We start from the raw sequence: 70,517 nt of genomic DNA on the forward strand, positions 1-70,517 counted from the left end.
ACTGATTTCCAATGCCTGGAACAGCTTCTGGCCCAGAGTAGGCACTCAAGAAATATTTGCTAAATGAACAAATGACTTAGTAATGGGATGCTGAGATGGTTTTTTTCATGTCTCTCACCCCACCCCATCAGCATCTCCCTCGTTTTGGAATGACTGAGTTCAGCCAGCCTGAAGAATAGAAACTGGGGGAGAGACATCAAGGGAGTTTGCTGGGACACAACCAGATAGGGCTTTAAAACTATTCATTACAGTCAGTTTTTTAATATCCTCGCTGTGTGTCTTCCTTCCTCACTCCAGCTGCTGCGCAGTCCTAGGTCTTCTCTTTCCAGTCACGTTTAGGAGATTTCTTTTTCGCTGCAGCAAAATTGAAGGCCAGTTAAATGCAGACATCAAGTCCAAGGGGTAGAGGGGCTGGACACAAAATAGGTATCAGCAAATGTGTGTTTCTGGCTACAGTCCAGGATGCTATCCACCTCTTTTGCATGTTAATACAGGCCAGAGATCATCGTCATGTCATTTTGGTGTTCTGACCTCATCAATGATGAGACTTTTGCTTATAAGAATCCCTCGAATTCACAATAACCTTTCCTTGGATCACCCCTGGGCCCCTTTCTTATTTCTCCCAGTAGAGTCAAGTAATGCCTGATCTGGAAATCAGATGGTGCACAGGTGTCCAGGGCAGGTGTGTCAATCACCTTGTATTTCTGCTTTAAAATCCTTCTTATGTGATCCAGATGGACATGGAAGCTGCCTAAAACTGTTAAAAGAAAGAAAGAAAAGAAAGAAAAAGAAAAAAAAAAAAGGATTAATCCAAAATGTAGAAAAAGTCTGGACATAAAAACAAATGAATCTGGACATTGCTCTTGGGATGAGGCCAGTCAACCCAGGCTGGTGCCTAATGTTTTGTACTGGGCAGCTTCTCAATCACTTAGCAAACAGGTTCTCAGAGGCAGGCACTGTGGGAGCCATCAAGATGAAAAAACAGTGTGGTCTGGAAGAGCTCAGGGTCAGAGAGGGGAGATAAGACATAAAAAGGGCAAAGTCAACTTGCAACGAGTGAAACAACGGTAGAACCAGGAGGGAGTCACAAGGTGGGACAGTTCCTATATGCCCCCAGGACAACGATGAGCCACGGCTTTAACCTTTCGGGGCCACCTGCCCCACACCCCTAAAAGGGCCAGGGCTACGGTTTCCTTCCACCCAGACCAGGAGCTGCTTCTCTGCCCAAGGCCACCGGGTCCCCTATTCCACCGCGGGGGTTTCAGTGACTGTGACAGAGGCTGCAAGCATCAAGTTCACAGGGATCTTGGGCCTGGTGGGGGCTAAGTGGTCAGGAGGCCCCAACACAGTGTCTGGGTCAGGAGTGGGCAGCCTCCTCCTAGCGACACCATCTCTTCACTCTTTCTTCCCCGGCCTCCAGTTAGCCGCAAATAGCAACAACGCGATCAGCTTGGTGGGGAGGGGCCAAAGGGAGCAGCCAGAAGAAGGCGACAGAGGTTAGAGGTCAGGGGTCGAGAGCGCTTCGGTGTCACCAGGACTACAATGGGAGGAGCTGCAAGCTCGAGGGAGGCGGGGGGTGCGGGGGTGGGGGGATGGCGGCGGAGGCGCGCAAGAGCGGCGCGCGGGCGGCGAGGGGGTTGCGCGCCTGGCTCTGCTCGGCTCCGCGGAGACAGGCAGAGCTCAGCCGCCGGGGCCCTGCAGCGAGCCGCGCCGCGCCCCGCCCACCCCGCCCCGCGGAGGACGCGCCCGGGCGAGGCGGGGCCGGGAGGAAAAGGCGCCAGCGGAGAGTGGCGTCCGCTGCCAACGCCGGAGAGAGAAGGGGAACCCCCTGAGCCGCAGCCCACCCGCGTGGAGGCGCCCCTTCCCTTAGGCCACCTCTCGACCGCCCCCTGCAGCGGGCCAAGGCCGGCGCCCCGCCCGGAGATGGGCAGACGCGTGGATGGCGTGGCTCCCAGCGCTGCCAGATCGCAGGAGCCCGGCGCCGGGGCGCTGCGCTGAGGATCCCGCTCCGCGCTGCCTAGGAAGCCTGCAGGTGTCCTTGGCCGCTCGGCCACCGCCCGGGAGACTCCTTCGCCAGTACCCAGAGCCCTGCTCCCGGGAGCTGCCCCGCCCCCCAAGCTTGGCGCCGCGCAGGACGCCCCGTCTGAGGCCCCCCCGCCCCAGTACGGCCCCCGCAGCGCAGCGCCCAGCCCAGCGCAGCTCCTCGCCGCTGCCGCGCCGCGGACGCAGGACCGGAGGCTCTCTCCTGCGGGCGCGCTTGTTTTCCTTCTGCCGCCTCGCCCTGCGCAGCACCCGCCCGCCAGAACGCCGCGCTCCGCTCGGCCCCGCCCGCCATCCGTGCCCTGCGCTGGATTTATGAATGGGGGGAAGAGGCCACATGCCGCCGCCGACGCCTCGTGTTGACCGCACGCAGCCCGGGCCCGCGGAGCTCCGGCTGCCGTGAGAGCGTCGGCCCGGCCCCGGCAGCCGCTCGGAGGACTTGTTGCTGCTGCGCTGCCGCCGCCGCCGCGGGGAAGCCGGCCGCTCCCGGGGCTCGGCGCGGACTGGGAGCCGGAGGGTGGCCAGTGTGAGTGTGAGCGCGTGCGCGCCCTGGATCCTCGCAGTGCGCCTGGACTGTGCGCTTCCCTGTCTTTAGGGAGGTGAAGGGGGTGTGTGTCCCGGGCCTCGAGCGTCTGAGTGTCCAGTCCTAGCGGGGAAGCGCGTGGGTGCTTGCCCCTGCCTCCCTGGGCGCCTCGCTTGGGTCCTCGGCTCTGCTTTCCCCCTCCTGCCTGTCTCCCTAAACCCCAACCACCTGTGCACCCGAGAAATCCAACTCCTCCCGCTCGGCGCCCCAGGGGGGAGGCAGGGGCAGGGCCAAGCCGCAGAGGGGGCCGCAGCCGCCTCCTGCCTCCTTGTCGTCTCCTCCCCCTCCCCCGTCTGACGCTGCCTCCTCGGGAAGGGTGTTTGGAGGGCAGCGGCCGCCCCAAGCCGAAGCCCCGCAGCGCTTCTTATGATCAGCTCGGTGTGTGTCTCCTCCTACCGCGGGCGCAAGTCGGGGAACAAGCCTCCGTCCAAAACATGTCTGAAGGAGGAGATGGCCAAGGGCGAGGCGTCGGAGAAGATCATCATCAACGTGGGTGGCACGCGACATGAGACCTACCGCAGCACCCTGAGAACCCTACCGGGCACCCGCCTCGCCTGGCTGGCGGATCCCGACGGCGGGGGCCGGCCCGAGTCCGATGGCGGCGGTGCAGGCAGCAGCGGCAGCAACAGCGGCGGGGGCTGCGAGTTCTTCTTCGACCGGCACCCGGGCGTCTTTGCTTACGTGCTCAACTACTACCGCACCGGCAAGCTGCACTGCCCGGCCGACGTGTGCGGGCCTCTCTTCGAAGAGGAGCTCACCTTCTGGGGCATCGACGAGACTGACGTGGAGCCCTGTTGCTGGATGACCTACCGGCAGCACCGTGACGCCGAGGAGGCGCTCGACATCTTCGAGAGCCCTGACGGAGGTGGCGGGGGCCCGGGGCCCGGCGACGAGGCCGGCGACGATGAGCGGGATCTGGCCCTGCAGCGCCTGGGGCCCCACGAGGGAGGCGCGGGCCCCGGCGCTGGGTCCGGGAGCTGCCGAGGCTGGCAACCCCGCATGTGGGCGCTCTTCGAGGATCCTTACTCCTCCCGGGCTGCCAGGGTGAGTGGCAGGAGCCTGGGTCTCCTCTCGGACCTAGACTGACTGACTTTACCACCGCCTCCTTCCCAATTCCCCCTGCCTTCCATGGGCCCCCAGGGGAATCATACCCCCCCACCCGCCCCTGCACGCTTCATCAGGAGATTGCACGCACTTGACTTACTACTTGGACCTAATCCCAGCTCCTGCTTTTAAGACATCCCCTCTCAGTGAGTGGGGTGCCTTTAGCTGAGCTCCTCCACCCCCTTCTTTCTGCACAGGCGGTGGAATGGTAGAAACATCTACCCCCTATTCCTCTGAAGGACAGAGTCCTGGAGAGCTGAAATGAGGCCTTATGCTGCGGTTAGGTCGGGTTTGGGGGAGAAAACTAGTGTAAGTGCCTACTCTAGTGGGTCATTGGGTTTGCTGCTTCCTTGATCCCACCTTGTTGAAATCCCCCTAGCAGCTCAGTGTGCCAAGAACTGAGTTTTAGAGAAGGGAACAGAGGCTTCAGCCTCTTCAGCCACCATGACAGGCAGAGCTGGGACCAGAACCCAGGTCTCTTGCCCAGGTTTGGGAGAGGCCTTCTTTTTCCCAGGGATAAAATTCAAGATGCCTGCCCCTGAGGCTTCCAGGACTCCTGGGTTGTCCTGGCCTCAGCTGGGCTGGGGGGAGAGTCAGACAGGAAGAGCCTAATATTCCGGGCCCTTCCGGCTTCCACAGCCAGTGGCCAGCCACAGGCTGCCTGGGGATGATCCTAGATTTGTTGCTGCTGCTTTCTTCGTGCTGCAGCACAAATTGGCTTCCCAGAAAGCCCTGGTTCAGGTTACTGCTTGAAATAGGTGTATGGGTATGGATGGGGGAAGAGGTAAAGGTTGATTTATGCAATATTTAGTCCCTTCCCACTACCCCCTCCCCAAGTCAATCCAGTTTTCCCTAACCCCCTTAAGTGGAAGGGGGCAGTGGGGGAGATAGGTTTGAGCATCTGAAAAAAAAAAAAAAAACAACCAAAAAAAACCCCTGAAGGATGATTTAGATTCTTTAAAAAAGAGAACCCTGGGGGTTGGTGTCTAATCTCATGGCTGGCAGCCCAAAACCATGGCTGGAAACCTGACTGGGGTCTGTCTGGGAGACAGGAAAGAGCAGTGTGATGTGTTGGGTCTGGGGACCGCCTCCCGCTGTGGAAGCTGGTAGTTACCTCTGGTATCCAAGTCATCACGTTAATGAGTCTCAGAGCCCTGCCATCCTCTCCAGCACCTCCTGGGCTGGGCTTCCACGCAGTCATGGAAGGAAAAGTTCCACTCCCCTCCCACCAACCCCCTAGGGGAGGGTAGGAGATTGGGAAGTAGGGCTGCAGGGAGGGGCCAGGCTGGCATAAATGCTTGACCAGGGTATATGCATCTCCTTCCTGGAAGGGGAGGGAGGAACAGAGGGCCCAGAGACTGAGGCATACCCAACCCAGGGCAGCCACCGTAAGGCAGGGAGCTTTTTCGGGACTGGGAGCAAAGCTAGGGTGATACCTCTGTGTCTTCTCCCACAGCCCTGGGACTGTCTCAGAAGGTGAGGGCAAAGTGAGGCCCTGGCCTGGGTCAGCTGTGAGTTTCCCGGGCTTCTCACACAGTTCTCTAACCGTGCCAGTGTCCGCTCTTGGCTGTGTGCACTGAGGGGAGACAAGTGCAGGTCATTCAGGCTCTTTCAAAGTTGGGGATTGGGGGAGGAGGCGGATTTAACTCGATGGAGATGGGGAAAGAGGGCAAGCCAGGGAAGGCAGGAATGAGACAAGGTGGTTAGGGGCCCTATATCTGAGCATTCTGGAGTCTCTTTGTACTTTTCACCTACTTGGTTTCTTCCCTCTTGGATTCCAAAGGGCTAGACCGTCAGAGAGTGTTTTCTCCTCAGCTCTCTGCAGAGGGATCCAGCCAGGAGCTCTGCAGGTAAGCTCAGAGCCTGGTCGGCCCCTCGAAGTCCTCCAGGAGCCCAAGATACTTGGCCCTTTGGATGTGGAATCACAGCAGCCAGGGCATTCCAGTTGAAGTCAGAAGTTTGGGGCTGGGCAGGGTAAATTCTTCCCATTGAAGTAACAACGAAACCAGGATTCCGAGATGTTAAGCATCTTGTCACAACACTTAACTAATAACAGAGCCGGCAAACCATCCCGAGCTGCCCACCTTCTGGGGGTTAATACTGATGTGCACAGCTGGATGGAGCTTTGGTGGCCCTCACGCCAGAAGGGGACCTGCCTCCTGCTAACGATCACAGGCAAAGGCAAGCCTTCAGCTGTTCCTGGGACACACAAGTGAGAATACAAAATTTAAAAAATCAATAACTACTGTTTACTGCAGTAATCGCTAATCCTCCCAGTAAACTTACAATGGGGGTATTATCCCCATTTAAAAGACTGAGGCTGTGAGAGGGTAAACAGCTTGCCTGAGGTCACACAGCTAGAGAGTGGTGACTCAGAGCCAGGGCTCTGACTCCCCGGCTCTTGCTCTTCGGATGCTAACCTGTTCTTTCTACTGAATGAGGCTGTTTTTGAGGTGGAGAGGTGGCTCATTTCTTTTTTTCCCCCTTAACGGAGGTACTGGGGACTGAACCCAGGACAGTGTGCATGCCAAACATGTGCTCTCCCACTGAGTTTATACCCTGTCCCTCTGGTGGCTCGTTTCTTACTCTGGTCTACGAGGTGTTCTGAGGTTCTGTGCCTCCCATGGATGACATCAGAAAACCCAAGGGCGGATGGGGACATCAGAAGGGACACTTACTCTGTTACGCCCTCAGGCCTGAGGGTCTGAAGTGCAGGGGTTCTGGGGCTGTGCCCTCCTTGCTGTGTTTACCCTAGGCCAGTAATCCCTCCCCACCCCCATACCTAGCACTGTCCCCTGGGTCTGTGTGCACACCTTCCCTCCCTCCCTTGGGGCCTCCTCCTGCTGCCTCCCTGGAGGGGGCCCGCAGCACTGCGGGTGCTCACTGAGGGCCAGGAAGGGCAGAGGAGCAGTGCGCTGCCCTGGGCATCTCTTCGCATACAGCAGCTGGTCATTTGAGTAGTGCGTTATGACAGGAGCCAAACTGATACTAACAGAAAGTGAACTGAGCTGATGATGGGAGCCTGTTGCCTAGCTACTGGCCTGGCCCGCAGAGCCATTCCCATTAGGGGAGGCCCCGCCTTGGGGTGCTCACCCCTGCTCCTTCACTGTGGCTGGGCCCATGGACTGCTGCTGCTGTGGTTCTGTTTCTGTAGCCTGACCTGGGAGCAAGCACGAGGGGCAGACTGGCCTTGTCCCCATCTGCCCACTGCGCGTGGGCCCAGGCAAAGTCAGGGCTCAGCAACAGCGAAGGTGGCTTCCCGGACTGAAGACCAGTCGAGGTTTGGGCAGCATCCTGAGCTCTAGAATCAGGCCTTCCTCCTGAGGGCAGACAGGAGGCCTGATGAATGGGCCCTGGGACACTCGCCTCCCTCACCCTCAGTCTCCAGAGGTCCCAGGGACTGAGCTGGCTTTAGCCCAGTTTTCAGCTCTATTAAGGATGGTAGTCCTCCTTTGGCTAAATCAGTACCTGGACTGAGTTTTCTCATGATGTTTCCCTTCTGAGTAGAGGAAGTGATCCCACAGGATCCCTCTGCCCCAGGAAGGCAGCTGGAGCTGGAGTTTCGCAGTTGATTGGGCATTCACTCTCAAGTGCTGTTGCCTGCGCTTTTTTCTAATCTCTGACCCATGGGAGGCAGGGATTATTAACCTCAGTTTACAGAGGAGACAGAGGCCTTGCTCAGGGTCACACAGCTGGTAATAGAACTAGAATCCAAGCCCAGATCTTGTGCATCCATGTCTGTGTGGTACCGTCGCTTCAGCTGTCTCCTGTGGCTTCTGCCTGGAATGGCCTCTGACTTCAGGACTGCGGGGGCTGAGGGGGGGCTTCTCGCTCTCTGCCCAGCTCTTCCTTCACTTCTTCAAAACTAAAGCCCCCGTCTCCTTGCCCCCCAGAATTGCTTACACCGGAGCCTGCTTGCTCTGTATTTCCCCCACTGTGAGGCTCTCGTAGGACAAAAGGAAAGGAGGCTTGGCTGTGAGAGGAGACTAGGTGTCCCCTGGCCCAGGCAGAGGACTGAAACTGAGGCCTTCTAGGAAGGAAATGCCAAGCTCTCTGCCTGCTCACTCCTTCTGAAGGTCCCAGCTTCTCCAGCCTGGGTGTTTGGGACAAGCCTGTCCGTGAGTGAGGGCCAGGATTCGTGGTCCTGCGCCCTCTGGGTGAGAAAGGGCCAGGAACCTGAGCCCAGGAGGCTGGGTGCCCTGGCTTCTGCAGCAGCAGGGCAGTGCCAGCATGCCCTCGGGCCTCTCCGCCACCTCCTTCCTGGGAGCAGGAGCAATGTCAGGCCAAGGGCTGCAGGCCTCCCCCTGACCCTGCCCTGAGGCAGCCTCTCAGTCTCCTCCCGGATTTGTTTTCTGTTTTCCTCTCTTGTTCTGAACAGACCAACATTTGTCTCCGAACATCTTGTCTCTGGATGATGAGGTGTTTCTGTTTGTCACCGTTTGGGGTAGGGTGTAAATGGGGGGAGGGATAAAATAAACCTGGACTATTTTGGAGAGTTGGGGGAAGAGCAGGCAGGAGCAGAGTCAGGCAGCTGGGCCTTGGGAATGGGGAGCGCCCAGAGCCCTCATCTCTGCCCATGGTCAGTGTCGGCCTGGGATGCTGGGCATCAGGGCACTCATGCGATCTTTGTTCCTGGGCAGCCAGCCTGCCACGACCTGGCCCAGCTCCCTGCTGGGGTTCTTTTTGGGCTGGGTGAAGGTTACCAGCCCCTGGCAGGAGTCCCCATCAGGCAGAAGGCTTGGCCCACCCTGGAGAGCCGCAAAGTCTGAGAGCCCCAGTGCCTGGGGGACTCCAGGGCGGGCATCCCTTTGTCACCTCTAGTCCCAGGTTGTGGGGCTGATGATCTGCTCTTGTGACAGGCTCCCTAGGACCAGGAGAGGGAGCAGGCAGTTCACCTTGGCTTCTGTCATTCAGAAAACATTTATTGAGCACTGACTACATGCCAGCCACTAGGCTGGTCTCTATAAATATCAAGATGAGTTAGAGGTGGTCCCTGCTCCTGAAGAGAGCAAAGTCAGGTGGAGTAGGTGGCAGTCGGGGAAAATTGGGTGACAAGAAAGAGTAATAAGATAGGGTGACAAGATAGGTCATGAGACGTGCCACAGTAGTCTTAAAAAATAAAGTTCAATAGGAGATGAGAAGGGGAAGAGAGTGATAAAGCCCACCTCTGTATGGGACGAGGGGTTTTCTTTTTTGGAAGAGGGGGTTGGTATGCCAGGAAGCTTCAAGGAGGAAATAGAAATTATGCTGGGTAGGCCCTACTAGATAATGACTTCGCTCCCTCAAATAATTTTTAGGAGGCAGGTTATAAATAAATACATAAATAAATAAATATTTAATGTGGGTAGTGCTTAACCATACAGAGTTAGGGAAGAAGGGAATTTTCCTTGCCAGGGGACCAGTCCGAGCAGAGATAGGACAGCATGGGACATGAATGGGCAACAACCAGGAATTGCATTTGGCTGGATAAGTTCTTGGCTAGTGATCTGGGCTGGACTGAATTCCTTCTGGGCCTGGGACTTGTGGGCTTGAGGCAGTCCAGTAGCCCTGAGAGGCCCAAGAGGGTCCTGGCTCAGGATGAAAGGTCCAGGGCCAGGTTCTCCCAAGAGGGGAGAGGAGCGGTGGCCCCTCAGCTGGGACCAGGGCATCACAGTACAAGCCCTTGCCCGGGAGCCCAGGGACAGCTCAGAGATGCCTTGCCTGGCAGACTCCCTCTCCTTTCCTGCCTCTCAGCCCCCGGGGCTGCCCACTCCCTTTCCAGCACCGCCTGGGCACTAGGATCTCGCTTCCCCAGAAGGCTCAGCTCCTCATCCCATCCCCTCAGATCTTCCTCTGCAAGAGTCTTTGGCTGTGTTCTCAAATTTCTCTTCTCCTACACTTCATCCTTAATATAGGTTTTTGGGCATGAGTCTTCTTGTGTTTATCTGTCCATCTGTCTCCTTGGCCCTTCCTCCTTGGGCTCCCCTCCCCTGCTGATTGTATTCAGTTCCCAGTGACTGGTGTCTGTCACCTCCTTCCCACCCCCCCCAACCCAGCCTGTGCCAGATTTCTGAGACACTCTAGGCTCTGTGCTGAGTTTTACAAATATCATTTCTTTTAATCCTCAGGACAACCCTAAGGTAGGGGCTATTCTCATCCCCTCAACACATCAAGCATGCTATAGCCTTGGCCTTTGCACTGCCTATTCCTGCTGCCTCTGGAGTTCCTCTGCATCTTCACAGAACTCACTCCCTCACTCCTTCAGGTCTCTGCTTAGATGTCACCTTGGCATTGAGGCCCTGCTTGACCACGCAATTTGAAATAGCTCCCTCACCTCACACTTCTTAACCCGCTTTTCTCTTTGTTTTTCTCCCTAATGCTTATGCCATCTGACATAATGTATATTTTACTTGTTTATTTGCTGACAGTCCCCTTCTACCGGAAGGTAGGGTCTAAGGGACAGGGGTGTTTTGTTTCCTGCTATTCTGCAGCACCCAGAACAGTGTCTGGCACATAGTAGGTGCTAAGTTTTCCATTTTATGAACAAAGATCCTAAGGCTCAGAGAGGTTAAGAAACTTGCCCAAGGTCTCCTGGGCAGTAAGTAGCAGAGCCCGATTCGTACCCAAAAGTGTGATATACATTTCTGCCAAAGACAGTCAGAAAGATGAGCTCGGTGAAGGAGACTGGCCACAGGGCTGGTCCGCTGGCTGAAACATCTGGGGACAGGTGACTCATACAGCCAGCCAGTATGAGGGGCCCAAGGGAGCAGGAAGCTCAAATGAGCAGCGCTCTCCTTCCCAGAGGCCAGGAACCTCCTGTCCAGGGTGGTGAGACCCTTCTGCATCCTCCCAGCCGGAAGGAGAGGAGCTGCTGCTGGCCAGAGCAGTTCACACCAGCGGTTTTCCCCTTGGACAGTTTTGACTTCCGGCAGAATCCATGCCCTGTGTCCTCACACAGTGGAAAGAACAGGCAGCTTCTGCCATGGGAACCAGGCAAGTCACTTCTCCCCAGGCCTCAGTTCCGTCATCTGTAAGACAGCAGAAAGGGAGTTGAACTTGATGACCTTCCAAGTCTGTGATATTTTGGGCTCCAGATCCAGCTTACCCTCAGAAGCTGCGTGCGGGTGTTCACAGAGGTCCGCTCGCCTCCTCAGCTCTGTCATCATTTATTGAGCACTTACTGTGCGCCAGGCACTTACCATATAGAAACTCTAATCCTACAGTAGCACTACTAGGGGGCACTAGCACTGTCCCGTTTTGTAGCAAGGAAACAGGCACAGAGCGCACCCTTTCCCTGGGTGAATGGAGGTGCCAGAAGGAGGCACCCAGGCAGTCTGACCCCAGGGCGCTGTTGCTCTCCTTTGGCCTCCCTGTGGCCACACCGCCCATGTGTGACATGGCCAATGGGACGAGCTCTGATGAGCACTGCCATCTGCGCAGGATGGCCCAGGTGGGGGCTGAATAGGAGGCTCAAGTGTGAGGCCTTGACCTCTAAGCAGGGCGGGGTCACTGCAGCTGCCGCTTCCTCCCTGGTCCGTTTACATCCCAGTCAAGGATTATAAGAGGGAAAGTAATGTCCCTGCCACTAGAAGGAAAAGGTCTGGTGAAAGGCACTGAGTGCAACAGAGCCACCACTTACAGAATAATTTGGGCCTTGAAGGGAGACATGTAAACTTGGGACCCACTGGGGACAGCCTGCCAGAGCACAGGTCCCTGCATCTACCATGGCTTGGCCTCAGGTCTGCCTGTGTCCTCGGGGAGTAAGGGTTTCCTGGGGCCTGCACTGCCAGCCCTGGCGGGACCACAAGGGAGGCTGAGACCCCATCTAGGTTTCATCGAAGAGGAGTGGATTGTCCCTACCTATTTGGTGGGAGGGGCCAAGAGGAAAGATCTCTGAGCTGGGAGTCAGGAGACCTGGCCTCAGTTTGATCCTGAGCGAGTCATTTGCCTCCTCTTGTGCCTCTGTTGCCCCTGAGAGATGGGCACATCTGGCTTTCAGTTATATGTCCTCAACCTCTGAGAGGGTGACGGTGAGGGGTTGAAGTAAATAGATGGGATGGTTCTGGGTTAAAAAAAAAAAGTGACACTGCAGGAATTCAGGGGGTCGTTCCCTAATGCAGGAGGGGTCGTTTGCACTCATTGGGCCTGCTGCAGGAGCCTGTGGGGTGGAGTTGAGGAACACACCTTGGCCCGGTGGGTGAGAGAATGGCCCTGGCCACGCAGCCCTCCCTCCCCCTCCTCCTCTCCGAATCCTTTGCTCAGCCCCTTGGTAGCTCTTCCTGAACTTGTTTTTCCAAATCACTAATTAACTTCACGCTGGGCTCCCAGGTGGATCAACTCTCCTGGCTAACTTTTCTACAGAGAGAGCAAGCTTCTGCTTCCCAGGCTTCCTGGCAGAGCTGAGATGTGCTGACCAACCCCCTCTGCTTCCGGGCTCGGGGTTCCGACATCACCACAGCCACTGGACAGGCACCGCTACCAGCTCGTCTCTGGATGGCCGTGGAGAGCCCATAGGCTAGAGCGCTTGCCTAATGCTCATATCAGCCTGTATTGTCTTGACAGCCCATGTCTCAGGGGAAGAAAAGTGAAACCAGAAAAGGAACTTGAAATTCACCTTCACGGGGGAGAAGCAGGCAGGAGAGGCTCCAGTCAAAGCTGTCAAGTGGGAATGTGTGTCTGGTCTCCTACCCTGCTTCTCCTAACTTGCTGTATCTGATCAACCTGCTCATGTTCAAGTGTAAATAAGATAAACCTTAGTGTGTGGCGTCTGTCCCAAGCTAAACGTACCCATTCCTAAGGATGAAATAGTCATCAGGGAGCTGGCTGGGAGCAGTATTGATAATTCAGAGAATTTCCTGGGTCTATGAATTGACCCTGCCTCCGAGGTATGAAGAGAAGGTTCAGCCCCTGAAGTTAAACAGTGCCTGACTTGAAGTTTGATTTTCACTTGTTCCAGACTGTGTGACCTTAGGCAAGCATATAACCTCTCTGATCCTCAGTTCCTCCTTTAGAGAATGGGCTGATGAGGCCTACCTCACAGGGAGAACTAAAGGTAATAACACATACAAAATGCCCAAGTGTGCCAGGCACAGAATAGACAGCTAGTGAATGTTCATCCCAAAGTTCCCTCCTCAGACTTGCTCCTGCTCCAGAAGCCCTTGGAAGTGCTAATTCTTGCTTCATTTTTCCGGATGCCCCATATTCTCCATTGGGGTTTTGCCATACTCAGAACAATGTGTGCCCACCCACCCCACCCCTCTAGGTGCAGACTCCCAGGGAAGAAAGCCTTTCTGAGAGGTATCACTAGGTGGGGGCAGTGCCATAGCCAGGTGGAGATCAGAGTGGGGCAGGTGTGGGGATTGCCAAGTGGTCATGAGGCCAAAGTCCTCCCTCATCTACCTATTTAAGCTCAGCCCTCTGCTCAGGGAGGAAGCCCACTCCCACCCACCAATCAGGACAGGCAGCAGCAGGGAGCGTGGACCCCAGCAACGGGTACCCTGACAGTGGTAAATGGCATCGCATGAATAGCAGATGAAGGCTCCGTAATTGGTGTTATTACACATGCATTTCATCTCCATTCATAATGATTGGACACTTAAACCCAGCCGTTTCTCTGCTGAGAGCCGCTGTCATCATTCTAGCCGAGATCCCAGCAGCTGTTTGGATTAACTGCTGTCACGCTCTGATCCCAGTGGGTGCAGTTTATTTTTTGTTGGCGCTCAGTGTCCCAGGAAATGTCAGTTCTCGGGAAGTGAAGTATTCTGGGCAGACCATCTCGTCTCCTTCCATGGAGCGTGTTTTCTTCCTTCTTTTGCTTCTCACTGTCTGGGTAGTGAGCTGGGACATCCTAGGGTGAGAGACAGGAGAGAGGGGCTGGGATTTGGGGCTTGAGGAGGTAGGTCATGGCTGGAGCTTAATAGGCAGAAAGCCAACCCCCTGCCTCCAGGCATGTCCCGCAGTGCAGTGGCCCTCACAGCTTAGTGTGTATCAGAATTACCAGGAAGGACTGTTGAAAGTTTGCTGGGCCCCCTCCCCCAGCAATTCTCATTCAGTAGCTTTGGATGGGGCCTGAGGATTTGCATTTCTAACTAGTTCCCGGTTGATGCTGCTGGTCCCTGCTCTCACTTTGAGGAACACTGCCTTAAAGCCTGCTTACTCCAGGTATGGTCTGTGGACAAGCAGCCTCACCTGAGAACTTGTAAGAAATGCAGAATCACAGGCCCTGCCCCAGACCTCCTGAGTCAGAATGGGATTTTAATAAGTTTCCTAGATGATTTAAGCAACCTTTACAATTTGAGAAGCCTCAAAGCATGATTAGGTTAGAGGTGGGCAGCCCTGTTCTCTGTTCAGTTCCTTCCAGCCAAGAGCAGCCTCTCACTTCTGTGCATGTAACAAGGATTGGGAGGTATTGCCTTAAAGCAAGCAAGCAGATGGATAAAGACCCTCTGAGGAAGGAATTCCAGCCCCTGACTGTTCACCTTAATCCCATCTTGTGCCATCTAACACACTGCCTGGTGACCCCCTCCCCCTCACTCCACAAGCACAGGGCCCTGTCCCTGCTTAGGGCATCCACCCCTTCTGACCTCACTCTCCTACCCACCCATAGGTGGTGGCCTTTGCCTCTCTCTTCTTCATCCTGGTCTCCATCACCACATTCTGCCTGGAGACCCACGAGGCCTTCAACATCGACCGCAACGTGACGGAGATCCACCGAGTGGGGAATACCACCAGCGTGCGCTTCCGGCGGGAGGTGGAGACGGAGCCCATTCTGACCTACATCGAGGGCGTGTGTGTGCTGTGGTTCACGCTGGAGTTCCTAGTGCGCATCGTGTGCTGCCCCGACACGCTGGACTTCGTCAAGAACCTGCTCAACATCATTGACTTTGTGGCCATTCTGCCCTTCTACCTGGAGGTGGGGCTGAGCGGCCTGTCGTCCAAGGCGGCGCGCGATGTGCTGGGCTTCCTGCGCGTCGTGCGCTTTGTGCGCATCCTGCGCATCTTCAAGCTAACGCGCCATTTCGTGGGGCTGCGGGTGCTGGGCCACACCCTGCGCGCCAGCACCAATGAGTTCCTGCTGCTTATCATCTTCCTGGCCCTGGGCGTGCTTATCTTTGCCACCATGATCTACTATGCTGAGCGCATTGGCGCCAGGCCTTCCGACCCTCGGGGCAATGACCACACGGACTTCAAGAACATCCCCATCGGCTTTTGGTGGGCTGTGGTCACCATGACGACGCTGGGCTACGGGGACATGTGCCCCAAGACGTGGTCCGGCATGCTGGTGGGGGCGCTGTGTGCACTGGCGGGCGTGCTCACCATTGCCATGCCTGTGCCTGTCATTGTCAACAACTTCGGCATGTACTACTCCCTGGCCATGGCCAAGCAGAAGCTGCCCAAGAAACGGAAGAAGCACGTGCCTCGGCCGCCCCAGCTGGAGTCTCCCATTTACTGCAAGTCGCAGGAGACCTCACCCAGGGACAGCACCTACAGTGATGCCAGCCCCCCGACCCCAGAAGAGGGCGTGGTTGAGAGGAAACGGGCAGGTGAGATTGGGGGTCAGGAGGGAAAGCCACCTCTCCCCTAGTGGCCAGGGAAGTTCCCAGGTGAAACTCAGCCCTTGGAATTTGGGACTGTGCTTTTATTGCTCTGGACTTCCCTAAGTATAAGGTGTGTCTTTACAAGAGCACAGTATTGAGGCTAAATCTCTATGCTCTGATTCTCTGATAGCTTCCTGAGCATCAGGCTCTGTGGAGTGAGTGTCCCACTGAATCTAGGCTGCTACGGGCAGTGCGTGGGGCTGTAAATTGGAAGTCTGGGTTTCTAATCCCTCCTTGGCCAGTGCACCTTGCGCTCTGAGGCCAGTCACTCACCCTCTCTGGGCATAGCTTCCTTACCTGTAAAATCAGAATGATATCAATAACTTACCACCCAGACTTTGACGAGACCCAAGCGAATGATGGATGTGAGAGCACTTTGAGAAGCTAAAACCACTTTACAAATATCAAGCACTGTCATTGTTAGCTGGAGAGCAGGGCAGCTGTTCTTCTGAGGCCCATCAACACATGACTCATTTTTTTCCAAACGTTTGAATCTAATGTCTCTTGGCCTAATAATTGGGATAACGTAATGGCAGTGGGAGGCTGCCTTCTGTTTGGCACAAGCTAGATTGAGTCCTGGGCTCGGGGTTTAACATGGGATGGAAGGAGGCCAAGAGGGAGCAGTCTGGACAGTGTTGGGAGGGGGGAAAGGAAAGGTGGAAGAAACTGGTACCTGCAGCCTGGAAGAGGAGGGCCTGCAGGTCTGAATCTTGCCCTTCAAGGATGGGAAGGGCCATCCCAGGAAAGCTTGCTTCTACCTGAGTCAGGAGGTAAAAGGAAATTGGCTTCACCCACAGCAACGTGGAGTTAGGTTGGAGAGCAGGAGCCCAACTATTAGGTACGGGCTCCTGAGGGAGGTATGAGATTCCTAGTAGGCGGGGGCCATTGGATGCCAGGCCACTAGGAAGCTGTGGGTGGGCCAGGAGACTAAGGTAGCAGATCCTGGCTAGGCTCCGGGGGCAAAGTGGTACTCGTCCTTGCGGGGAGGTGCCTGATTCGGGACATTCATCTGTGGCTTGGTGGTGGTGCCCATCAGCCGCTCATTCCCTGGGGTCATTCAGGGGTCCGGGTCTTCCAGAGACCTTGATGGGACAGCACCCATCAGGCTCCCCTCCTCTCCTCGACCAAAGTGGTACCCCCTTTCCCAATCCCTGAACATAAATCTCCCAGCCAGTACCCCGGGGAATTTCAGCTCTACCCTGAGGTCCATTCAGGGCTCAAAGGGTAACAGAATCTCAAAATGTACAAGTCCCTAGCTGGCTCCTCAGTGTGCACTTACCTGTGGTCCCATCAGTCATACCTTAGCCTGACCCTAAATGCTTAGCCAGGGTAACGGCATTCCTGGCCACTGCCTTCAGAACAAGTGACCCTCCTTCAGATCTAAGGGCTCAGCTTCACCTGTGCTGCTGCCTGCCTGACAGAGCAGGGATTGGGGCTCAGCCCACAGCAGAGGGAGCTGGATTGGAGCCTCTGTTCCTCAGGGTTGTCCCCAGACACAGGTGAGCCCTGAGACCCAAGGGCTCTGAATCCTTCGGGCATCAACTCCAGCTTGGATGCCTGGTGAACAAGAGTAAATGCCTTCAGGTAGTCCAGGGAGACAGCTGTGGAAGCCATTCTATCAGTTTAACCCTGGCAGTGCCACCTCTCACCCCAGCAAGCCAAGCATTCTCCTAGGGAATACAGACTCATCCAAGTGTCAGCCTGAGTCAGACCCATGGAGGAAGCAGACTCTGCTGCCCTCCTTGGGCTGATCTCACAGGGCCAATTTGGGGAGTCCCTGCTTAGGGTATTGGTGGTCCCATCTATGGGAAAGACTCTCGACCAAGGCTGAGAGAGAAGCCAGCATCCTGTACCCGGCCCCCAGGACCAGGCTCACTCCCTGGCTCTGGTGACACTCTCCCCTCGGTTTGAGGAAGTAATGCCTCAGGTCTGGGATCTAGGAGACCCCAGGCGACTCCATGCGGAAGGCCCAGGCAGCCCTCATTCGGCCTCCTTTCTGTCTGCCCTCTTTAGACTCCAAGCAGAACGGCGATGCCAACGCGGTGCTGTCAGATGAGGAGGGAGCCGGCCTCACCCAGCCCCTGGCCTCTGCCCCCACCCCCGAGGAGCGCCGGGCCCTGCGACGCTCTGGCACCCGAGACAGAAACAAGAAGGCAGCTGCCTGCTTCCTGCTCAGCGCTGGGGACTATGCCTGTGCCGATGGTAGTGTCCGGAAAGGTATGGCTCCCCAGGCCGGGCAGGGGGACAGCCCCCGTGGAGCTGAGTCTCCCCCATGTCCCCCACAGAGCTTGAGGCCCCCTCCTCCTCTGAGGCCATGGCCACCATCTCCTCTGCCTTGGACGCATGCCCGCTTTTAGGATGATATTCCAGTCCTTGGATTAGAAAGGCCTGTGGCACCCCCAGAAGGTGCACAGAGGACCCCTGTCCAGGTGCCCACAGGGAAGACAAGTGCTGGAGGGCAATGGGACCCCAGATCTGGGCTCCTGCCCACCTCCCTCCATTTTATCACCTCCTCTTTCTCTGGTTCCTGCTGTGACCTTCAGGCCTGGCTCCACAGGGTCATTGCCAGCCTTCCCCTCGGCCTTCCTTAAGCACAGCTCAGGCTTCCCCTGAGTAAGTAGTCCCAGGAGATGCTGACACCACTCAGGAGTCAGGATAAGAATGTGATGCTGGTGTGAGGTCTTCAGAGAGCTTGGCACAGGCCCCACGTCCTCCATCCTGCACTGAGAGCCCAGAAGGGGCTGACCCAGCTCTGCAAGCCCCTGGGATATGACTGGCCACTCCAGAGAGATCCAGAAGGTGCCAGGTTGGTGGTGGTGGGCAAGGAGAGTAGGTTTCCTCTGAGGTGTGTTCTGAAGGATTTGGAGAGTTTAAGGGAAGGCTGAAATTCCATCAGCAGGCCCCATGTCGAAGTTGGGCAGTGGAGCTATTGATTCCCAGCCTGAAAAAGTAGGACTGAAATGATCAGAGATGGTTGAGGGCCAGTGCTTGGCTGAGAACCAGGGGTCTCAAGACCAGATGCTCCTTCTGCCCAGCTCCTGACCACTTCCTTATCTTTCTTGTCCTCTCTCTGTGACATAAGCTCTCTATAAACAACCTGCCTATTGTCTGGATAAACTCCAACTCTCCCTGCAAAAAAGCTCTTCCCTGGGTTCACAGGCCACTTCTTAACAAGCCTTCTTTCAGTCCACCACCCCCGACAACTTCCCACTGTCTCCCAACCCCAGACCCAACCCAGGTTGAGTGAGGCAGGGACAGTGGCTGCTGTAGGAATAGCTTGTGATGCCTCTGTTCCCCCAAGGATCCTGCCCAGCCCAGGCAGCCTCCAGGGACACCTTCCCAGGCCCTTTCCCTAGCCTGCTCAGTGCCACTGTCCTCAGGGGATCCACAGGGCACCCTAACCAAGCCCTGAGGGGTATGTGTCCAGCTTTGCTGGGTGTGTCTCCTATGGGTGGCAGAAGCAGGAGCAACAATCTGGAACCTGGAGATGGCTGGTTTAGACCAGCTAAAGGGCTGCAGATGGACAGCGTTCAGACCACTTACACACTGTCCTGTGTTCTTCTGGTCACCCCTGGCTCTGTGCAGCCCAATTTTTGGGTTCTGGGTGTGTCTGTCCCTCCTGCCTCTGACCCCAAACATGCTGTGGCTTCAGCTGTGTCCTGGTTCATACCCGGAGCCTTGCTCTGGCTGGAGCATGCTAAGTGGATGGTGTAGAAGGTTGGGTGGAGTGGACCCCACCTGCCACGTAGGACTTGAGCACAAAGAACTGAGTGTTGAGCACCCCTGTTTTCATCCAGCACAGTGATGGGCTCAGTGGAAGTAGCAGCGTGGAGGAGGCTAGGAAGGTACAAGTCAGAGGAGGGACCATGAGGTCCTGGGGAGCAGGTCACACCTAGGGAAGGGGCTGCGTGTGTGGGGCCCAGGAGCCTGCATCCCACCAGCGTATCCCTCTGGGTGCTTGTGGGGCCCAGCTGCTCTATTTTCAAGATGCCTCCACACTGCTTCTTGGCAACAAGCATGTAGCTCAGCCAATTAGAGTGACCTTCGAGAGGGAACAGGTGGGTTGCTGGGAAACAGGCCCTGCTAAGCAAGCGTGGCAATTAGCATCGCCAAACTCCCAGTGCTCACTCGGCACCTTTCCCCGTACTAGACCATGCTGTACTTCTCTGCACTCAGGCTATATCCAGGACCAGGAGTGAGTGGGCCCGGGCCTCCTCTGGCCACTGGCACAGATGCCATCATTAGCCTGTAGCTGTCCATGTGACAGAGTGTGACCTCTCGATCCCCCGGGAGGAAAGTGGTGGGTGCCAATGAGAGCTTCTTCGGGTTGAGAAAGGAGGGTGTGGAGGGATGTGGGGACTTCATGCACCTGGAGGGAAACTTACCTGGGGACAATGACAGGGCAAAGGTCAGCTGGGTCTGGGGCCCCTAGGGTCCATCCAGAGACCAGAGAGAATCAGGGAGCCTTTCCCAGGTGGACCACCCCCCTGCACCCAGCCCTGGGGCTGCTCGCCCTGCGGGGTCCCCAGAACATGGATCCCATGGAGTGTCTCGGACAAGGAGCTGCGCCCCTCTGACCCATGTGCCTTTTCTTCACCAAGGCTGTGGAAAGTCCCGGAGTCTAAACAACATAGCAGGAACGGCTGGAACCAGTCTGGGGCTGTCTCCACTGGCATCGCGATACAGTTCACCCTATCCTCCAAGAAAGCTCCTGCTCTCCCACCCCTTCCACCCGCTCCCCAGTCCACCCCCTGGCCACTCAGCCCAGTAGTTGCACCCGCGGCTTGCCCCGCCTCCGGGCGCATGCGCACAAACAGGCACACGCACACGCCTCCAGTTCTCATTCCTGCTGGGCCCAGCACTACCCGCAGACTTGGGGCCCGTGGTTCTGAGGAGGATGCAGGAGCATTCAGGCCCCCAAGCCCCTCCTCCACAGCACCCAGATCCCCAGAATGTTCAGCTCTGGAGTCTACTCCCAGGTCTTCTACCCGACTCGCTCCCATTCTGAGCCGAAGGTGCCGTCATCCCCAGGACTGTGTCTCTGGGCCCTGCCTTCCCCTCGGGGTCCCACCTTAATCACAGCAAATGCATTTCCACTCCTCGGGGCCTTCAGCCAGTAACCAAACAGCCCGTTACTGAATATCTCTGTCTGTCTGTCTGTCTTTCCATCCCACACCCAGACCCGTGAGGAATAAGGCTGTCCCCTGGGGCATCTCTGCTGGAGTGTAGTGGCTTGACTCCTCAGGGGAGCAGTGCCACCTCGTGTTCTCCAGCCCTGGTGTGGGGTGCAGGTGGGGGTTGCTAGAGTCATAGCCCCAGGATTGGCTGCCTAGGCTCGGGAATGCCCTCCTTTTGGAGTGGTACCCAGCAGCGGAGCCCGGCAGCCCATCTGCACCCTGAGCTGCAGCATCGCTCACCACGCTGCTTCCTCTGCTTCCCCGACAGTTCTTCCTCTCCCGCTCCCTCCAACTCCCAGCCCTGCCTCTGAGTCACCTGCCACTCCCACCCAGCCTCTGCGCTCAGTATCGCTGCCAGAACCGGAGACTCATCTAATTTCTATAATTAAGTGTATTCATTTACCTAACGAGCCTGGGAGCACAACAGGTTTGTGAGTCATTGAGTGAGCAGGGGTGCACCCTGAGCAGGGGCAGCTGAGGGGAAGTGTGGGGACAGAAGCCATCCTGCCTGCACCTCCTCCTGCACCAGTCCCCTGCCACGCCCAGGGCGGGCCCAGCCTGGGGGAGGTGGGGGGGGGCCCTCCCCATCGCACCAGCCAGGCTCTCCAGGACCTCCTCAGCCCCAGAAACTCGGAACACTCCAGCCAAGACATTTCCTGTTTCACCTGATGGGAATTAGACCTGACAGCAGAGCCGTGTGCCTGGCAATTTTTAGAGTCAGATTATGCAACTTTGTTGAGGGAATGACTAAGTAAGGTCCATATCTGCTCCTTCCAGGATGGGCAAAGATAGGTAAGGCCAGACAGCATTCTGGGACTCGGCAGGAGGATGGAGACTCTGGAGGCCACCCTCATGTGTGAACTGGGTAGAAAGGTCAGCTGATTTCATGGGTTGGGGGCTGTGAAAAGCCTATTCCAGGAGCCTCCTCGTTGCAGTGCCTTCTTCAGCCTTGGGCAGACACAGGAATGGCCCTTCCAGAAAAGTCTGTTCAAGGTGGGTGTTAGGCTACCCCAGCCTTGCTGTGGTCTGTGGGGCCTGCTTCTGGCTTGCTCTCAGAATGAAGTGTTCCCCTGAGAGCTGCGAAGAGACAGGGACGTCTGTGCCACTGCCCCTCAGGAGGGGACACAGGGAAAGGGAAGCTCTGTGGGGCAGATGGAGAGCAGGGGACCTCCTCCCCCCTCAGCCCAGTCTGAGGGCCCAGCTTCTCCTCCTGCCCCCGCTGGCCTCCCTGGCTCTGACGTGGACATGATGAGCTAGGTGACCGGTTTAGCTGTTTTCTCCCCTGACGTGCCTTTCTGGTTCAGGGAACCGAGGCGGCTATTTCTGTGGCAGCCCTCAAGTTGTCAGGAGCCCAAGTTTCCACGGCACCCACCGCCTCCTTCCCTCTCTTCCTCCCACAGGAATGGGCATGCTCACGGCACCCCCACGGTGGGCACAGATGTCCCTGGGCGACATGTGGCAGGAGTGCCTTGGGAAGTGGGCTCCCACATGCCCCTCCTAGCTCTCTGGCTTCTGTAGGGTTGACACAGGACCACGCTGATGGAAGAGCTGAGCAGGCTGCCTGCCCCAGCTCCCGCTCAGGGCCCTGGGAAAAGGCAGAGCGAGTCCTGGAGTTTCCCGAGCCACACTGTGCACCAGGCCCTGCCGGGGGAGGCGGCTGCCTGCACGGGCCTCAGGCTTGTCCAGGCCTTGGGCCTCCCTCCTCGGGAGAAGGCTCTCCTCCCGCCCACAACCTGAGAGCACAGTTTGCTTTACCTTGCGTCCGGGTGTGGACCTGTACCCATTACTTTGGCTTCTAAAGGCCTTTCCCTCACAGCTGGGGTCCAGCCCTTCCCTGTGAAGCAGGAAGCGGCCCAGGTAGGAGTTGTTACCCCTCCAGCGTGTACCAGGGCTGCTGACAACCTAGAGGCCACTTCTCAGCCCCCCAGGGCTTCCGAGAAGGGTGGCTGGGAGCTGGAGCCAGAGGGGAAGGTGCCTGTTCAGCCTGGAGCCCGGGCTGCATGGGAGTCAGAGGGGAGGCTGCATAACAGCCCAGGAGCCCAGGGCCGCCCTTCCTGGGAGAGGAGGGCCTCCTCTGTCCTGGCCAGAGTATCAGCCTCCGCAGTGCCTGCCCTACCCGTCCCCAGCTGGGAAGGGAGGGGAAAGGAAGGCCCAGGCCACTGCCGTCCCAGGCTGAGGAGGAGATGCTCAGAAGGGCTCACTGAGGGGTTGGGTTCCTTGCCTTCTCTCCTGAGAGGAGCACGTTTGTCCTCCCTGACCCCCTTCAGCCTTCAGCCTCCAGCTGCTGGGACTCTGTGCCTGCCAGATTGAGGAAGGGGGCAGGGCATAACATGGCAGCACACTCAGGAGCCTTTCTCCCAGCCCCCTGGGACAATGGTCTAGCCCCAGGTGGTGATGGCAGATGGGGCTATGTCAGGGGGAGCACAAGCTGGGCAGGCAGCAGCCCAGGCGATGGCCTGTGGGCTGTGAGCCCTGCCAGGAACCTCCCCCACTGCCTCCGTGCCAGGCGGCAGGGCTGCTGTCCCTCTCCCCACTGCACTGCAGCTTTGAGGACCTGAGGGTTCATGGTTCCTGGAGCTCATTACGTGAACCGGCCTGGAGATAAGCTGTAACGTCACCAATGAGTCACTTCGGCCCAGCACTGGGTCAGCAGAGGGGTGGTGAAGGGCTCACCCCTTCCCTCCCTATCCCCGCTCTTCCTGGCCTCTTAGCCCTGGGCTCCAGGCCTTCCAGCTCCGCTCCTGGCCTGTTCCTTAGCCCACAGCCTGTGGGTCAGCAGCTGCCTTCCTTTTAACATCTCATTCTTTGTTTCTCCCTTTCTTTTGCTGAACTCCTTACCCCGCCCCACCCCTGAGAAGGCAATGTTGAGCCGAAAGTGTGCGTCCCAGTGTCTCACACCTGTGCTCTTTAAACACAGAGACCTGCCAAGACGCCCTCTCGTCCAACTATGCCCAGGCTGAAGTCCTCACCCTCTCTTAAAGCGGCACCAACGTGAGAGAGAGACAGACAGACAGACAGAAAGCCAGAGGCTTAGGGCAACTCTGGAAGCCAGGCAAGAATCTTTCGCTGGGAAAGACTCAGATATCCTTGTTTGCACAGGACTGATGGAAAACCTCCCATGTGACCCCTGGGGCCCAGAGCCATCGGGTCTGATGTTCTGTTCTGTTGTACATTGACGAGATATATATGCACATATAGTATCTATATTCATACATACTATACTCTTGTGTGTCGTGCACGTGCTCTTGGTGGTCTGTCTTTGTTAGGCTTTGTCTCCCCAAGCCCTGGCCCCACCCCGTGCCTCCTTCCTCCCCCTTCACTGATTCCTTGTTTCTGCTGAATGTGTGTGTGGAATGTCCCAGGAAAAGTGCACCTGGTACTGCCGGTCCAGCCGGGTGGTCCCAGGCTAGCCTCTCCCTCTTGGGAGCGTTTCCCCGGTGGTCTGGTAGCCTAGGGGAGGCCAGATCGCCACCCCCTACCCAGGGTCACTGCTCCACTAGCCCCGCCCCACCCCAGATTGGGGCTCTACCTCCCACCCCATGCCCCAGTTGTTGGGGGACTTCCTGGGGCTCTTCTGCAGCTGCTTCTACTCCTTCCTCCACCTTCCCCGTGTCCTTGACTGAGTTGGGGGTTGTCTTTTTTTTATTTCCCTGGTTTTCTGTTCTGTCTCCTTCGTCCGTTTGTTTCCAAGGATGCTGTTGGGCGGATGGGCAGGGAAGGGGTCTGTCTGCCCATCTGGCTCAGGGGTCTGAGAAGGGGAAGCCGTGGGTGAGCGGAGACCAGTTGCAATACTGTACTTCCTGGCCGGTGGCCAGAGGATGCGTGCAATAGCAGAGGCCAGGTGCCCCCTTCGACCTTGGCCTCTGCCCCTGCCTCGGCCCTCCCTCCCCACTCCCGGCCCACCCTGCCCCTCCCTGGTGTTGGTTGTCCTTTTCTAGAGCCGTCCCCTTGTGTGTCTGAGGCATGCCTAGGCTGGGCCCTGCAGCCCTGTCCTCATGCCTTCAACTGTCATGCTGTGCTCAAGCCCCAATAAAGACATCTGGAGCGTCCTGCTGTGCCCGCTGTGTGAATGACTGCCTTCGCCTCTCCTTTCTGGGTCTGTGGGGACCTCCCCAGGCTTCCCCCGACACCGAAGAAATGCAACACATTCCTCTCTTAACCCTGCCCCCACCAATGCAGACCAGCCCCTGCGCTTAGAGCCAGACACAAATGCTTGGAGGGGAAAAGTGCTCTGCCCAAGCTCACGCCAAGAGGACTGACCTGGCCCCTGGGCTCCCAGGCAGCCCTCTGGTCTCCACTGCTGCCGCCGGGCCCCCGCCCTAACGGACATGAAAGGAGAGATTCGTTCATGTAGGGAGTTCCGCGGTGTTCCTGCTGTTTTGCAGGGAGCCTCCCCTCCTCCCTGAAGTTGCACCAGTTCTATGTGGGCTGAGGCCCTGGGGCTGCCGGAATCTTTGTGATGAGCGGACGGCTGACAAACTGAGGCTGATGGGGGACTGGTGGCACAGCTAGGACCACTCAGGGACGGGGAGTAAAGGCATCCTGAGCTTAGATAGGATGGGGGTGGTGGTGAGTGATGGTCAGACATGGACCCTCGCTGTTGTCCCTCTCACACTCCTGCGGGGGCCTGAGCAGGGCTGGTTTCAGCAGTAAGGAACTTGTGCTGTCGCTCAGAAGGGCCCACAACTGACAGTACTCAGCTGTCGCCATCTTGGTGTTACTAATAATTATTGAATAAGGGACCATTTTCACTTTGCACTGGGCATATGTTTGCCCTCCTTACTCTTCATACCCCAGGCATAAACTTAGAGTCAGAGGGGCCTCAGTTCAGAGCCTTGATCTGCCACTTAGCTGGGTAGCTTGGGGCAACTTGCCAAACCTCAATTTCCCTGTCTGTAGAATGGGCATAATGATAACCCCGTCTGAGAGACAGGGAGTATGAAGGCTTGGCCCAGTGTCATATGTTCACATAGGGCATACAGTAGATGCACAGAAAGTGTTAGCTCCCTCCTCACCCGTTTCCTGTAGCTCTCAGCTTTTCTCCCCAGATTTCCTTGTCCAGTCACACCAGGAAAGGACAAGAGTGCACCAGGGAGCAGGAGGTGAGGACGGCAGGGCTGAGGGGAGGGAAGAAGCAAGGAAAAGCCTTTTCCTGAAGCAAAGAGAAAATTGGGCTTGGAGCCGGGGCCAGCAGAAGCAAGGTGATGGCAGGCAGCCAGTTGTCAATTAAAGATAAAAATCTCTCCTCTGGCAGTGGAGGGCAAGTAGGGGCTGCGGCCCCCCCAGACAGCAGAAAGCCATTTGCAGCCAGGCTCGCCTCGGAGAAGCTTGGCCAGGCGATAATGGGATGGGATGTACTGCTGGCTCCATAATGATATTACGCATCAGGGCCCACATCCAAATGGTGTAGGGTTTGTTTTTGTTTTTGTTTTTGTTTTTGGAGATCAGTGTGGAACCATTTCATGGTCAGGGGCTGAGAACCCAGCAAGCAGCCCAGGGGTACCCAATGCCAGGGTGGGCCTGAGGGAACCCAGGGAGATGTAGCTGAGGGGATCCTGGGTGACACCCTTAGACTCCTGGAGGGGGAGAGGCAATGTGTAGGAGGGCAGCGTTCAGTGACAGAAGCAGAGACTGCCCCTCCCCCCCCCAAAACAGCAGGTGACACTGTCAAGGGAGAAAAGGCTCTGGCTTCCTCTGGTCCCCAAAGCTGGAATGGAGCCCAAACTAGGGATCTGGTTAAAATCAGGACCCTGTGGTGATGGAGTCTGACTCTGGGAGTTGGACAGATTCAAGCTGGAGTCATGCCCCTATCACTTCCTAGTTGTGTGACCTTGGGCCAGTTACCTGTGTGAACCTCTATTTCCTCATCTATAAAATATGGGTAATAATGCAATATACCTCATGGAGCTGTTGGGAGAATTCAGTGAGGCAGGGCGTGTGATACCCTTAGCACAGTGCCTAGCACAAAACATTGCTCCCAAATGTCAGGGCCAGGGGAGCAGCTCACCCCAGTGACCAATGACCTCACCTTTCAAATAGGTGCTATGAATTCACCTCATTTTGGTGAAGCCCTTATCCCTTTGTAAAGGAATAAGAGTCGGGGTGATAATACCAAACAGCTAACCTTTTTTAAGTGCTGAGCAGTACACCTGATGCTCCTAGAAATGAGCTTGGTGTAATCATAGTCCTTGTTTCAGAGGAGAAAACTGCAGCACAGCAATGTCAGGTCATTTCTCCAATGTCACACAGCCAATAAGTGGCAAAGCTGGGATTTGAACCTAAGCCATTTGGCTCTATGAGCCCTACACTTAGCTGCTGTCTAAATGGAATGGGGCTTCTAGGTCATCACACCTAGGGTATAGATTTGTGCTTTTTAATGTTTTTCATTTCCTTAATTTCTATTGATTCTCATAGCAAAGGTATTGTTTTCCCTTTTATAGGTAAGAAAACCAAGGTTTAAGGAAGTAAGTGATTTGCTCATGCCCCCCACGCACACATAAAAGGGAGAAGGATGTCTTCTCAGGCCTCATCAATTAATTAGCATGAGGTAACGCCCGACTCAAAGAGTGATTGGTTCCGTCTTTCTGCAAACCACTGAGTTTTATTTTCTGATGCTCAGAAGTGGGGGGGACTGGGATGGCGACTGTTCTGGAAACCACATTACGTGAAGAGCAGCTCAGCCTGGAGAAGACTCGGTGGAAACTTGATCCCCACCTTCAGGTATTTGAAGGGCATCGGCTGTTGGGGGAATGGGTTTAGATTATTCCCCAGAGAGCAGACAAGTAGGTGGAAATATTAGGAAGGCAGATTGGGTTCAAGATCAAGAAGAACCTGATTTTTTTGGTTGTTTTCCTTGCCATTATAAATTTAACACGTGATATTGAAAGCATCCCAAACCAAATGAACAGTGAGACCCCGTCACCCTCCCTCAATCCCACTGTCCTTCCTGGAGGTGACCTCTAACATCTGGTGTTGGGTCTTTCCAGGCCTTTTGGAAAAGAGACACTTCCCAACAATGCTAGCAAATAGGAATGGGTTATCCTGTGGCAAATGAAGGTCCCATCCTGGAAGTTTGGAGAGACACTAGATGACCATGTTCTGGAAGTTTCTGGGAGGAATTTTTACTCAACATGGAAGGTGGAATTGGAAGAACTCTTCCAGTTCTAAGATGCCCTGACTTACATGGGGCCACACAGCTGTTAGTGGTGGAGGCACGTCCAGAACCCAGGTCTTCTGAGCAGGACTCAGATCAGCTCCTTTCCCAGCATGATTTTCCTCAAAGTCCTTAACTCTAGGGTGGAATTCCCTGCTAGACTCCCTGTCTGCCTCTTCCCAGCCAATCATGGGTATAAGCCAGGGCAGAGACGGCCTTTTGTGGTACGTCTAGTCCGGAGTGGATGCTCTGGGCTTGGTTGACGACCTGTACCCTGTGCCCACCCCTACACTCTCTGCAGGCCCGACAGCATCACCACAGTGAGCATCTGCCTTCATTTCCCAGCTCCAGGCCCTTGTGCTTGCCCACCCTGGTCCCCTCACCACAGATGGCAACAGGTCACCAGAGGCTGTGGTAACCACACCCATGCCCCAGTGGCAAGAGTTGCTCAAGAGGGCGGCAAGGGCTGCCAGGGACTCTGGGACTTGCTGTCTCCTGGGGGACTCAGTTGGGCTTGACCCCAGCATCATGGGCTGAGAGGCAGCTAGGAGGAGGGCCGCGGCTTCAGGTTAGAGGGGTCAGAGGCCTTCTGCTTTTGGTGCTAGAAGCTTCTCCTTCCCCCACAGCTCTGTGGGGCCCCCGCCTGCCACGTTTGCCAGCTTCTAGGGCTTGCTCCATGAGTCCCCCGGAACTGCAGGGCTTTGCTTTTTGCTCAGTTAGGGTCCCTGCTTCCTAAATCAGCAATACCTGGTGTGCAGAGACAGGGTGGCTGGTGGGGAGGTCCCTTCCTTTCCCCAGACTCTCCTAGATGACCTCGTCCACTCCCACAGCCTTTAACACCCTCCAGGTGCTGGTGACAGCCGTGTTTGTAGTGCCAGCCCAGAACGCCCCTCTCAACTTCATTCACTCATTTATTTACTTATTCATTCATTCATTCAACAAACATGTTGAGCCTCTTCTGTATTCCAGGCACTGCTCTCCCTGCTGGGTGTACCCCCCCCCCCCCCGCCCATCACACTGCCTGCTGGCCCCTCACAGGCACCTCCCCCGCTTCCCTGACAGTGGGCTGTGCCTTCAGCTCTCTGCCTCCCTGGTCTTCCTATCATGTGCTGCCATCATTCACCCCGAGGCTGAGCTGGAAACTGAGGTGTCATCGTTAATCTCGCCCTCTCATTCTCTAATTCAACTCACTCACTTACTGTGCATTACCTCTTTATAAATGCCCGTACTGTGTCCTGGGGAACCAATAGTGAACGAGACTAATGGGATCCCTGTCCTTACGGAGCTTACATTCTAACACGGGAGATAGACCAAAAGCCCAGTAGGTTCAAAATTATCTAATGATATCTCTCCGCCACTCCAAATCCAAACCATTAGCGAGTTCTATCATCCCGAGCTCTGAAGGGTACCTCACATGCTTTCTACCTCCGGCTCTCTTCCATCCAGCTCAGAAGGTGGGCTCCATCTCCCCTCCCTTGGTCTCCCTGGGCCCTATGGCCCTTCTCCCACCCTGTCTCCACCCAGCAGCCAAGCGGAACCAGACTATGCTACCTCTGCTTCAAACCCTCAGTGGCTGGATTCCCACTGCATTTCGAACAAAATCCAAACTCCTTCAAGTCAGGCGGGCCCTCAGGGCCCTGCCGCTCATCAGGCCCCTTCCTGCCTCTGCTGTTTTCTGTCTCTGCAGCCTCTCAGTTTCTTCCTGGAACTCAGCACTCCTTGTAACTGTATTTCTTTATTGCCTGCCTCCCTGTAAGTACCTGGGGCCCTAGCACAGTATGAAATAAATGTTTAATGAATGAATGAACGGGCAGAGATGGGCTTGGCCTGAGGAGCTGCTGACCTCTGTCCTCTCTTTTCCCTCCCAAGCTGTCTCGGCTGGCTTTGGCACCTCGCTTCTGGGGCATTCCTGGGAGTCCTTGGGGAATAACAGGAAAGCGCTTCTCTTTACATTATGCATCTCCTGCCCGAGAAACTGTCAGAATGATGAGGAGGGCTGAAGGAGAGGGACTGAGAGGAGAGTTCCCATAGCTTTTCCTTTCGGAACTGACCGTTTCTACCTGGTGTTCTGGGTGCTTATAGACTCCCCTCTCCTGGCGCTGAGCTACCCCAGGTTGCTGATCATCCCAGCGCTCCCTGCACGGTATGTGCTCAGGGAAATATTTGAGTGAATGGAGAAAGTGATGGAAAAGGAAGAAGAAGAAGAGTGAGGAAGAAGAAAAGGCAAGAGGAGGCAGAGTAATTATATTTAATGTCTTGTAATAACCTTTAATGAAAAAGAATATGAAACGAATATATGTATGTGTATGCATGACTGGGACATTGTGCTGTACACCAGAAGTTGACACATTGTAACTGACTGTATCTCAATTGAAAAAAAAAAAAGGAGGATGAGGGAGGGATGAAGGAGGTGATAAAGAGAGGAAAGAGAAGTGAGGTTGGGGCATGGGAAAAGGAAGGAAAACCTTGAGGCAGAGTGCCTGGCCCAGCTTGGCCCTCAAGCCAGTACCCCACTCACCTCCCAGGCCCTCTTCATTCTGAACTCAGCCTCCGGATCCTGCTCAGGCCTCAGGGTGGGACAGGGAGGCTCCTTCAGTAGCATCCTGAGCACTCAGGCCCTGGAGCCACCAGGGGTGACTACCCCTGAGGGGACCTCTGCAGGGATCAGAGCCTGGGATTCCTCAACCTGTGGTTTGACTCCACGCCTAATATCCCCAGAGATTCCCCCTTAGCACTCCTCACAATTCCTCTTCTTAGGCCCCAGGTCTAAGGACAGTTATTTCAAACTCAGTATCAGTGATCAAATGTTCAGAGCAAACAGAGAAAGCAACTTTCCTCTATGCACTCAGCCCCAGAGGGGCTCAGAAAGGATGTGGCCCACCACACCCCACTCCCCAACATGGCCCAGGCCAGGCCAGCTGCCCCTTGGAAAGATATGGGGTGAACCCAGGAGGCCCAGGGGACCTGTTCCCGGACTAGCTGTTGCCATGGTGGCCCTCCCTGGGGTGGCGGTTCCCAAGGTGCCATGGAGAGCAGAGTTGTGACACCACTACCACCACTACCACCATGGAGAAGCTGCCTGGGATCCTTAACCGTTCCTTGGCTGCTGGCTAGTCGGCCTGAGGGCCAACATGTGCCATCCTCTCAGTGTGCCAGGTGGCCACAGGACCAAGGAACAGGGTAGAAACAGCCTCCTTCCCAGAATCCCACCTGCATCCAGCCTTGTGTCTCAGGACCACCTCTTCCCCTCAGAGGACAACACTGTACTCCTGGCAGATCAATCCTTTCACTCAGAACCCCACTGGAGGGGTGACCAGGGAGTCTTGGTTGGGATGGTGAGGGTAGGGGGCAGGTAAGAAGGCTCCAGGGGCTACCACTTTCCCTCTGGGCTGCAGTAGGCTGGACTGTGACAGTTAGTCTAGTCCTCTCCATCTCTCTTTCTGGCTTCTTCTCCACCCTTGTCAGGGGCTTTCACTACTGGACCCCTCTTACTGCTCTCCCCACAAACACACACACACACACTTCCAGGGTCCTTCTGTTCTCTTCACCCTTTCTTCATGTTCTAATCTATACATAGGAAAGCATCTTGTGTCAGTCACCCACACTCTAGTATAAAATAGGGTCCAAGTATATTTTACTTCTGAGGATATAGGATTACTAGGCCTCGTCTCAACTTATGAAATGAGAGCCTTATTCTCTGTCATAGGAAATCCTAGCACCAGAGAGCTCCAAGCAGGGTAGATAATTTTTTTTTTGTTGTTCAGAGGAGAAAAAAAAGTGCTTTCTTATGTGAGTCTAATTAGAAGCAAGGGCTGTACAAAGAATTCTGGCATAGCTCTGATTAGCAAAAAAGAAAATGGAACACAAAAGGGAAATCTGAAGTGATAAGCAATAGGAGTTGCCTCTAGATGGAAGATCCTCTTGCTCCTTTTTGGCCCCCTTCCACATTTCAGTATTGAGTCCTCTTCCTGGCAAACTCTTATTTATCCCTCAAGATCCACTCAACTGACACTTCCTCTGAGAATCCTTCTGGCCTCTTTCTTTGTGCCTCACTATACCTTGTTTATCCCTCCATCAGTGTACTTATCATAATATAGCTTGTTTAGTCATTTATGAATGCTTCACCTTTTTAACACTTTTATCTCCAGCCTGTGCTCAGGGTTCAGGAGCTCAGCAATGAAGGAAGGAGGGAAGGAAGGAAAGAAGGAGTAGAGAGTGAACGAGTTAGCTGCTCACTGCTGACTTCTGTCCTTCATACCTGTCATTCCTGCCCATGTCTGGTCTCAGAATTTGTCCAGAACAGCTCTCTGGGATGTTGGGCCTCTCCGTCTACCCCCACTACTGTGTGCCAGCCAATTCTCCCCACCACCTCCCTGTCACACTAAAGCACTACCGGAGGTGAAAGTTATCAATCCTCCGACCTCTCAGGGGTGGCGTGTTCCTCCAGAACCAGAGAGTTGGAGCCTCTGGGAATAGTAATAGCTAATGCTGAGGACTTACATGGGCCAAGCACTGTTCTAAGCCCTCTATGTGGATTAATCCTCAGAACAAACTTAGCAGCTAAGGGGTCTTTTAATCACTCATTTTATGGATGAAGTAATCAAGACCCAGAGATCTCAGAGACAGAAGATTCCACAGCCTGATTGTGACCTGAACTCATTCAGGCCCTGTGCTCCTGACCACTGCTCTGTGGCCACACACAACCACAGGTAGGAGCTGGCCCCTCAGCACCAGGAGCACCACTGCCATGGACTTGCCGCCCAGGCTCAGGATGCTAATTCTGGCTATCACTGGTTTTGTCACTTATGAGCTGTGTAACCTTGGGCAAATGGCTTAACCTCTCTGAGCATGGTCTCTCACCTGTGAAATGAGAATAATCATACATCTGCTGCAAATTTTGCCAGGAAGAGTAACTGGAGGAGGAATACGTGAAACCGCTAGCCAGATTCAGGCAGGTGAATGGTACTCACTGAAGTGTGTGTCCTTCCCCATTTATACTTAGGGAAATAGTCAGGGGGGTAGGGGGTGGAGGCCTGACTTCCACAACAGAAAGCATTTTCCAGAAAATGCCTTGCTCTGGCCACTCACTGTGGGATGACGGGATGGAGTCAGGGTCCTGCTTGAGGTGGGCCCAGGGGACGTGGATCCTCATAGATGACTCACTGGCACAGCCATTTCCCTCTCAGTGACCCAGAAGCATGATACCTGTGTGCTTGCTTCCCAAAGCAGTGAGAAGTGAAGAAGAAGCCTGCGCTCGAGGCTGCCTGCTCCCAAGGCTACGCCAAGCTGGGGGTTCCTCCGCCCCCATCCCCTTCTATTCCTCCTCTCCCTGCCAAGGCCCAGGGATCAGGAGCTGCCCCCAAGGCTTTTGCGCACACACACAACACACACCCGTGAGCCCCTGGGAATGGGAGCCAGAGGGCAGTGAGGCGAGAGGAAGTGCTAGAGGAGAGCAGAGCAGGGACCTTAGAGGAGGAGGAGTGAGAGAAAAAGCGGGAAGGGAAAGAGCGAGGGGGAGGGGGAGGGGAGACGGAGGGACCAAGCCCGGCGGGGGACCTGACATGAACTGAACTGGAAATAGAACAGCTGGGCAAACCCAAAACACTCTGTTTGGGTGTCTGCTGAGTGAGCATGTGAATGCGCTGAACTGGGGGAGCAATTCAAGGAAGAAATAGATCACTTCCCCTCAGAGGCAGGTCAGAACAGGAGGCCAGTGTTCTAGCCCAGCCCAGATTAGTCGGGGTTCTTTTCTGAGGCTGCTTTCTTTACGTAATCATTATTTTTAACAGGCTGGCTTGGTGGCTGCGTTAGCCTGACACCACCCCATCCTTGGCAGGTGGAAGGTCTGGTTACTTTGAGACCAAGACCACTCGGGGATTTTATTCTAACTGTGGATGCTGCTGGCTTCAGGGGAAGGGATCTGAATCTACTTTCCCAATGGGCACTTGGGAATTGGAGCTGTGTCATAGAATCCCACTTCCCTTTTTAGTACCAAACCTGATTCTGGGATGGGTCAGAACCTGGTCTGGGGGCCCCTGCCTCCCTCAGCCCTCCCAGAGCTCCACCATACCATTTGATGAGCTCACTTTGATGCCAGCAAACTTCATCCTGGGAGGTGCCCAGGCCACCTGCGGCTCTGCACGGGCTGCCTCCTTCCCTGACCAGTCTGGGCGTTACCTCTCTGCTCCTTCACCTCCCTCTCAGAGCCCATGGTTTCAATCTGCTCTGCTCTGCTAAATTTTTCCTCTCTTTCCTCACCTTGGCCTCCATGGAGACTTCTGGGTTTCAAAGAGAATTTGCCAAGTCTGAGGGCCTATGAATCCCCAGAAATTGCAGCCAAAGTTGTGTGTATGTGTGGGTGAATAGGCATTTTTGAGAGAGAGGATCCAGAGCTTTCATCAGATTCTCAGAGGAGTTTGCACCCACCTCCCACTCCACCCTCTGCCAATATGAGGACCTGTTAGTTAGTCTAGAAGTCAGAGGCTGGGCTGGCACGGGCCATGTTGATAGCTGCAGCCAGGTGGCCCCGGCACTGCTTTTTAGCCTGGTCCAAGGAGTCCTTCTCACTTTGGGACCTTTGCCCCATTGCTGATTTCCCTAGAGCTCAGATCAGCTCTACTTGGGACTGAACGTGGACAGGAATTAGGGGGCCGGAACTCTGGCTTCACATCCACCACTGGCTGTGCAATCTTTGGCAACTTGCTTAACTTAGCTGAGCGGCAGTTCTCCATTTGTAAAGATGGGGATAATACTGCCCACCTTAGCAGGTTCCCACAAGGTTCAATGAGATCCCATGTCTCCACGACTTAGCTTGGTAACTGTCACTTCATAAAGCTTAATGTCCTTACTCCCCTTTTTCCTGGATGGACTCTAAGGCTCTTTCCAAATTTAATAAGTAGACCCTACTCTAGGACCTTTGAGGAGACCTAAACTGGGGGGAGAGAGAAAGGCCATTCCACTGCCTCTCCATGAGGGGCTGGAGCTGGAGGGTTAGATCTGGCAGAGGATGGGAGATGGGTATCTGAGCAAGCAGGAGGTCTCTGCTGTGATGGAGAGGCAACTGAACCCTATCTGATATTTGGAACACAGCTGGTTACCGGACTGGATTTCGGCTTTAACCAAATATTTGACACTTCGTAGAGCTTATTTCTAAACATGAGGCTGGGGGCTGGCAGGCCTGGGTCCAATTCCCAAGTTCTAATTCAGGTCCCTCTGCTGCTCTTGGCTTTACTTTTCATCAGAAGACATTCACACGAAGCCCTAGCTGGTGATCAATTCATGGCAAAAAGCCAGGGGAAGTCTTATCTCCAAGGAGATTAGATTAGAATTTTCCTGTTTCGACTGGATGGTTAGTTCTGCCCATGGTGATTATATAAACCCCAGTGGAAATAGGACCTTCGAGCTGTCTGCCTTCTCAGACTGGCCACTTGGAAACACATCAGCTATTTTAAAAAGCTGATTTAAGACCCTGTGGCCCCTGTACACACCACCAAGAGAGACAGCTTGATTGCAGAGCCATCCAGAAATTTCTCCTTCCTCACATTGCCTCTCCCCTTCTTGTAGACCACAGGTGTTTGGCCTAAAGTAGCGTATTCTGTGCACTTCAGGTAGAATTAAAAGTCAAGGATGTCCGGTCCCTCTTTGATGAGGTGGGGGACCAAGGAGGAGGTTTCAGAAAATTCAAGAGTTCTTGGTTCTTTGTACTATCTGTGCCTGTTGCAGCTTTCCCTGCCCTTGTTTGACCTGCCTCTTGCAGGAGTAAGAGATGGCATCTCAGAGAATGCCCGTCAGGTACTCTGAGCTTCTCAGGTGCAAAGAGCAAGAGAAACCAAAGCCAGCTCTTATCTCTATCCAGATGATGGGGATCAAAATAGTCCAAGCCTGTGCCCTCTCTTTCCTCATTTGGCCAGTGGCTGAGTTAATTCCAGGCTGAGATTTCTCTTACTAACTTGGCCCTAAAGGGTGCCAGTGTATCAGCGACTAAATCACCAATCCGTGAAGGTCATTTTGCAGCCTTCCTCAGACCCCAGAGGAGTCTTTATTCCATCCTTGCCCTTTTACCAATGCTTTCTTCACTCTGGCTTTGGGCATCACATCTGGAAACTGATGCCTAGCAAATATTTTTAGCTACCAACCATGACGCAGACTTCATCCTCATTCACAACTGGGGTGATGAGAGGGTAGGGAATTGGAGAAGATTCCGCCAGCCACAGAGCCAACAGCTTCTTAAGGTGTCTTCCAAAGAGATAAGCCTGGTCATCTCCCTCCTTTTCTGAAAACCCTTCTGAGGCTCCCGGTTGGATAGCTGTGAGGTGCCCAAGGCCCTTGACCATCTGGTGCCAGCCTAACTTTGAGGCTCGGTCCCTGCCCTCCCTGCCCACACACCCAAGCACAAGTGCTTTTTGACCTCGTACACTGTCCTGTTTTTGGTTACATTCTTCCCTTTGCTTGGAGTGAAACCCACTCATCCTTTGTGGAATCTTTTCTGATCCACCCCATCCCATCAGCCAAACTTGGGCCCTCAAAGCTGCTAATACACCTGCCCGAGAAAATTTGTTGCACTAGATGGTTACAGGGCTGCCTTGCACAAACCCTTTCAAGGGCCATTCCCCGGATTCGCCTTTCCTGTGCCCCTGCCAACGAGGTCACAGGGATCTATGCAGATGTGTAGGAAGAGTCATCTGAAATTTAAATTAGGCCAAGAGGATGACTGTATGTTCCTTCAGTATCGTACTGAAGCTTCATTTAACAGACCTACATGAAGATTATTTCATTCTCTAGAACCGTGATAGCAACATATGGCTACTGAGCCCTTGAAATGTGGCTAATGGCACGTGCAAACTGACGCTCTGTTGGACATGTTGGGTTAAATAAAACATAATCTTAAAATTAACTTCACCCATTTGTTTTTTTTTTCCTAATTTAATATTTATTATTTAATTATTCCAGTTGGAGAAGTATCAAGCATTTACATGATTTACATTTTTTTAAACACCTTTATTGTGGTATGGCTCCTGTCCAGTAAACTACACATATTTCAGATGTACAATTTAATGAATTTTGACAGATGCATACACTTATCTATTTGTTTTTAATTCTTAACGTGGCTACGAGGAAAACTTAAATTACACACATGACTCATGTTACATACTGTCGGACAGCACTGCTCTGGGAGGCAGGTTCATTGTTTGACTTTGTGGTTTGCTGTTATTAATGAAGGACTCAGACTGTGAAATTTCATGTTAACTTGGAGATTTTTGTGGGAAAGATTCAAATGATTTCTGTCCAGTAGGAGAGATAATCCCTGTTTTATTGCCTGTAGGGCATGTATCAGATTTCTCTGTAACTTAAAACAAAACTTATTTTGGTGTGCCTTTCCTTTAAGTCCCAGTTCCCTAAATGCTCGTTGAACCAGCTTTGTCACCTTATGGTTCCCTCGTTAGTTACTGAGTTCAATAAAGCCTTTGACACATGTTCATTTTATATCTGTAGGAGACTCATGCTTTAAACTTTTTGAAAGTTATACTTAGATCTCTTATCTCTTGTGCAGATTAAGTGCAGAGACTGAATTATTAACATGCCTGATATTAAGCAGGAGCTCAGTAAATGTTTGTTGAATTAAGAGAAGGCACTTGCCTAGAATTGGGACCTTATGTTTAAACTGCCGACTATACTTTGTAGTGGGATCTCCACCTGCTGTATGCTGGGGTGCCAGGGGATTGAGGACGTAGGAAAGATGAGATCCTCTTTTCAGGAGCTCAACTATTTGGGTGATCCACATTAAGATTCATTGATTCTTGGGGCCTGTGATCCCAAGGGGATGCTGGCCAAAGCATCAGTAAACTCAAGGGAGGTCCTCCCAGCCCCACCCACCCAGGAGGCTGCAGAAGTCAGGGCACCCAGGTAGGCTTCCCTTCTCTTGCTGCCCCACAGCCTGGGCTCTTGCCCACCTCAACACTGTGAAGACCGCCTCCCCCCTCCCAAAGAACTCTGACTCCACAGCAGACTTTCAGCCTTCAGGGAGCCCTAGAAAAATCTCTGGGCCCTGAGTCCAGGTAGACAGTTGCAAAACTGTGTCTCTTCCTGTTGCTGTCCTCGCCATCTCTGCCGTCTCCAAGGTGGGAAGGCCAGGTGACAGGTAAAGGTGGAAACTGACTACAAATTCCTTGAGGGCAGGAGCTTGTCATTTGTATGCCTGGCACCCGCTGAGCACTTTGCCAGGCGCACAGGGAAGCTCAGTGAATGCTAATCTGCCTCCCCTCCCTCTGCTCAGCTCCAGCCTGCAGCCAGCTTCCTTCCAGTGAGCCTGATATACAGACTCCCCAGCCTCCACAGAACATTGATTAATCAATCCCCCTCTGGGAGTCTGGGCAGGATCCCCCGGTAATTAGGCGTCAAGCTCAGGTTGGGGAACATTTAGAAGTGTCGCACCAAGCCCTCCCTGGTCCACTCTCCCTACAAAGATGAGAGAAGTTGGTAAGAGGTTCTGCTGCTGGAGAAGAAGAATAAAAGCAACATTTCTTTTTATAATTGTAGTAAAATGTAGTTAACAAATGTTATTATTTTTAAGTGTATGGTTCGGTGGCATTAAGTACATTCACATCACCACCGTCCGTCTCCAGAACTTTCCCACCATCTCAAACTGAAACTCTGTACCCATCACACAACTCCCTGTTCCCTCCTCCTCGAGCCGTGGCAACCACTGTCCCGCTTCCTGTCTTTACAAATGAGACTCCTCTAGGTCCCTCACACAAGTGGAATCGTGCTGTATTTATCCTTTTGTGATTATCTTACATAATGCCCTCAGAGTTCATCCAGATATAGCATGGGTCAGAGTTTCCTTCTTTTTTAAGGCTGAAAAAAAAATCCAGACTCTGTGTGTGAGAGCGATCTCTCTCACTTTTTTTTTTCTCCCATCTTATTTATCCATTCATCCCTTGATGAACACTTGGGTTGCTTCCACCTTTTGGCTCTGGTGAATAATAAGTGTACAAATACCTCTTTGAGATCCTACTTTCAGTCCTTCTGGATATATGCCCAGAGGCAGAATTGCTGGATCATACAGTAATGCTGTATTTAATTTTTTGAGGCAACAGCAAGATTTCTAAGCACCTATGTTGTGCTGGCTCTGAGCCAGGCCTTTTCCATATGGCATCTTGTTTAACCCACAGAACAACCCAAAGGGCAGGAGATTGTTATCTCCACTTTACAGGAAGTGAAAGTTCCAGAAACGAAATGGTTTGTTCATGGCTCTGGGTAGTGACTGGCAGTCAAATGTTGAAACCAGGTCGGCTTGATTCCAAAGCCACCCGTCTTCCCAGGCAGCAGGTGATGAAAACAGACACGGTCCTCAAAAGGAGAGGCCCCCACTTTAAAGCTTAATTCACAGCTACACTTTTAATTAACATTTAACACTTTCCTTGATGAACAATTAACACCTTAGCAGGAATCAGTTGCTGACAGAATGGGTCATCACTACCCTCCTTTCTCATGTCAGATGAAACCTTGCTTTCCAGATGGTTCCCAGACACAGCTCCTCTTTCCCTGCTCTCCCACCCAACCCCCCACACCACCAGGCCTCCCTCATTCACTGACCGCAGCCCACAGGACCCCACTCATGCCTCATCTCCACCCAGAAGTCTCCCCAGCCACACCCCCAGGAGGGCTCCCTCCTCCTTGCTTCCCCGGGCTTTCGGCCACCCTGGAGTAGGCACCCCACACTTTGCTCTGTCGGTTGACACACAACTCCCTCCGGTCCCCAGGGCACAGTTCACTGTCCCCTTGGATAGTTCGCACCTCCTGGTGCCTGGTGCTCTGTAGCTGTTTGAATCAGTGATTCAATGAGTGACTCACTCCATCGATGACAGGAGGGAAGACAGGAACAAAGAAAGAGAAAATCATCCTCCTCTACTTCACTATTTGTGTAAGACCAGGCTGTGAGTTGCTCAGAATAATTTTTGTGCCACATTTGGCACCACTGCGCAAGTCTGAGCCATTTTGGGGTTGGAAACTCCCAGGAAAAGCAATGGAATTATCCTCTTGGAGAACTGTGCCCACGTGGTTGGCCCAAGGAAGGGGAGGAAGGGCTTTCAATGTTGGTAGGGATTTCATGTCCCAAAGAAAACCTAATCCCAAGGGGGTGAATTCTTTGTGAAACTTTCAGCACAGTTATTCATTCATTCCTTCATTCACCCAGTAATCCCACAGATACACACTTCCTCCGAGTCAGGCACGCAGCTGGGCACCTGCTCGAACCTGAGGGAAAAGAGGAGATTTGGACCCGCTCCTGAGTGCTGTGTGCTCAGACACAGCCACTCGGCCAGGAGAAGCCGCGTGCTCTGAAAGGGGTGCAGGGAGGAGGAGAGGGAAGGCTGAGAGGGAGGCTCAGCCCAGCCCGTGGGCACGGAGGCAGGTGGCTGCTCCTGAGGCTAAGTCCCTGCACTGTCAGGATGCACTGGCCTCACCTGTAGGCTTGGCTAACCCTGCATCCTTGGACAACAGGCCATCAGGGTGGGTAGATGAGAACCACACAGCAGGCAGGGAGGGGAGGTGGGGCGGTGGGCAAGCAGAGAGAAACAGCCAGGTATCTGGGCTGGCAGCTGTTTGTACCCAGAGGGAAAGGGGGAAGTGCCAGCAGGTAGGGGAGCCCAGGCCAGAGTCCCTATAGGATTCCCGTCCATGTGAGGCATCATGAGGTCATTCTCCTCCGCTGCGCGCTAGTCCAGCTTAGCTTAGAAGACTGTTTCGAGGGCTTCAAGTTCCACAGGCCATGAACCTCAAAGTGTGTCTCAGAGAGACAGGATTTGAATTTGATTGGAGGGCAAGGATTTGGGATTATTTGCCCAAGAGAGAAGGAAGCATTTAAGTGACTTGGTCATTCATGATTATTTGTAAGGTGAAAGAATGACAGCATTAACCCAAATGGTCCTCGCATCAACCCCATGAGATGAGCGGGGCGGGACAGCATCCCATTATGCAAGCAAAGAAAATGGGGCACTGAGAGGTTAAGGCCCTAACTGGCCAGTCAGTAGTTAATCAAAAAGGAGATTCAATGCCAGTGTTTCTGCCCTGGGTCCAGGGTCCTTGTTCACCCAGGCTGCCTCTCCTGAGCCCATGGGTAAAAGGGGGCCCCCCATTAGGGGGACTTTGAGACCAAGTCCACGATGGTGAGCTGTCCACTGCTCTGGGTAGCACTCTGAGGACAGGCCACAGGAAGGAGCGGGGGTGGGGGTAGGCTCTGCATACCCTGAGGCCTGTGCAGCCTGCCGCACCCACCCCCACACTTGGTCCAGGTGCCCAGAGCCCAATGGCCCTGACAGCTGGAGTGCGTTGCCTTTCCAGGGCTCAGCAGGGGTGCTTGGGGAGATCAGAGGCTTCATGGCTGGGGAAGGCTCTCCAGGTTCTGTGATTCAGTGTGCCCGCAAGAAAATAAATCCACCAAAATGATTTTTTTTTCTTTCAGCAAAGAAATGAGGTTCACAATCCAACAGTGACTGCCAGAGGACAGCCCGCTCTGAATTCCTTTGCTGCCTCGGTTACAGTGGTTAAATTGGTCATTTGGGTTCAGGGGATGAAAGTCCGCCCTGTAGGGCTGTGGCTGGCCTGGTTAACTCACTGGCTTAAGCCTGGGAGGGGATGGAGAGAGGCTTTGCTCCCCACTGGGCTCTCCCTCTTCGATGCGCAGAGCAAAGTGCTCAGAGATGCTCTCCCTGCGTCACAGGGGAGAGGGCAGAAGGCTCAGCTCAAACTCACCCTCTACTCAAAAATCTTCCCAGTGGCTCCCCTCCCTGGAGTGGGTCTGAGATATTATCACGTTCACTGGACATCTCCTCTGCCAAGTGTTTCACGACATTAGCTCCTTCAGTCCTAACACCACCTTTGGAGGAGTTGAGATTCCCCTCTTGAAAGATGAGGAATCTGATGATCAGGGAAGTGATCTTGTGTGGGATCTAGTGAGCTGCAGAACCATGGCCTGGATCTGATGTACTCCTCACACTGGTCATTTCAGGCGGGTATTGTTATCAACATTTCATAAGTGAAGAAACTGAGACTCAGGCTAATTAAGCTTGTCCAAGGCAAACAGCCGCTGACTGACAGACCTGACATCAGAGCCAAAGCCCAGTCTTTGCAGCCCTGTCTCCCTGCTGGGCAGGCTGTCTTCCCTGACAGTGTCCACACCTTCGCTCACTTGGTGCCTCCATCCTCAGACCCTTCTCCCACCTGCATCCTCTCAGCCGACTCTCTGAAGCCAACATGGAGTATCTTCATAGTCCCATTTCCAATGGGCTTCTCCACACAGCCTTCCCTGACACTTTGGGCCATGTCCATCTGCCCCTTTCTCTCCTTCCCAATCTCCCATTGCTTTCAGTAAACATAAGGGCACTTCATTATAGTCTCGGATTACTTCACATGTGTGGGCTTTGTGCCTGCCCCCGCTTGCCTTCCCTAAAGAGCAACAATCAGCCATCTGCGATGTCGTGTTGCTTACAGCCCTGAGATGTCAGCTCTAGATTATACAAGCTTCCTGAGAGTGGAGGTCACCCCTTCCGTATCCGCCATCGGGCCAACTACAAAGCAGGTGTTGAATAAATTCCACACATTTTATTGTGTTATTATTGTTCGAAGCATTTGAATATCCATTGCCTTGATGAATCTTCCTGAGAATCTTGTGAGGGGGTTACATAGTTTCTGAGGGGCTAGCCATAGCTAAGGGGACTAGCTGGTTAGCTGAGAGTAGGATGGGGCCCCAGATTTTCTAATCCCTTGTGTGTAGGGCTCTTTCCTCCGCCCTGGCTGCAGACAAAGGATCAGCTGTTTCATGGAATGGTATCCCAGGTTAGCTGAGTTCTCTCCATTGCTTCTTCCTCCACCTCAGGACCTCAGCCATGAGAGGGGTCCCGCGGGGGTCTTGTTGAAGGTGTCATCAGACTGGCTCTTAGGGCAGCTTGAGTCAGGGAGTCCAGGTGGTTGGTAAGAAGCATCTCAGGTGAAGCTGAAGGACGAACAGCAAAATGGCCACACTTAGGCTAACCGATTCTCACCTTTAAGCTTGCCCTTAAAATGGTCAACTAAACTGACTGACCGATTGCTACTCACAGCTCCAGGCCCATTGTTAAAACTAAAGCTATTAATTTTACTGTTTCTACTTTATTCCAGTTATCAAAAGTAATAATCATGTGTTGTCTCTGAGTCGATCTCCAGGGAGAAGTTCACAGGACCATAACCTTACAAAATAGCCTGAATTATCAAGAAGACCACGCCTTGGGCACTTATAAGATAAAGAGATCAAAAGACTGACAACAACTAGCCTCTATAGACTTGGTCACCTGGAGGCACCATGACACCACTCTGAGTCTTATGGGCAGACAATAATTCTGTTGATTATCACAGATGCTTCACTGTTTAAGCTATGGCTATATAATCACACCGCCCCATCCTGAAGATGGGTTCACAATTCTGAAGGCACTAGCCTGCTGTGAGTTCCTGGCAAAGCAATAAAGCTGCCTCTTTTTTCCTAAGCTCCAAGACCCTGTCTCTGAGTTATTTGGCTTGTCAGGGACGGGGGCCAATCTTTCGGCAACAAAGCACTGAAAGAGCCCAGCACCTGGCAGGGCTGAGGTCCTGGCCCAGGAGAGGACCCCTCCAGTCATCCCCAGGGTTCTGAGCTGGGTCTGGGTCTACAGAGTCCCCGCCCCACTCCATGGCCCTGTGGATGCAGGTGATCACCTACAGACCAGTCCCCAGGTAGCCACAGGACCCTTCCTCCAGCAGGAGGGGAAGGAAAACCATCCAAGACCTGCTACTGCCTCACACAAAAGAGGGAATAATCAAGGCAGAAGGAGACGCCATTGCAGCTTTGCCCACAGAGTTGTAGGAGGGAACCAAAATCAGAGCTGCATCCCTTGGGCAATGAATGCTCCCATAGGATAAATCTAGAGCTGCTTTGTCCAAACAGAGAATTAGGTTACATGGAACAATTCTTGTTCTCAGCCATGAAGCCCAAAGGATTTGGGGAGCATCCAGGAGCCCAGCCCCTTCTCTCTCCTCCAAGCCAGCCAGTCAGCTGCAAGACCTGACCCCCTGAGGCTCAGGATCATGGCGACATCCTCACTCACATGATCTGGTGCATCATTTGTGGCCTCCTCATGTGACCGCATAGCACCTACTGTGTAACCAAGAACAGCCCCCAAAGGTCGTGGTCAATTTCTATTTCTCCATCTGTGACTTACCTGCCTCGTGGAGGAGGCCAGGGTTGGAGCTGGGACTGGGGCTGGGAGTGTGACATCTGCTTTTTGAGAGCAGCCCTGGCATGAACTGCTTGCTCTAAACTCTACACAGCTTCCTACTCTGGGAAATGCAGAATTAATTGAATGACATGTGCAGTGATTACGGGAAAGAAATGGGGTGAGGGGAGGACTGTCTGCAGATCCTGCCAAGGAGACTAGGAATTAATTCCACCTGTCACTTAACACTGAGCTCCCTTAGCAGGTGGCAGTGGTGTGCTCATCTCATCTATCCCAGTACAGTACCTCAGAGCCTGAGCACACACTGCAGAGCTGGTCAGAGCCTCGGCGGGGCTCACAAAGAGGGCTGCTGCGCCAGGTAGAACGGGCCACAGAGGCCACAGCAACGCCATTACATTCCACCCCATTACATTTGATCCAGGATCAGCTCACCATCTACTATATGCTGGAAACATGGCCAAGGTTACATACAAAATAATCTTCAAGTTGAAGAAGCCCACTGCATAGCAGAGAAGACATAGGTGTACATACAGTATGTCTGCACTTCCCAGGATAACCTCAATTTCAAACATTCTGTAAATTCTGCTAAAAGCAGGGAAACTATGCAAGCTTCATCACACTGGTAAGCCCAGTACCTGGCACAGAGTCTGAACAGAGTCTGACTTAATGTATGTTTGTTGAATGAATAGATGAACAAATGCCTGAATCATCTTAGTCGGAGCAGCAAGCTCACTGGCGCCCTGCAGAGAGTTAGGATTCAATGTGCTCTGCTGGCTGTCCCCCCACAACCCCTTGGTTTCCTCTCAGGAGATCTTCCTCACTTCTCCACGTTCTCCTCTCCAACATACCCACCCCCTAGACCTGTGCTCTGCAATTTTGCATTCAACTCTCCACTCCGTGTTTCCTCAAGCCCAAGTTACCGAAGACAACTAATATTAGCAGGTCAGAGTCAGCACAGATGCACTTTCAGATGCTCAGCCTGGCTGGAGTGCCCTAGACAGATCTGCGTGTATTTTTAGCTCTTTGGTAATCTGGAAAGGTATTGAGATGCAGTGGTTGTTGCAGACACCCTGGCAAATCAGTATTCTGTTACTGGCCTCCCCACACCAGCAGTTTCCATTCAGTGTCTCAAAAGCAAGGGTTGCCATGGAGATTGAGCGCCAGGGCAATTGAACTTCCTGTCAGGAAACAGCGGCACAGGTAGAGCTCTGGGCCAATGGGAATCGAGGAGCTCCTTGGATGGCCACAGCTTCCTCTCCTGGAGGCAAATGACGGCAGAGTCTCTGGTATCCTCAGAAGGGGTCAGCCAGGTGATGGAGGATGCTGTGTCTGGCAGTTTGTTCAGAGACAGATTGATATTGATTCTATTTCTCCCTCACACCTGCCATAAGGCTGGTTTAGTTCTCTCTCTGTTTCTTTGCCCAAAGACTTTGGCCATCCGAAAAGCAGTCTGGAAGCTGCTTGTGGAGGAAGGTGGCAGGGCCATTTTGTAGTGGAAGCCAGTCCTGGCAAATACCTAGGACACAAGCTCTGAGTGGGGCTGGGGGAGGCCAGGTCAACCCAGTCCTGGAGCCAGTTGAATTATAGTAACTCACTCTTCTGGTTGGCACTGTGTAGGATTATCTTATTTTATCCTTGAAATCATGCATGGAGGTAGCCAAGACAAGCAGTATATCCCCACTTTCCTCATTCACTCAACTAACATTTCCTGCATACCTGATATGCTAGGCAACCATGATGAAAAATCTGAGGCTCCAAGTGGCTTAGGTGACCCACTTATAGTTACAAAGCTGTAAGAGGTAGAACCAGAAGAGCACCCAGTTCTGTCTAGTCCAGAATCAGAAAGATAAGAGCCCAAAGAAGTTCTTAGAGAGCATTTAGCCTGACCTTAAAAATTCACAAAAAATAAACTGAGGCCCAGTGACAGCATGAAGCTTCGTCACCCAGGGAGCTTGTGGTAGAGCAGGGCCAGGATTCTTTTGCGCACTTTTCTTCTCATCACTAAAAGCTCTTTCCAGAGGAATGTGCTCTGGAAATGGACACTTGCTCTGTGTCAGACACTGAATCAGCTAAGAATTTCTTTCAGTTGTTGTTAACAGAGACATGACCACAGTGACTTAAACAAACTAGGTGTTTATTCTCTTTCATTAAAAGAGTCCAGAGGTAGGTATTCCAGGGCTGTATGACAGCTTGACAAGGTCATCAGGCAGGCACGTTCCTTCTGGCTTTCTAGATCACTGTTGTTAGCACACAGTTCAATCCTAAAATAACCAATATAGTTGCTGGAGTTCCAGCCATCATGTCCACATTCCAGGCAGGAAAGGTGGACAAGAAAAGAACAAAATGGCATGTAAGCATACCGTGTCTGGCCCCCTCTCTCCTTTAAGAGTCTTCCTGAAAGCCCATCTAAGTTCCCCTTGTAACCCATTAGCACTTGCTAATTGCAAGAGGGGTTAAGAAATATCATCTTTTACCTGGGCACATTGCTACCCTAAATAACATTGGGGTTATGGTAGGAATGAAGAATGAGAGAATGACATTGGGAGCAACCAGTAATTTCTGCCATAAACAGAAATTTTCTAGGCACTGTATGGGGATACTATACACACACACACACATACAGTGTGTGTATATATATATATATATATACACACACACACATACATAGATATACATGTATATACGTGTGTGTGTGTATGTGTATACATGCTACATATGGGTCCTAAGATTTATGAAGGGCTTTTGTTTCCTGCTTCTTAAAACTTTTCTGTACTTTCTAAATTTTTAACAGTTTGTATATATTTATTTGACAATGAGAAAAAAAATTACCGATCCATCCCTCTTCTAAACCATCCACACAGGTGATTATTAGCCCTATTCAGAGTCACCTATGTTATGCTACCTTCATGAGGCTGGTGCAAAAATTCTTAAAACAATGTTTGAACAAACTTAGTATCAGGTCCCATTTAGTTAGAGCAAAATCTACAGACCTTGTAGATATCACCTTTGGAACAGGCTTAGAGTAGAAATGACAAATCCACCAAGGAGCTGGAGAAAATCATAGTTTTATGCGAAGCTAGTCCCTGAGCTCTGAGCCTCCCCCACTGCCAGCCTCCAGCTCGTCTTGTCTGGGAGTGCCTCCCACACAGTCTCCTGGACGCTGAAATCTAATGCCCTCCGGGACTGCTGGGCTGCACGCCTGCCTGGAGTCCACTAACAGCAGGGATGGATGTCGTGGGTCTGCCAGCAAGGCTCAGCCTTTGCCCAGCCTCTCACAGATGGCTCCGGTTATTTACGAATTGGAACTGTCCTCCTCAAGAACTTATAAGGTAAGTCAAGGACATGGAGGAGTCCCACAGTAAACCAAAACCTGGGCCCAGGCTACTTACCTCCTGCCACCCCCATGGAAATATTTCAGGAGTGACTCATGGGCCAACACAGGGGCATGACTGGACACACAGGGAGCCCACTGCAAGACTGTCTCCCCATGTGGTGCTTCTTGACAATATTTGTAAGTAATACATTATGCAAGGCATGATGAAAAGGTTTTTGAGAGGGTGAGATAGGAGGGAAGGGGGCAGGGCACAACCATTGAAAGAATGACACAGCCATTGAGGGTATGACAAAAACTGATTAGAACCAACTAGGCCCAAGGTGGCCAAAGATTCAACTTCCAGTAGACCTTGAGCTTCATTACGCACTCACTGTAATTCATTAGCATGCTAGACAGCACACCCACAGGCGCCAGGACAGTTCTGAGGCTGACCAGAAAAGACCAAAAAGTGGGTGGTAGCCCAATTCCTGGAAATCTCTGCCCCTTCCCCATAAGAACTGGAATAATCTTCCCACTTGTTAGCATATGAAATTACCCAGCCCATAAAAACTAACAAAACCGTCCCCCAGGGCCTTTCTTGCCTTTGGAGATGACCCACGCTCCATCTATGGAGTGTGCATCTCCCTGAATAAATCTACTTTCACTCTACTTCAGCTCACTCTTCAATTCTTTCCTGTGCAAAGCCAAAGACCCTCACATGGTGGCCTGTCCCAGGGACCTGCTGCAGATCCGGGACAGGAACATCCTCTCATGCCCCTTTCTCCTGCAACAAGGGCACTGTGGAAAAGCAAAGTGCAGTCTATTCAATGGAGAACTGAAGATGGGCGGTTCACTCATGAGATAGCCTGGACACTCCTAGTTTGTCTAGAATCCATCCTCCCCTCAATCTTTACTGAATGAACGCCAGTTTCACTGGGGACAGTGATGTGTTCAGTTGAAATATCTGCTCTCTCAGGCTCACTTGCAGATTTACACAGGGACAGATAATAAAATATAGGTAAACATCTCTGGGAAGGCTGTCCATCCCTTAATAAAAGGCAAAGGCCCAAGAGGAGAAGACTGCATTTGGGCCTCACCCCGCCCCTTCTTCCTGCCTGGAATGAGGAGTTGCCTGGACATGGAGAAATCACCTAAGGACCCTGAGAAAAAGCCTCTGCTTGGATGACAGAGCAGGAAGCTGACATGCTCTGAGGTCCTTCGGGACTTTCTTGAAAAAAAACCCCTGGGCTACCTATCTCCTGACTCCTTGTTGTATGACAAAAATAAAAGCCCCATCTGGGTAAGCCAGAGTGGTTTCCGTTACATATGGAAAGGCAAATGTCATCATAACTGACACTTAAAGGTTACCAGAGGGTTGTGCCTTTTTTGTGTTCACAGCTGCACCAACCAATCTGCAGTTCCTGTCTTGGTTCCACCCCTAGGCTCCCTTCCTCTGGGGTTAGGACAGGGTTAGCTTGGATCAGATCACCCCATTGATCAAGGACAAAAACTGCGGCTGAATTTTTCAGCGGGCCTGGGCATGCGTCTCAGCCTCGGCCAAGCTCCTCCGTGGTTCACCTGCCTGTATCACTCTGGGGGAAAGTGAAGAATGAAGTCCCATGCTTTTACTCCTCCCGAGAGAGAATATGGCAACCAGGAAAAGGCTTCTTGGCTGAAAAGTCACTGAGAATTAAAAACTTGATCCTCCCAAACCCAGGGATAAAATCTCCCTCCCTGTTTCAAACCATGGAGGGCATGAGACTGCTCCCACTGACGGCCCTGCGGAGCATAAATCTCAACTCTTCAGGATCTGAAAGATCTTTGTAGGGAAGAAATGATGACTGTATCTTCTATTAGATTTTTCTCAGTTCAACCACCATCTTTTTGACTGCCTGCTACATAGCTATACAATCTTCACAAAATAAGCAAATGTTTTAAAAGATACCTGCAAAGAAACCTGAATTAGAGACATTATCAATAATGCAAACATAAGAAATAAGAATGGCCTTTCTCCTCCTCTTGGTTAAGCTCTTTATTAGCTCTAAGGAAAAGCAACAGCAATCTAATTGGCTCTGAAACAGTAAGTCCTTGAAATATGGTTGACATTTATTATTGTTAATGAGGTTATTGACCTAAGAGTTTTTGCTCTGAGATACTAGCTAACGATAGCAGAAAGTTTTCCAATTAGTAAAATATTTAAAAATTAAGCATCTAGACCATGAACATAAACTTCCTCAATTATTTCATTGATGTTCAAAGTTATTACAATACTTAACCCAGTATTTAACAAAATTTTATTAAATGTAATGATAAACATACATGAGTCTTTCGGTCTTTCTTAGTAATTGCAAAGCACAAAAATCCATGTGCCCATAGGGAAACCCTTGCTTTTTCTACCATGAAAAATGGCTGAAATAATGCACAAAAAATGCGACCTCGTATCAGCAAGCATTTTTGAAAGATGCATAGAAAACACTGCTGAAAATTTTAAGAAATAAATATTAAGGCAAAATATGCCTTACAAGGAAGTTTGCTTTATGTTTGATTAAAAATTATAGAGAGTTCTAACATTTCAGTTAATGGAATTTGCTAGATTTTGGTTAAATACTAGAAATACAGGAGTAAGGACTATTTTTGAACCACTAAAGGGAAGATGTGTGAGAGAAGAGTAAATTACTTCTGTAAAAAATGCTCTATTATTTAATTCTTAATAATAATCATTATTAACTGGAAGAAAAAGAGGTACCTGGAGTGATGTTACAAAGACAGAAACACACTGGTTATTCATTCACTCGACAGCAGAGGAGTTCAAGTCAGACACGCACAAAACTGTGTAGTCATTGATGTTGATGCAGGGAAAAAGGGTGTGGGGCGTGAGGAGGGCCATGTACCAGGTCTCAGTAGAGCCCGTGGGACGTGACCCACCAAGTGTGGGTCTTTGGCTTCGCGAAGGAAAGAATTCAAGAGCCAGCCACAACTGAGTAAAGGTAGATTTATTTAGAGAGATGCATCAAAAGGCAAGAGAAAGGCCATGAGGTGTGGGAGTTGGGTGCTCAGATTAGAGTAAAGGTAGGTACACGCTCCATAGACAGAGTGCGGGCTGTCTCTGAAGAGGAGGGAGAAAGAGGCAGCTCCATGTCGCCAGTTTTTATGGGCTTGGTGGCTTCATATGCTAATAAATGGAAGGACCAGTTTAACTAGCCTGGGGAAGGGGCTGGGATTCCCAGGAAGTTGGCCATTTCCCCACTCTTTGACCTTTTGTGGCTAGCCATGGGACCGTCATGGCACCTGTGGCATGTTATTTAACATGCTAATATATTACAATGAGCATATAATGAAGCTCAAGTTCTGCTAGAAGTCAAATCTGCCTCCATCTTGAGCCTTAAGACCTACTGGGGGTTGAATCTTTCCCTATTCTGGTGATAATTGCAGTGTTATTCCTTGAATGGCTGTGCCCTGCCCCCTTCCCCGTCTCACTATCAGCACTTATTCTAATGAGGATGTCCTGTCTCTCCAACAAGACTGTCAAACCTGTGAGCACCAGACTATGAGCCTCCGTGGAACCCCTGCGCCAAGAACAGAGGCCTGGGTACAGCAGGCTTCATGACTTACTGTGGGTGACTGCTGCTGTATGCGGCCAGTGCTCACTGGTGACAGCGTGTCATCCTGGGACCGCATAGTGACCTGTCTGCATCTGTCATTTGTACATTTGTCTACGATGGAGGGAGTGGCCATGTGCTGTGACCCTAGAGTTGCTGCCTGCCTGGTGGCGGAGGGGGACATATGGGGTTAGGAGATGTGGGCTGTTCAGCCAGTTCTGGGGACAGCTGGCTACCCTGAAGCCAAGGAACTGAGGGCTGGATGCTGGCTCATCCCTTGGATAAGAGTTACATCTTGGGAGATTTGGGTTCAGGAGACATGCTTTAAAAATACGTAAGATTTAAGGGTTTTTTACCCCCTATACCTGCTGAGGAAACATGTCCACACGTCTGGGCTAATATTAGGGCTGTTTATTTTCCAGAGCTGACATTTCCTTGGCCATCTAAGATTGCTGTTGGAGATAGAATGACTTTTATTTACTTTGGCACCCTTGGTCCAGCAAGGATGACCACGGACAAGTAGCAGCATGTCTGGATAACGCAGACAGACAGACGGACGCCCAGAAATATGCGAGCCGTGCTGACCCAGGCCGTCTTCTGGCCCACAGTTGTTTCTGGGGTTCAAAGTGGCCCTTACATGAAGGAGACAAGTTAGAGGAGGGGATTTCTTGTGGGGGGATGATAGGTTTAAAAGTCCAGTTCTGCACATGGAGTAAGAAACAGCCCTTCCGGTGGGGAGGGCTGCTTTGGGGGGAACAAGGCTCTGGAAGGCAGCGGGCTCCTTTCTACAAACAAAAGCAAACTCTTCTGAGCTTTGAGTGAGGAGGAGGAGATGTGGCATCTTCATCTGAGAAGGCCATTTTGCAAGCATCTCTTGAGCTCTGGGCTTTGCCTCTCCTTTGAGTACAAAGCTCCCCCCATTCTCCTCGTCAAATGAATTGGAAAAGAAAAAGTCTCTTTTGAGGTGCCAGTTGGCTCCTGCCGAGGCCCTGTGACTCCCAAACTTCCAGCCCAGAGACATCTGCCCGCTCCTCTTCGGAAGATAGAGTACACCTTTTCCTGATGTATTTGCCTTCCCTGAATTAGCAGCTCTGGGAAATGGCTAGCCTCACCGTAGCTCAGACCGACTTCTCTCAGCCCACGTTTCCTCCTTATCGGAGCCATAAATCCCACTACCCTGCTTGTCTCAGCCCATATCTCCATCTTACTGGGATCATAAATTCAATTATCCTCCCATATACCAAAGCCCCTTACTTCATTGATAGCCAATCCAAAATCTGTTCCCCTACCCCTTTGTGTTCACAGCGCCTTCCCCAGTAAAAGACTCTGCACATTCACCCCAGCGCTCACACAGTTACCTGTTGTCTTTGTGGCCTGATGTTGCCTATCACAGCGTATCTATTAAACTTTTCCTTTGTTTCTTAAACTTTTCTTTGTCTTCGGTCAGTTCCTTTCCCATCCATGACACTGCCTGCTGTGTGCCCCAACATCTTTCTTACATTGCCCTTAATGTAACGAGGCAGGTTGGAATTCTAAAAGGGATCCGGAAAGAAAAAAAAAAGAAAAAGAAGAAAAGAAAGTAAAGTACAAAAACAGTTGCAATACCCAAATATAATTTATTGATGGCATACTAGAACTTCTTTCACTCTGTGCCTTTCCGCACAATCTTTGAAAATACCCAGAAAAATCTCTCCTTTGTAGTGTTTAGGCTCGTCCTACACTGGAGGCCTTGGAAAACAGTTTGGAAGTGGCTGATAAGTAAACAGGAGAATGCTCAGGCTTGATGGGTCTCCAGCAGCAGGAAGGGGGGAAAAGAGCCATCCCACCCAGGGGACAGCCCTTAGCCATCTGGAAAACGATGAAAGGGAAAAAGCTGAAAGAGGCTGAAGCGGCTTTTAGAGAAGGCTGTCCAAGACACTCATCTGGGCCCCTCTCCCCAGGCAGCACAGGGTGTGGTCAGCCCCTCCTTCTGTACTCCTGGCTGCTTGAAGCTCCTTGGATTACGCGCTTATGTCAAAATATTAACCCTCACTGGTTTGGGGAGAGAGCCCAAGGAGATATCATCTTTTGTTTGGCACTAAGAAGTCAGTTCTAGGCCCCAGAGAAGAGCTCAGAGCCAGGAGAGGGTCCTTGGGAGCTGGGTAGGACAGGCTAGGTTCTGCCCAAACTAGACTCTATCCTCCTGAAAACATCGCAATGCTAGGCTGTGGGGTCAGGGGCGGGGGCTGGGGCGGGGACAGGCTCCTGAGTTCTGCATAAGGACAGAAGGAGCACCGTTGAGCAGTCACTCTTGTGCTGATGTACAATTCACTCAATTCCCCACCAGCCTGTGAACCAGAGGGAGAAATAACGAGCAAGAAAGTTAGTAGCCGATTAGGCTTTGTGTCGTCTAGATTCCCAGTGAACAGACATTGAGATGTTCGAAGCTGTGGGGCTGAAGCTGCACCCTGGAGGTCTGAGCGAGGAGGGAGGCTGGCAGTGCCGAACAAACCCGGTCCCACAAGGAAGTCCAACCCCACAACGTGCTTGGAATGCCTCCGTAAACATCGCCATCCATTGTGGATAACCCTTACTGTGTCCTTACTCCCGGCCAGGCTTGCTCTAAGCACTTTACTCAGGATAACTCATCTGTCTCCCCGGCAACCCTGGGTGGTGGGTACTATGACTGTCCCCATTTTGCAAATGAGGAAATGGAGACTCAGATGCATTAAACAACGTGCTAGGGGCCCTAGGGGCCCAGAACCGGTAAGTGGCAGGGCTGGGACCTGAACTCACGCAGCCCAGCTCCAGTCTCTGCCCTCGGCTATGACTGCCACAGCTGTTGCAGCTATTCCTGGCTCTGATTGGCCCCTTCGCTAAAATTCACTCTGGGTAATGGGCCCCAACTCTCCCCCTGAAGTCCTTGGCATTTGTACCCCCAAAGGACCTGATTACCAGGGGAGACTTGAAGTCATGTGTTCCTTCAGCCCCTGAGGGCCCCAGACCTTGATGCCCTGTTCTCACAGGGGCTTCTGCTCCTTCCAAGGTCCCCTCACTGTCACCTGGTTAGTTCCCCTGGGGCACCCCCATCTCTCTCCTTGGCTTGCTGGGCAGGCCAAGCCAACAGAGTCTGCCAAAGGGCCTGCAGCAAAACAAAGCAGGGTGGCCTGAGAGGCCTCCGCAGCTTCCATCCAGCAAGCCGCCCACAGGCCTCAGTGGGCAGCGCCCCCGGGGAGGGCTGCGCCTCATCCTTCATTTGGCTGCTGCTGGCTCAGGCAGCCATGCCAGGTGGGCTTTGCCGGGAAGAGGGGCACTAGCTTTCTAGGAGCTGAGGGTTTAGTCGGGAGGGGCTGGGGTTGAGCGGGGCTGCAGGCTGCCTGGGTGGGGAGAGGGGCAACATCTTTGCTCCATTCTGATGTGGAAGAATCTTGTGTTTGCTTGTTTGCTGTTTACACTGCGGTGCTGTCTAGGGGTTTTCTTTGAAGCGATGGTAAGCTCTGAGGCATGGAAGTACGTTTCTGGCTTAGTGCTGTACTCTCACACATGGGTTCATCTGATCCAAGGCTGGTCCTTATCTTCCTACAGCCTGTGGACAAGGGTCCCTTCTGAATTCGTACATTCCAGATACTACCACTGCCACCCACCACACCCCCACATAAACACATTCCTAAATATATTTAGAATCTTGCTCCTGGGGGGAGGGTAGAGCTCAGTGGTAGAGCGCATGCTTAGCATGCGTGAGGTCCTGGGTTCAATCCCCAGCACCTCCATTAAAAATTAATAAATAATCTTAATTACCCCTCTCCCCCACCAAAAAAAAAAAAAAAGAAAGAAAGAAAAGAAAGAATCTGGCTCATGCTTCCTTGCCTGAATGGTGAAACTTCATTTCAGCCTCTCTTAGAATTGGCCATGCCCTTAGCCACTACCTTGTTCTCTTCTTTTTAGCAGGATGTGACCCTCTAAATTCAGTTGCCGTTTTTAATCCTTCCCACTACACTCCCATATACCTCACCTCCAGGACAGGGCCACTTTCTGAGAAAGCAAACACCCCTTTGGCCTTCCTAAAGCAGAGTAAATCATATATTTTTTTCTAGTTGTTTTTATCAGGGTATAATTTACACAAGTAAACTCCATCCTTTTGAGTGTATGGTTCTGATTTTTGACAGACACAAACGATTGTGTTACCATCACCACAATAAAGAATAATTCCATCACCCCAAAAGGTTTTCTCATACACCTTTGTAGTTGACCACGCCTTCCACCCCCAGCCTCCCACAACCACCAGTCTTGGGGGGTTTTATTTTTTCCCTCTATTTTGCCCTTTCCAGAATGTTACATGAATAGGATCTGAAGCCTGGCTTCTTATATTCAGCATAATCTTTTTGAGATTTGTCCATGTTGTTGCATGTATCTGAAATCCATTCCTTTTTAATGCTTAATAGTATTCCAAAGTATGGGTGTACCACAGTTCCGTGTATCCACTCACTAGTTGAAGGACATTTAGGTTGTTTCCAGTTTTAGGCAATTATGAATAAAGCTGCTATAAACATTCATGCAGAGGTTTTTATGTGGACATATGCTTTCATTTTTCTTGGGTAAATACCTAGGAATGGGATTTCTGAGCTGTAAAGTAAGCATATATTTAACTTTTAAGAAACTGCCAAACTGTTTTCTGAAGTGGCTGTATTATTTTGCATTTCTACCAGCAAAATGTGAGAGATCAAGTTGCTCCACACCCTTACCAGTATGAGGTATTGCCAGTTTCCCCAGCCCATCTCCTCCCATTCTAAAGATGAGCTACATGGTACTTTAATGATTGATTTCTGTGTTTCTTTACCTCAAGTGGCAGTTTAGACGGCAGGAGATGGAATCTGTTTATTTCAACCTTGCCTACATAGAATACATCAGGGGAGGAGCTCGGTTAATCTTTATTACTTGAATGAATGAATGAACACTTTCCAGGTTGCTTGGCAGTTTCTAGAGGACAGAGCTATTGATGCTCCATCACTCACACCTGGAAAACACTGTGATTTGACCACCTCCCCTCCAGTGACAGGGCAGTACCTGGTCTATCTCTTCCTCACCCCTTCTTGAAGTCAAGTCATCCACACAGTCTCCTCTCTAGTCCCCTTCTCTTAAGATGCTGCCTGTGCAATAGCCTCATTCTTTTGAGAATAAACTGAAGGTAGAGAGGGCCTTCTCCCCAGTATCAGGTGGCTACCCTGGAGGATGAACACTGGGGAGATATGAGGACTGTGGGATGAAGAAGGAACTGTTATGAAGGACAGGTGCTTCTGCCTGGAAAGTTCAAACCAAAACCAAGGAGTTGGGTGAGGATATACTGATATCTCAGGTGGACTGAGAGCGAGGCAGCCCAACAGCCTGATGACCCTGAAGCTACAGGCTCACAGTGAGTCCTGTGAGTTATCACACACTGTGGCTCCTGGGCTTCTTTAGTGAAACAAGCTGCTCTTCGGAGGGTCTGAGCTCAAACTGGGAGTGGGAGCAAATGAACTCCAAAAGAAATGGCTGTGGGGGCGCTCAGGACCAGGAAGACAAGCAGAAGCACCCTATGACGGGGACCCAAGGCTGCAAGGTGGGAAGGGATTGCCTGCCAGAGCAAGCCTGGGTCCTCTGACCCACCCACCTGATATCAGAGAGCAGCAGCTAATCAGGGCCCTGAGGACCTGACTGCAGGACGCCTGGCCCAGCCTGGCAGCCACTATGCCTTCTTGATCCTCAGCAGACAGGCTCTGCGGTGACCCCAGTTTCAGAGTTACACACTCTGGGACAATGGAGCAGTCTACTGATGTGGAAGTTCAGCCTGTCAGTAGGTGGAGACTCTGGGAAGCTGAATGGAACTCTCCTGAAGGATTTTTACAGGAAGGTGCAGGGTCAAACAGAGGGATGCTGAGGACCACAATCCTGGAGGAGGGGAGAAATGGCAGAAAAACAAAGCAACAAATGACTCTCCAGAGTCAAGGGCATTCCGATCCCCTTGTGCAGGCTGGCAAGGGTCAAAGGCCACCCAAGCAGCCAGAGAAATTGAGCGAAGTGAAGAGAACAGTTAAACCTGCAGAGGTGGGGTGGCTGTGGGTTCAGGGCATATTCCCAGAGAGGTGAGGATTTTGAGTGCTGATGCGTGCACTGGTAATGGCTGGGTCACAGATGGCCAAGAAGAAAAGAAGATAAAAGTCACCTACTCCAGATTCTCTCTCCTAGAAGTGAAAAATCTGTAGCCGAGGGTGGGGAAGGGTCTTGCCCCTGGTCCAATGGCTAAAGTAGTAGAGAGAAAACTGGAACCTAGATCTCTGGACTCTTTAGAGAGTTTTGAATCCAGAAACCTGGCAGTTCATCAGGAAAATCTAGTCTAGAGAAACCTCTCCTAAAGAGCAAAAAGCTAAAAATGGAAAGCAAAACTCATTTTCGCCCAGATCTGTTTGGATTGGCTCATTTCTTCCCCAAATACCTGCACTTTTCTAGCTTGTGACTACAGGAGTTTAAGCCTAAGAATGTGGTGCGAGGGGACAGTCTCTTCCTTTTAGAGGACATTCCAACAAAAAAAAGGGCTGGCTGTTCCTGGAAATATTTAGGCCCAGTTTTGCCAGAAAGCAGACGACCATGTGGGGTTGTTTCTAGTTTAGGGTATGGCAGAAGGGGGGTGGGTTAAGGGATGGGGGAGGAGACTGTCCCTGCCACATGCTTCGGGAGTCTTCCCTCTCGCTGACAGTTGTACAGTGACTCAGGGAGGCAGCTGGCAGTGGAGGAGGAGGCTCTGCTCACACATAAAAGGCTAAGAGTGACCTGAAGCCTACACCACACAATATTACACTATGTTCCTCTAAATTGTCAACACCATGACCCAGACATACCTCTTTTTCTGGCCATGATTTTCCCTAAAGTGGGGCCCTTTGATGACCTCAAAACTGATCTAACATTTTTTTTTTCTGAGGTACCTGGATTTCTCTCTCTCTCCCTCTCACTCTCCCTGAGATCTGCCTTGTTCTACAAACCCTACTGAAGGGACAGGCTCAAGCTGCCATATTTGTCCCATGTGATCCCCCAGCTACAGCTGATTGGCCCAGAGTCAGATCCTGCCTTGATGTTGAACTATTTATCGGCTGTTGTCGGGCAGGACAACTTTCCCCTTCTTGGTTCTGGGGGTGACCTCTTAATTAAACTGACACAAGAAGACTAACAGGAAAAAATATACTTTAATTTTGTACATACAGGTGCTCATAGAAATATGAGACTCAAAGAAGTGACCAAGGCAGGCAGCTTTTATAGCTTTTAGACAAAGAAACAATAAATTTGTCAGGAATTGACAAGACAAAGAAGTCTGGGCTTGGGGTAGTAAATTGGTGAAGGGCTAACAAAGTTTTTTCATTCAGGAACCCCCAGCTATCCAAAAGTAGGGTGTTCCTATGAAACCTTTCCTAAGCTGAAATGATATAAAGCAAAGAAGCAATTACCTTAGGACACATCTTGCTAACAAATACACAAAATAAATGGAGATAAAGCCCAGAAGCTCACAGACACAGTTCAAAGCATTGGCAGCTTGATGCTGAGATGCTGAATGTGGTTCTTGGGGGAGGAACTTGGGGTGCACACTACCTCTGTAACAGCCGCTGTTAAACAATTGCTGAATGCTATTTTTGCTTCTCACACATTTTTATAAAATCTCTGGATTTGTTTCCATTAGTAAAAACAGATGTAAATGCAGGTCTTTCATAAAAGTGAGGTGGTGTAAAGCGAACTTCCCAAAAGTGGAGGATACCTGTGCAATCTTCTCAGCCCTAAATTCCCCATCTCTCGTCATGAGGATGCCTTCTACCTCCTGGTACAAGGAGGATGCCTATTTCTGCTTTCAGGGGGCCAAGAGGGTTAGAGTGCTTCTTGCTGTGGCTGCTTAATAGCTTTAATTCAAAATAATACATCAAAGTGGCGTATTTGAGGGCAGCTTGCCCTGATCCCCGTCACCGGTCAGTTACCAATCAGATACACCCTCTGAAGAATGTGAAGTAAGCGCTACAGAGCCAGAACTCAGTAAAATTTAAAGATTATGGTGGGCACTTCACCCAGAAACCACACGCTGAAGTTATCAGGAAACAGAGATGCTTCTTGAGCAAGCTGAAGAGAGGAAAATGGCACCCACATATAAATAGACAAGGCACCATGAAAAGTCAAGAAAGAGAGTCAAAGAGAGGGTCTACCTTGAGCGCTAAGAGTTTAGATTTCCCAGATCCAACTTCCAGGAGACTGAGCTGTACTTTATTTGCATGAGCTGCATTGTAACCTTACAACAATTACCTCCTTTATTTTGGCTTGCATGAGTGCTTTTCCATCGTTTATATCCAGGAAACCCATCCTAAGATGCCTTTATCTTCATGTCATCTGAGTTTATGTATTGTAAAAATGATCATTCTCAAATCTTCAAGGGATAGCCCTGAGGTTGGTGGTGGTGTCTGAGTCTCTGCAGTTCCCATGACAATTGCCTTGGCAGAATGAAAGACCGTTAAGGAGCCGAGCGAGAAGAGGAAGGAGGAGAGCCCCACTTCTATAACTGCAGAGAAGGTTTCCGAGAGAAAAGGAGCCCAGAAGCTGAAAGAGAACATCTAGTTAGTGATGGAAAGTGTCTTTCATCGACTTGGCTTGGTCCCTAGACAGAAAGCACTCTGTGTTTCCTTGACTGATCCCTTCATTCATTCCACAAATATTTATTGTGCACAAATGTGGGCCTGACTCTGGGCTTGGTGCTAAGGAAACCCAGAAATAAAGACACAGTTTCTTCTCAAAGTTGCGTGAGGGAGACAAACACACTTGCACTTGGTTGGTGCTGCAACTAGGCCTTGATTAGGGTCTGCCTCCTGCAAGAGTTATTCATCTCTATGTCAGTCTTGTCTATGAGATGTAGAGTCCAGAAAGGACAGGGACCCTGAGTTGTCCTCTCTCTTCCCCCTGCTGAGACTCCTGCTGAGCCCAGCACCCAGGAAGTGATTGGAGAATTGACCAGAGGGTCTAGGCATAAGTTTGAACTGTGTTGCTTCTCAGTGTCCACTGATGGTGCCCCTGGCCCTGACCAGCTAATCTTGGAAATATGTGCTAGTGGGTCACAAAAGGAGACCACATAGAGGTAAGGAAGGTGGTTAAAACCATTCAAACCCATGTCGGGGAAAGAACTCAAAGCACATGCCCTCTGGGTGTGTGTGAGTGGTGTTTTAGAAGTGCCATAGGACGTGTAGATAAAGCCACTCACCTGGGAGATCAAGCCAGTAGCAAACCCAGTTGTTCCAAAGCTCATCCGATGCTCTAAGTTTTCTGAGGCAGTCACCAGAATTAAGAATCTAACGAGTTGTAGGAAGAACCTGAGACACTCCCAGGACTCAAATGTCATTCAGAACTGAATGTATGCTTTATGAACTGTATACATGGAGAACGAGTTAGTAGAAATGAGGAGGCTTTCACTGTGTGCAGGCAAACAAGAGGCAATGAACATCAATGTTTCTAACTCTGTCAGAGGGCAAGGGAGCCCTGACCAACCCCCATGGGTACCTGGACTCCTTGGCAGGAATTCAAGGGCGGAGATGTACGTACCCGGCTCCTGTGGCATGAATATTGACCATCAGAAGCATAAATCAACCTCCTGCCCCTGCATTCTGCCTCAATACCATCCAAACAACAGATTCCAGGATACTGGGGAGCCACATTTCTCAAGACAATTCTGATTTACCATCAATCCCTTGGGAGGTTAGTTGGCTTTAGTTAGTCCTCTAGTGCATCTAAATATGAGAGCACCATCTTCAGGCAGGAGACTTTGTATTCATCACAGCATAAAAACAAGTGTCCTAACAGCCCCAACAGCCTCATATCTCATGCAGAAGTGGTGCATCATGTCACCAAGCCAAAAACAAACCAAAGATTGACAAACACGGAGCTGCAGGGGGAAAGCTGTAAAAGTGAGATGATCACAGGCAGTTCGCCCAGTAAGCTCTCGATGGCGCTGAGACCTGGGTCCTGTGTATTTACCAATACTGCTCACACATTTTTAATTAGTTAGAGACTCAAGTTTAACTAAATTGCAGAGGACTGTAAACTGTCCTTTTCTTCTGAAGCCTCTGCTTTCAGCATCATCTGCCACCCCCAATGCTGGCAAAATCTAAGTTTAGCCATCTCCTTCAACTATTTCAGTAATCACCGGGGCTAGACTCACTTGATAGGGGTGATGTTATAAGTGAAGTCAAGAAAGAACACATCATTAAAAAATGTTCAGGGCCAGCAAAATGCCTTTGAAATTGCTTGCTTTTTAGTTGGAAATGTGAAATAGCATAGCGGAAGCAGGTCTTGATGCCTGCATTAGGAAGATAATAGAAATGTAATGCTATTTCCTGTGCCACTTTTAAAGCTATGGGCAACTCTGGGCTCTAACAAATTAACAGAAGGATGTTCTTTTCTTTAAGAGAAAAGGAAAATAAGATTTATTGGTGAAACCCTGACAGCCTGCCAAATATCCTAGTCTGTCACCTTATCTGCCCTTAAAATAGCTCATCTACTACTACCTTGGGGTCCCTTCTGATGAAACCTAGGTCCTTCATTTCCCTTTGATACCAAGACCTATAAAGCCTGACGTTCAACCAGCAGCACTGCCATGGGAGCTGAGAGTCACAGTGTTTCCATCTCTAGAGCCTGGTGCATTTTGTTCCAAACCAGATTCCAAGAAGGTTGGAATGGGGAGTGACCTCTGTGTGGTGGGTATTATAAAGACTTCCCCAGGGAGATTCGCCAAAGAACAAACCAAAGTTTCTTTGGGTGGCCCACCTCTTTGGACTTCAGTTTCTTTATTCATACATTGAAGTGATTTGAGTCAGTGGTTTTCAACCAGGGATGACTTTGCTCCCCAGGGGACATTTGGCAGCAACTGGAGATATTTTTGGTTGTAACAGTGTGAAATAGGGCTACTGGCTTCCATGGATGCTGCCAAACATCCTGCAATGCATAGGACAGCCCCTCATAATATTGACCACAATTATTTGAATAAAATGTCAGTAGTGTCAAGGTTGAGAAACTCCAGAGTAGATGATCTGTAAGTTACCTTCAGGCTATAAGAATATCTGCCCTTTTGCATGAGTGTTAAAAACTCATGTGAGCATGTGTAATTGGGACCTTCAGAGTGCTGATGACAAGGCCCAAGGTTCCAGGAGGGCATCCTGCTTCTGTTCCTACCTCCTGGGGCTCACCTTCTTGGCCAAGCAGACCCAGGGCCATCTGCTGGCATCTTATCTGTCACCCCAGCATCAGCAGAACATTCATCATCAAGGAAGGTGTTTTGAGTTAGGGAAGCTTGATGGGGGACAGAGTCCATGATGGCATCACTCCAACAGTCCACCAGGTTATCACTGGTCACTGGACTTTTCTCAATGCCAGATTTCTCTCATTATCTGGTGAACTCTGATCCTGTCTGTCAGCTATGCCTGCCAGGGATCCAGGACTGCAATCTTACTTCACTGTCTCAAGTCCATTTCTTTCCTCCTTTGGGACTTAGATCTGCCCGCTCTGAAGACTCACCTTCCCTGGAGCTGGGGACTCAAGCTCTTCACTTCTCCCTGGAGACTTGGATTCACAGTCTTAAAGAGAGCATCAAGATTCAAGCTATGATGGATAAACAACAAATTTCTACTGTAGAGCCCAGGGAACTAGATGTAATCGCTTGTAGTAACCTATAATGAAAAAGAATATGAAAAGGAATATATATGTATATGTATGACTGAAACATTATGCTGTACACCAGAAATTGACACAACATTATAAACTGACTATACTTCAATTTAAAAATAAAGAAAAGAAAGATTCAATTTAAAAATAAAGAAAAGATTTTTTTATAAAAATAAAAAAAAACTATGAGCTCTTATGCCAGGATTTAGACTGCAAGAAAATGTTCAATGTGAATATTAATAGCACACATGGTACCTCTTCTCCCTCCTGCACCCATGGCAGACATCACTAATCTATCACAAAACTTTTCACCATGAAACTGGAGCACGGCTAAGCATAGCAAAGCCACTTCTGACTGGTCAGAGCTGGCATTCTCATTTCAATCAATTTGCCATCCCAGTCTCTGAACCATTCAAGTGAAGATGGCAGCAGCAGTTGGGAAAGGCCAGGGGATGAGACCTTCAGCTAGATTGTAAGTTCCATGAGGGCGAGGACATGGTCTGTTTCATTCACTAGTCTATCCCCAGGATACACAGGAGCAGCTCAATAAAAGTTTGTTGAATAAATGAAGAGCCTCCTACCTCGTGGTCTCCCTAAGACGCACACTGCGTACTTGGCTCCAGGGGGTGAGTAGACTCTGATCTGTAGCTCATGTTCTGGGCTAACACTGGATAAAGCAGTGCTGGGAAAGGAAGGGAAGGAAGGAGGAACGGTGATTTAGTGAGCTCCACTCTCTAGTACAAAAGTGAACTGTGGGGATGATGGTTTCCATTATTTCTAAAAGAAGGGTAATGGCTGGGAGCAAGAGCTTTGAAAGAATCTGGTTCTTGTGTAACTTCCCCACATTTATTCTTTTTATTATCCCCTCCCTGTGATGATTAGAGGGCTCTAGGTATTTTAAGCCATCATTTAGTGAGTGCTGTGTTTGAACAGCTTTATAAACGTTAACCTACTAGACAATCACAGAAGGTCAGTTCTCATTTTTCCCCCATTTCTCAGAAGCTGAGGCTCAGAGTGGTTAATTATATGCTCAGATGCACCGCTAGTGGGGGACTCAGCTCAGCTTCATGCCCAGGCCACTGTGCTTGCAAAGCCAGACCCACAAACCCTTCAGAGTCTGGGTGTCTGTGTTTGGTGGCTGTAGGGTGGGAGGGGAGGGTGTTCTAGTTCTCTGCCAAGTTGGAGGAGAGAGAAACCCCAAGGGAGGGAGTGGCAGAAGAGCATCTGAGGACCTGAGACCTCAGGGAAGGCAGAAAAGAGTCCCAGTAAATTGGCCTCGATAAGGAATAGGTCCTTAACACCCAACTCAGGGAAACTCCTGGGGAAGGTGGGATGACTTAGGGGTCCAGCGAGCTCTATTGTATTTCTGGTCTACCGCCCCATCATCCTCATCATGCCCTTGTTACTGCCGCCCCATCCCTTAATCTATTATCTACCACCCTCTGGACCACTGTCCCACCATCTCCTGGTTGTCTCCCAGACCATTAGGGCTGCCAGATTTAGCAAATAAAAATACAGATTGGATGTGAGATTCAAATCACAGCAAATTATTTTTTAGTATAAGTATGATCCATTGAATATTGGGGAGATACTTATACTGGGAAATTATTCATTGTTAATATCTGAAATTCATATTTAATTGGCCAGCGTATATTTTGTGTAACAATTCTATCCACTAGATAGAATTGCTGCTGGCTTGCTGCCTCATCACCCCTTGTTCTACTGCCCCACCATCGCCTGGTTTACTGCCCTTTGACTCCCAGTGGAAGCTCCTGAGTAACTGTGTCACATATCCCGCCCAGAGCTGCCTGGTGATCTTTACCCAGCTCAGCCTCTCCTGGAGCTCTCCTTGAAGCACTCAGCTGCAGCCCTAAGGACAGAGCCTTAAGCACCCTTTCCCAAATCACTCAGGTTCTCCCAGGGGCTTGAGACTCTGGGGTGGTAGATTCAGGCTTCCTGTTGGGGTAACAGGGGGCTTCTGGCTGGCAAAGTAATCTAGCTAATGAGCCCCCAAAAACATCACCTTATGGTTTGGAAAACATCACTTCCCTAGCTCTGGACAAAAACAATCATCTTAAGGTGCTTAGAGGATGGGGGTGGGAGATGAGAGGCTGGTGGTGGTTGTTTGTTTCTCCCCCAGACTTGCCAACTGCAGACAGGTTAGGTTAATGAGGTGTGAAAGTAGAATTCACCCAGGAAATGATGCACGGCCACTGCCTGGAGCATGTTCCTGAAGGCTGTAAAGCTCTGGGCTTGGACCTGGCGGAACCTGGAAGCTCACTGCTTGTTGTGGGGTGAGGGGCTGACCCCTCCCTTCAGACAGACCTGTAGAGACGGAAAAGGACTTGGCCTTCAGGCAGGAATCCCATAAATTGAGAAAGACAGGAAAGATGGCAGGAGGAGGAATTAAAGGAGCTGTGCTTTCCCTATCACCCAGTCCTTTTGTGCGTGCGCACGCGAACACACACACACACACACACACACACACACACACACACACACGGGCTCGCACATGCTCGCAGCACAAGAGCTGAGAGCTGGTTCGCATACCTCTTCTGCCGCTCATGGTGAGCCATTTGCTTCCTGTCTGGGCCTCCGTGTGCTCATCTGTCAAATTTAAGTGAGGGACTAGAATCTCTCAGCCTTGTCTGTAAAGGCCAGGGAGTTTGGTACCCCTACCTGACAATGAACTCCCTGAGGCTTCAATTCCTGGGTGACTGAGTACCCAGAACCCAGCCAGCCTTAGAAGGGCCCAGCAAACCAGCTTCTGCTGTGGCCACAGTCCCTAGACCTGGAGGCGACCCACAGAGCCAGGGGCATTTCTCAAATGTGAGCTGGGACCCTTTCAGGCTGCTCTGGCAGATGCCACTGGAAGAACCTGTTTCGGAATTTAGGATGCTGAATTCCCAAGATGGTCACCCATGGGCACCCTGCACCACCAGTGCCTTGGGACCAAGCAGGAGACCTTGCAGAGGGTGAGAACACATCTGGAGAGTGCCACCCCAAGTCATTCACACACTCACAGTCACTGTGAACGCCTTTCAGTTTAGCTTAATTAAGCCATCTGCCCACATTAAATGGAAAATTATCTCAATCACTCCTCTAATGCCAGAGGGAAGAAAGAGATAAAAAGAAACTGTCATCCCGTGAGTGGAGCTGAATGACCCTGCCCCGCCTACGGGACTCCTCCCCCTTCATGAGAAACTGCCTCCAGTATTTACAAATCCTCCTCGTTCCCAAAACTCTGCCTCTATCTGTTGCTTCACTGCCCCCTTTTTTTAGGGGGAGGGGAGGAGCCGGGCTCACGCAAGTCTGACCATAGGTAGGAAAAGATTAGAGCTTTTCTTAGTTTGTTTTCCCTTCACCTTGGGGCACTTGAGTGCCTGTGACATCATTCTCTTTCAATAAGCCTGTGTCCTTTTGGCCCTCCCTGAGCTCTTGGATCTGCAGAGGAAGCCTCATGCACCCACAGGTTTGGGGACCCCAGTAGGGCATCACTAAAGTGACCGGTGACTTTCACTCGACTCTGCAGGTATGTGGCTGAGGCTGAAGGATGAAGAATGTCATTAGGGACATCCTGGGTTGTGTGCATGTTGGGTGGGAGAGTCTCCCAGGGCAGAGGCACCTTTGCAGGGCTGCTGTGGACCAGGTGATGGCCGTTGCTCTGCTTTGAAGTCCCAGACAATGGATTTATAAGCATGTTTGTAGTTGTTCAAGCTCAAGAGACATTGACTTACAATCACTAAATCCTAAGACACTGATGAATCTGAAGCAGATATAAAACCAGGGAACAGAGCTCAATAGGGATAGAGTCACAATCATTAAACTCCTAAGAGACTGAGGAAGTCAAAGCAAATGTAAAACAGCGTGACATTCCTACCCGGTATCCCCCTTCTGGTATCAAGCTAACCCAGAGAACTAACAATCAGAAGGTTGCTTAGTAAGTATTGTGAGATTTGGCGGGCCAGTACATGGGTGGTAAAAGAACATATCAGAGACAAAGGAGGGAGTTAGAAAAGAAGTTTATTGAGTATGCTGGTATAGGCAACAGCGGACCACAGATGAGAGGTGTCTGTGTGCCCCGAGGGTTGGTTGCTGGGGTCTTTTATAAGGGAGGATAACTTTTAACTCCTTATGCTTACATGACATTGGGCACAAAGTGGGTCACAGGGTATGTGATTGACTCTTGCAGAAGCCTCTGATTGGTTGATGATGAGGGAACAGAGAAGGGAGGGGATTGTGAAAGGGTAGGGCTAGGGATTTTGGTAGGGGGATGTGACCATTCCTGGAGGCCAGGCTTCCAGGCATTGTAAGGTTGATCAATGTCTAGAGTAGTTAGTTCAGCCAGGCAGGTAGTTATTTAGAAAGGAGTGTTCTTTTGTTGACTTTAAAGGGCAGCAATTGGATGCTTGAGGGGCCTTGGAGCAGAAATCTGCCAGATGTCTGTGGACTCCACAGTAAGTGTAGAGCAAAGGGACATTTTGTGAAGGCATTAGAAAATTGTGATCATCTATTCTGACCCAGAGCAGTCTCTCTCTCCAGAGCCAGGGTGTCTCTTTCAGTCCTCAGACTGTGTTAGAGCAGGCAGATAGCTATGAAAGGGAACAGGACTGTATGGGCCCCACTCCACCCCTGCCTCTTGTTCATAGAAAAGCTGAAGTCTCCCAGACCCCCCTAAATCATAGAAGAGCAGGCTCAAGCCGTTGATTAGGACAAGCCTGCAGGCACTGAGGGATGGCAACGACTCGACTTGGACCACCTATCTCAGTGATTAACTGAGATTACCACCCTCTTCCTTTCCCTGCACGAGCACCTCTATTTCCTTCTCTCTGCTTGAGCACTTTCCTTCCATTTCCCCTTCTGAGTAATAAAGCGTCTGTTCACTTTGTCCCTCTGCCTCTGCTGTGTGAATTCTTTCACAGCAGTCAGCAAGGACCCACACTTTGGTGGGCTTTCTAATTCAGGGGTCCCTCCATCCACCAACAGCTAGATATGAGCAGAGAAAGGGGGGCATGGGCCAAATCGGAGGAAACCATACATAATGTGAACAATGGGGTTCCTTGGGCAGAGAGAGAAAAGCAGGAACCTCAGGACTGATAAGAAATCACACATTTTGGGGTGACAAGTGTCCTGGAGGCAAGCAAAGAAATGCGGTGAAAGGCAGGACTCTCCAGTGTCCAAATGTAACTTATTGCTCATTGTGCCCTCATTACAATAAAATTAGCCTTGCAGATTAGAAATACCCATTGTGCACCGACGCCATGACAGTTCTCATCCAGACTAAATAAGGACAAAAATCCCTCTTCCCCTCTGGAAGGTGGAGCTGGGATGAAAATCAAGGAACACGATCCTACCGGCCCCCCCAATGAATATTCCACCCATTCATTTTTACAGTCTATGTAACCAACTTGCCAAAGAAACTCAGGGCAGCTGCTCACCTGAACCTGCCCGCTTTCCCCTTGACAGAGTACCCTCTATTCCATAGTAAATCCCCACTTTACTTTTTTGACCCCTCTGCATCATCTCTGAATTCATTCTGTGACGAGGCAAGAACCTAATCATTGGCAACAACTTTCCCCTTTCCTGGCTCCGGGCAGACCACGGACCTCCAGCTCACACACCCTTTCTTCAGTCAGCTCCAGTGCTGTGGATTGGGCTGCAAGCCTCTTTACCTTCTTTTCAGTCCTGATCACCTCTTTAGGACTTGGCTATTTCCCAATCTCTTCATTACACATTTACAAAGCATAATTTAGAGTGGATCTTTTCTATAAATGGCTAAATTATCCATTTGGGGGTTTAATTTTAGCTATTTTACTTTCTTGAAAATGACTTAAGCTGCAGATTCTGGGAATATCTTTCTGTAGTGCCCTAGGTACATAGAGTCCTTGCAACGAATCATAAGTCAGGCCACCTGCTCTCAGACAGGATTTTTCTACTGTTTCAGGGTGCACTTGGGTGTCTGTTTGAGGCATAGCTCAGCCACTCGCTAGCTGTGTTACTCTGGGCAACTAAACCTCCAGGAGCCTTGGTTTCCTTGGGACAAAATGGGGATATTAATGATCTCACAGGGTGTGAGGATCAAGGAAGACTTAAAGTGTTGTCTCTCAGTCATGTACTGGAAAGGACTGTGTCCTTGCAGAAACATTCAAAACAGAGCTGTTTTGTGAGAACAACAGTCTTTACCCACAGAGGCAGGGCTCTCCCGGAGAAGACTAACCTCATGTTGTTATTCATGCATAATGATAATAACTTCACAAACCGTATAATATTTTGAACATTTCAAAGCTACCTTAAGGCAGCCTGATGTGGTAGTGGAAAGAGACCAAAATTCAAATCTGTTGCTGCCCATTAAAAAAAAGAAAAGAAAAAACCCAGAGAAAACTATAAGCCAGATTGCTTTGCCCTCTTGAGCTTCAGTTTTTTTCCATCTGAAGGTGGGGAAAATGATAACCAAGGACGCCACCTGACTGCTTCACAGGGGATCAAGTGGTACCTGGGTCTGAAAGATGAAGGGCTTTGCTATGGAGATGAAAGGAAGTGTTTTCTCTGACCTTTGATCTCCCGTGTTAGTTTCCTAGGGCTGGGGTAGCAAAACAACTTAAACTGAATGGCTTAAACAATAGAAACTTATCTTCTCACAGTTCTGGAGGATAGAAGTCCCAAATCAGGGCCACCTCAGGGTGGATTCCTTCTGAAGCTGTGAGGGAGTCTGTTCCATGCCTCTCCCCTGGATTCTGGAGGTTTGCTGGCAACTCTGGTGTTCCGTGGCACGGAGAAGCATCCCGTGATCTCAGGCTCCATCTTCACAAGGCGTTCTCCCTGTTGTGTGTTTGTGTCCAAATTTCTCCTTTTTCATAAAGACACCTGTCATATTGGATTCAGGGCCCACTCTTCTGCAGCATGACCTCATCTTAACTAATTACATCTGCAAAGATTCTATTTCTACATAAGATTGTATTCTAGGTACTGGGAGTTAAGACTTCAACATACGAATTTTGTGGGGAGGGGGGAACACAATTCAACCCCTAACACCCCCATTAACCCATTTGAGCCTCCTTGGCAGTGGGCAGCCCAGAACACACAGTGGGGTCAGGTGCAGGGGATGGGGTGAGGTGGGAGGTTTTAATTCTTTTAGGCAGATTCAGCTCTCAGCTGAATTGAGACTTCTACCATCTTTTTTATTAAACACTTCAACATTTATTGAAACATATTCCAGATACAGAGAGTATAAAAATAAATAAGATATTGTCCTTGATTCCAAGGGAAAAGAGAGACATGTAAGCAAATCATCGAAAGGCAGTATGATTCATGCAGTAAGAGATGTATGTGGCAAAAAAAGACGGGGTCCAGGATAGTATTATCCAGGAAGGCTTCTAGGAGGTGGTAACATTAGTGCTGAACTTTGAATATGACTAGGAGTTTTCCAAGCAGGCAGGAGGCAGAGGCATTTCAATCAGAGGAAAAGCACCATGGAAAGGAAGTATAAGAGCCCAGCTTGGTCTGGCTAGATGTGTGTGCGGGCTACGGGGGACAGAGGTCAAAGGTAGGTTGGGTCACATATTAAGGGGATTATCCACAACCTAAGAATATGAACTTTATCCTATGGCATAGCCATGGAAAAACTCTTTCTCTGCTGTAAACTCTGAACAGGCAGTGATCTCACTGGTTGTGGAAAATGAGGCCAGAGTGGTGGAGCTAGCATGGTGGCTGGTAGATAGTAGGCACCTGATAAATAAGTGAATGAATGAATGAATGGCTTTGTAACAGCAGAGAGGAATGAGAGGAGAGACTTAAGAGTGAGATGAATGTGGAAGTGAGACAGGAGGGAAGCAGGCAGGGCACAACCACTAAAAGAATGACACAGCAACTAGCACCAAGATGGCAGAAGATCCAACTCCCGGCAGATCTGAGCTTCCTTATACATTATACATTAGTATGATAATTGGTACTCCCACAGGTGCCATGACAGTTCCAAGGCTGACCAGAAAAGGTCCAGAAATCGGTGATGGCCCAATTCCTGGGAATCCCAGCCCCTTCCCC

General features: G+C 51.3%; 1 protein-coding gene across 3 annotated transcripts; it reads left to right on the plus strand.

The window, feature by feature from the left end:
• Positions 1-1,594: 1,594 nt before the first annotated feature.
• KCNC4 (potassium voltage-gated channel subfamily C member 4) lies at positions 1,595-24,663 on the plus strand. Of its 3 annotated transcripts, none has more exons than XM_032487297.1 (4): positions 1,595-3,667; positions 14,313-15,249; positions 17,317-17,520; positions 19,905-22,042. In XM_032487297.1, the coding sequence occupies exons 1-4, from the start codon at positions 2,990-2,992 to the stop codon at positions 20,072-20,074; spliced, it is 1,989 nt and encodes a 662-aa protein (XP_032343188.1). In that variant the 5' UTR covers positions 1,595-2,989; the 3' UTR covers positions 20,075-22,042. The 3 variants fall into 3 exon arrangements, with proteins under 3 accessions (XP_032343188.1, XP_032343190.1, XP_032343189.1); XM_032487299.1 differs by lacking the exon at positions 19,905-22,042 and adding an exon at positions 23,336-24,663 and having other exon boundaries at positions 1,596-3,667; XM_032487298.1 differs by lacking the exon at positions 19,905-22,042 and adding an exon at positions 23,398-24,662 and having other exon boundaries at positions 1,599-3,667.
• Positions 24,664-70,517: the final 45,854 nt, after the last annotated feature.

The sequence above is a fragment of the Camelus ferus genome, chromosome 9, assembly GCF_009834535.1.
Source record: "Camelus ferus isolate YT-003-E chromosome 9, BCGSAC_Cfer_1.0, whole genome shotgun sequence".
NCBI classification, from domain to species: Eukaryota; Metazoa; Chordata; class Mammalia; order Artiodactyla; family Camelidae; genus Camelus; species Camelus ferus.

Excerpts from the sequence above, each read along its gene's own strand:
- KCNC4 (XM_032487297.1), top strand. The coding sequence starts at position 2,990 with ATGATCAGCTCGGTGTGTGTCTCCTCCTACCGCGGGCGCAAGTCGGGG. Across the intron at positions 3,668-14,312 it reads ACTCCTCCCGGGCTGCCAGG|GTGGTGGCCTTTGCCTCTCT; the intron begins GTGAGTGGCAGG and ends ACCCACCCATAG. Across the intron at positions 17,521-19,904 it reads CGATGGTAGTGTCCGGAAAG|GCTGTGGAAAGTCCCGGAGT; the intron begins GTATGGCTCCCC and ends TTCTTCACCAAG.